Here is a 72,089-nt window from a genome sequence, read left to right as displayed (position 1 = left end):
CCAGGATTCCTGTGGCACGTGGAAAGGGACCCTTGGTCTCCCGCCTCAGCTGGAGAGGCGTCCCAATTGCCCTGCCAAGCCTCGAGGAGAATCCCGAGTTGTCCCTCGCAACTAGGCAGGAGTCCTGACGTCGCTGAACAAACACGTGTGTGGAAGGGTCATCCCCGTCGTAACTCGAGAATATACCCCAGGTTACCGCCGCAACTCGAGAAAAACCATGAGAATTCCCCCTCGCCGCGAGATGAGGCCCGATTCCCCTGCACTGCGTGCAGAGCAATGCCGTGTTGCACATCACACAGGAAAGGAGCCTTGATTTCCTTGATGGCACTCCAGAGAAAGCCCAAGAACACTGTTTCAAGGCTAGAGGGATCCTGAGGTCACTTTTGCAACATAAAAGAGCTCCGGGGACCACAAATCAACTCGAGATGAGAGGTTATTCCCTGGCTTTGAATCCAGAGGAATACCATTTTACCATAAGCACCTCAAGAGGAGGCTTCTCTCAGCTCTAGGTATGTGAGAGGGACCCTGAGTTTGCGGCCTCAAGTGGAATGGACACCGCGATTCCCTGACTCGAAATAAGGCCGGATATGCCTGCAGTGACTTGAATGCAGGCTCGTCTTGCATCTCGCAATCCGAAAGGATGTCTGAATCCCCTGTGGAGACCACAGAGAAAGACCTAGTTCCCCACCTCATCGCGACCGGAGGCCTCACATCCTTGGAAAACTCCAGAGGGACGCGGAGATCAGTGCCTCCAAAGGAGACGAGGCCTGACTCCTCGTGAAACTTGATAGGAGTCCCAGGATTCCTGTGGCACGTGGAAAGGGACCCTTGGTCTCCCGCCTCAGCTGGAGAGGCGTCCCAATTGCCCTGCCAAGCCTCGAGGAGAATCCCGAGTTGTCCCTCGCAACTAGGCAGGAGTCCTGACATCGCTGAACAAACACGTGTGTGGAAGGGCCATCCCCGTCGTAACTCGAGAATATATCCCAGGTTCCCGCCGCAACTCGATGAAAACCATTAGACTTCCCCTCGCCGTGAGATGAGGCCCGATTCCCCTGCACTGCGTGCAGAGCAATGCCGTGTTGCACATCACACAGGATAGGAGCCTTGATTTCCTTGATGGCACACCAGAGAAACCCCAAGAACACTGTTTCAAGGCTAGAGGGATCCTGAGGTCACTGTAGCAACACGAAAGAGCTCCGTGGACCAAAAATCAACTCGAGATGAGAGGTTAGTCCCTGGCTTCGACTCCAGAGGAATACCACCTTACCACAAGCACCTGAAGAGGAGGCTTCTCTCAGCTCTAGGTATGTGAGAGGGACCCTCAGTTTGCGGCCACAAGTGGAATGGACACCGCGATGCCCTGACTCGAAATAAGGCCAGATATGCCTGCAGTGACTTGAATGCAGGCTCGTCTTGCATCTCCCAAGACGAAAGGATGTCTGAATCCCCTGTGGAGACCACAGAGAAAGACCTAGTTCCCCACCTCATCGCGACCGGAGGCCTCACATCCTTGGAAAACTCCAGAGGGACGCGGAGATCAGTGCCTCCAAAGGAGACGATGCCTGACTCCTCGTGAAACTTGATAGGAGTCCCAGGATTCCTGTGGCACGTGGAAAGGGACCCTTGGTCTCCCGCCTCAGCTGGAGAGGCGTCCCAATTGCCCTGCCAAGCCTCGAGGAGAATCCCGAGTTGTCCCTCGCAACTAGGCAGGAGTCCTGACGTCGCTGAACAAACACGTGTGTGGAAGGGCCATCCCCGTCGTAACTCGAGAATATACCCCAGGTTCCCGCCGCAACTCGAGAAAAACCATGAGACTTCCCCCTCGCGGCGAGATGAGGCCCGATTCCCCTGCACTGCGTGCAGAGCAATGCCGTGTTGCACATCACACAGGAAAGGAGCCTTGATTTCCTTGATGGCACTCCAGAGAAACCAAAAGAACACTGTTTCAAGGCTAGAGGGATCCTGAGGTCACTGTAGCAACACGAAAGAGCTCCGTGGACCACAAATCAACTCGAGATGAGAGGTTAGTCCCTGGCTTCGACTCCAGAGGAATACGACCTTACCACAAGCACCTGAAGAGGAGGCTTGTCTCAGCTCTCGGTATGTGAGAGGGACCCTGAGTTTGCGGCCTCAAGTGGAATGGACACCGCGATGCCCTGACTCGAAATAAGGCCGGATATGCCTGCAGTGACTTGAATGCAGGCTCGTCTTGCATCTCCCAAGACGAAAGGATGTCTGAATCCCCTGTGGAGACCACAGAGAAAGACCTAGTTCCCCACCTCATCGCGACCGGAGGCCTCACATCCTTTGAAAACTCCAGAGGGACGCGGAGATCAGTGCCTCCAAAGGAGACGATGCCTGACTCCTCGTGAAACTTGATAGGAGTCCCAGGATTCCTGTGGCACATGGAAAGGGACCCTTGGTCTCCCGCCTCAGCTGGAGAGGCGTCCCAATTGCCCTGCCAAGCCTCGAGGAGAATCCCGAGTTGTCCCTCGCAACTAGGCAGGAGTCCTGACGTCGCTGAACAAACACGTGTGTGGAAGGGCCATCCCCATCATACTCGAGAATATACCCTAGGTTCCCGCCGCAACTCGAGAAAAACCATGAGATTTTCCCCTCGCCGCAGGATGAGGCCCGATTTCCCTGCACTGCGTGCAGAGCAATGCCGTGTTGCACATCACACAGGAAAGGAGCCTTGATTTCCTTGATGGCACTCCAGAGAAACCAAAAGAACACTGTTTCAAGGCTAGAGGGATCCTGAGGTCACTGTAGCAACAAGAAAGAGCTCCGTGGACCACAAATCAACTCGAGATGAGAGGTTAGTCCCTGGCTTCGACTCCAGAGGAATACCACCTTACCACAAGCACCTGAAGAGGAGGCTTCTCTCAGCTCTAGGTATGTGAGAGGGACCCTGAGTTTGCGGCCTCAAGTGGAATGGACACCGCGATGCCCTGACTCGAAATAAAGCCGGATATGCCTGCAGTGACTTGAATGCAGGCTCGTCTTGCATCTCCCAAGACGAAAGGATGTCTGAATCCCCTGTGGAGACCACAGAGAAAGACCTAGTTCCCCACCTCATCGCGACCGGAGGCCTCACATCCTTGGAAAACTCCAGAGCGACGCGGAGATCAGTGCCTCCAAAGGAGACGATGCCTGACTCCTCGTGAAACTTGATAGGAGTCCCAGGATTCCTGTGGCACGTGGAAGGGACCCTTGGTCTCCCGCCTCAGCTGGAGAGGCGTCCCAATTGCCCTGCCAAGCCTCGAGGAGAATCTCGAGTTGTCCCTCGCAACTAGGCAGGAGTCCTGACGTCGCTGAACAAACACGTGTGTGGAAGGGCCATCCCCGTCGTAACTCGAGAATATACCCCAGGTTCCCGCCGCAACTCGAGAAAAACCATGAGACTTCCCCCTCGCGGCGAGATGAGGCCCGATTCCCCTGCACTGCGTGCAGAGCAATGCCGTGTTGCACATCACACAGGAAAGGAGCCTTGATTTCCTTGATAGCACTCCAGAGAAACCAAAAGAACACTGTTTCAAGGCTAGAGTGATCCTGAGGTCACTGTAGCAACACGAAAGGGCTCCGTGGACCACAAATCAACTCGAGATGAGAGGGTAGTCCCTGGCTTCAACTTCAGAGGAATACCACCTTACCACAAGCACCTGAAGAGGAGGCTTCTCTCAGCTGTAGGTATGTGAGAGGGACCCTGAGTTTGCGGCCTCAAGTGGAATGGACACCGCGATGCCCTGACTCGAAATAAGGCCGGATGTGCCTGCAGTGACTTGAATGCAGGCTCGTCTTGCATCTCTCAAGACGAAAGGATGTCTGAATCCCCTGTGGAGACGACAGAGAAAGACCTAGTTCCCCACCTCATCGCGACCGGAGGCCTCACATCCTTTGAAAACTCCAGAGGGACGCGGAGATCAGTGCCTCCAAAGGAGACGATGCCTGACTCCTCGTGAAACTTGATAGGAGTCCCAGGATTCCTGTGGCACGTGGAAAGGGACCCTTGGTCTCCCGCCTCAGCTGGAGAGGCGTCCCAATTGCCCTGCCAAGCCTCGAGGAGAATCCCGAGTTGTCCTTCGCAACTAGGCAGGAGTCCTGACGTCGCTGAACAAACACGTGTGTGGAAGGGTCATCCCCGTCGTAACTCGAGAATATACCCCAGGTTACCGCCGCAACTCGAGAAAAACCATGAGAATTCCCCCTCGCCGCGAGATGAGGCCCGATTCCCCTGCACTGCGTGCAGAGCAATGCCGTGTTGCACATCACACAGGAAAGGAGCCTTGATTTCCTTGATGGCACTCCAGAGAAAGCCCAAGAACACTGTTTCAAGGCTAGAGGGATCCTGAGGTCACTTTTGCAACATAAAAGAGCTCCGGGGACCACAAATCAACTCGAGATGAGAGGTTATTCCCTGGCTTTGAATCCAGAGGAATACCATTTTACCATAAGCACCTCAAGAGGAGGCTTCTCTCAGCTCTAGGTATGTGAGAGGGACCCTGAGTTTGCGGCCTCAAGTGGAATGGACACCGCGATTCCCTGACTCGAAATAAGGCCGGATATGCCTGCAGTGACTTGAATGCAGGCTCGTCTTGCATCTCGCAATCCGAAAGGATGTCTGAATCCCCTGTGGAGACCACAGAGAAAGACCTAGTTCCCCACCTCATCGCGACCGGAGGCCTCACATCCTTGGAAAACTCCAGAGGGACGCGGAGATCAGTGCCTCCAAAGGAGACGAGGCCTGACTCCTCGTGAAACTTGATAGGAGTCCCAGGATTCCTGTGGCACGTGGAAAGGGACCCTTGGTCTCCCGCCTCAGCTGGAGAGGCGTCCCAATTGCCCTGCCAAGCCTCGAGGAGAATCCCGAGTTGTCCCTCGCAACTAGGCAGGAGTCCTGACATCGCTGAACAAACACGTGTGTGGGAGGGCCATCCCCGTCGTAACTCGAGAATATATCCCAGGTTCCCGCCGCAACTCGATGAAAACCATTAGACTTCCCCTCGCCGTGAGATGAGGCCCGATTCCCCTGCACTGCGTGCAGAGCAATGCCGTGTTGCACATCACACAGGATAGGAGCCTTGATTTCCTTGATGGCACACCAGAGAAACCCCAAGAACACTGTTTCAAGGCTAGAGGGATCCTGAGGTCACTGTAGCAACACGAAAGAGCTCCGTGGACCAAAAATCAACTCGAGATGAGAGGTTAGTCCCTGGCTTCGACTCCAGAGGAATACCACCTTACCACAAGCACCTGAAGAGGAGGCTTCTCTCAGCTCTAGGTATGTGAGAGGGACCCTCAGTTTGCGGCCACAAGTGGAATGGACACCGCGATGCCCTGACTCGAAATAAGGCCAGATATGCCTGCAGTGACTTGAATGCAGGCTCGTCTTGCATCTCCCAAGACGAAAGGATGTCTGAATCCCCTGTGGAGACCACAGAGAAAGACCTAGTTCCCCACCTCATCGCGACCGGAGGCCTCACATCCTTGGAAAACTCCAGAGCGACGCGGAGATCAGTGCCTCCAAAGGAGACGATGCCTGACTCCTCGTGAAACTTGATAGGAGTCCCAGGATTCCTGTGGCACGTGGAAAGGGACCCTTGGTCTCCCGCCTCAGCTGGAGAGGCGTCCCAATTGCCCTGCCAAGCCTCGAGGAGAATCCCGAGTTGTCCCTCGCAACTAGGCAGGAGTCCTGACGTCGCTGAACAAACACGTGTGTGGAAGGGCCATCCCCGTCGTAACTCGAGAATATACCCCAGGTTCCCGCCGCAACTCGAGAAAAACCATGAGACTTCCCCCTCGCGGCGAGATGAGGCCCGATTCCCCTGCACTGCGTGCAGAGCAATGCCGTGTTGCACATCACACAGGAAAGGAGCCTTGATTTCCTTGATGGCACTCCAGAGAAACCAAAAGAACACTGTTTCAAGGCTAGAGGGATCCTGAGGTCACTGTAGCAACACGAAAGAGCTCCGTGGACCACAAATCAACTCGAGATGAGAGGTTAGTCCCTGGCTTCGACTCCAGAGGAATACGACCTTACCACAAGCACCTGAAGAGGAGGCTTGTCTCAGCTCTCGGTATGTGAGAGGGACCCTGAGTTTGCGGCCTCAAGTGGAATGGACACCGCGATGCCCTGACTCGAAATAAGGCCGGATATGCCTGCAGTGACTTGAATGCAGGCTCGTCTTGCATCTCCCAAGACGAAAGGATGTCTGAATCCCCTGTGGAGACCACAGAGAAAGACCTAGTTCCCCACCTCATCGCGACCGGAGGCCTCACATCCTTGGAAAACTCCAGAGGGACGCGGAGATCAGTGCCTCCAAAGGAGACGATGCCTGACTCCTCGTGAAACTTGATAGGAGTCCCAGGATTCCTGTGGCACATGGAAAGGGACCCTTGGTCTCCCGCCTCAGCTGGAGAGGCGTCCCAATTGCCCTGCCAAGCCTCGAGGAGAATCCCGAGTTGTCCCTCGCAACTAGGCAGGAGTCCTGAAGTCGCTGAACAAACACGTGTGTGGAAGGGCCATCCCCGTCGTAACTCGAGAATATACCCCAGGTTACCGCCGCAACTCGAGAAAAACCATGAGAATTCCCCCTCGCCGCGAGATGAGGTCCGATTCCCCTGCACTGCGTGCAGAGCAATGCCGTGTTGCACATCACACAGGAAAGGAGCCTTGATTTCCTTGATGGCACTCCAGAGAAAGCCCAAGAACACTGTTTCAAGGCTAGAGGGATCCTGAGGTCACTGTAGCAACACGAAAGAGCTCCGTGGACCAAAAATCAACTCGAGATGAGAGGTTATTCCCTGGCTTCGAATCCAGAGGAATACCACATTACCACAAGCACCTGAAGAGGAGGCTTCTCTCAGCTCTAGGTATGTGAGAGGGACCCTGAGTTTGCGGCCTCAAGTGGAATGGACACCGCGATTCCCTGACTCGAAATAAGGCCGGATATGCCTGCAGTGACTAGAATGCAGGCTCGTCTTGCATCTCGCAATCCGAAAGGATGTCTGAATCCCCTGTGGAGACCACAGAGAAAGACCTAGTTCCCCACCTCATCGCGACCGGAGGCCTCAAATACTTGGAAAACTCCAGAGGGACGCGGAGATCAGTGCCTCCAAAGGAGACGATGCCTGACTCCTCGTGAAACATGATAGGAGTCCCAGGATTCCTGTGGCACGTGGAAAGGGACCCTTGGTCTCCCGCCTCAGCTGGAGAGGCGTCCCAATTGCCCTGCCAAGCCTCGAGGAGAATCCCGAGTTGTCCCTCTCAACTAGGCAGGAGTCCTGACGTCGCTGAACAAACACGTGTGTGGAAGGGCCATCCCCGTCGTAACTCGAGAATATACCCCAGGTTACCGCCGCAACTCGAGAAAAACCATGAGAATTCCCCCTCGCCGCGAGATGAGGCCCGATTCCCCTGCACTGCGTGCAGAGCAATGCCGTGTTGCACATCACACAGGAAAGGAGCCTTGATTTCCTTGATGGCACTCCAGAGAAACCCCAAGAACACTGTTTCAAGGCTAGAGGAATCCTGAGGTCACTGTAGCAACACGAAAGAGCTCCGTGGACCAAAAATCAACTCGAGATGAGAGGTTAGTCCCTGGCTTCGACTCCAGAGGAATACCACCTTACCACAAGCACCTCAAGAGGAGGCTTCTCTCAGCTCTCGGTATGTGAGAGGGACCCTGAGTTTGCGGCCTCAAGTGGAATGGACACCGCGATGCCCTGACTCGAAATAAGGCCGGATATGCCTGCAGTGACTTGAATGCAGGCTCGTCTTGCATCTCCCAAGACGAAAGGATGTCTGAATCCCCTGTGGAGACCACAGAGAAAGACCTAGTTACCCACCTCATCGCGACCGGAGGCCTCACATCCTTGGAAAACTCCAGAGGGACGCGGAGATCAGTGCCTCCAAAGGAGACGATGCCTGACTCCTCGTGAAACTTGATAGGAGTCCCAGGATTCCTGTGGCACGGGGAAAGTGACCCTTGGTCTCCTGCCTCAGATGGAGAGGCGTCCCAATTGCCCTGCCAAGCCTCGAGGAGAATCCCGAGTTGTCCCTCGCAACTAGGCAGGAGTCCTGACGTCGCTGAAGAAACACGTGTGTGCAAGGGCCATCCCCGTCGTAACTCGAGAATATACCACAGGTTCCAGCCGCAACTCGAGAAAAACCATGAGAATTCCCCCTCGCCGCGAGATGAGGCCCGATTCCCCTGCACTGCGTGCAGAGCAATGCCGTGTTGCACATCACACAGGAAAGGAGCCTTGATTTCCTTGATGGCACTCCAGAGAAACCAAAGGAACACTGTTTCAAGGCTAGAGGGATCCTGAGGTCACTGTAGCAACACGAAAGAGCTCCGTGGACCAAAAATCAACTCGAGATGAGAGGTTAGTCCCTGGCTTCGACTCCAGAGGAATACCACCTTACCACAAGCACCTCAAGAGAAGGCTTCTCTCAGCTCTAGGTATGTGAGAGGGACCCTGAGTTTGCGGCCTCAAGTGGAATGGACACCACGATGCCCTGACTCGAAATAAGGACGGATATGCCTGCAGTGACTTGAATGCAGGCTCGTCTTGCATCTCCCAAGACGAAAGGATGTCTGAATCCCCTGTGGAGACCACAGAGAAAGACCTAGTTCCCCACCTCATCGCGACCGGAGGCCTCACATCCTTGGAAAACTCCAGAGGGACGCGGTGATCAGTGCCTCCAAAGGAGACGATGCCTGACTCCTCGTGAAACTTGATAGGAGTCCCAGGATTCCTGTGGCACGTGGAAAGGGACCCTTGGTCTCCCGCCTCAGCTGGAGAGGCGTCCCAATTGCCCTGCCAAGCCTCGAGGAGAATCCCGAGTTGTCCCTCGCAACTAGGCAGGAGTCCTGACGTCGCTGAAGAAACACGTGTGTGGAAGGGCCATCCCCGTCTTAACTCGAGAATATACCCCAGGTTCCCGCCGCAACTCGAGAAAAACCATGAGACTTCCCCCTCGCCGCGAGATGAGGCCCGATTCCCCTGCACTGCGTGCAGAGCAATGCCGTGTTGCACATCTCACAGGAAAGGAGCCTTGATTTCCTTAATGGCACTCCAGAGAAAGCCCAAGAACACTGTTTCAAGGCTAGAGGGATCCTGAGGTCACTTTTGCAACATGAAAGAACTCCGGGGACCACAAATCAACTCGAGATGAGAGGTTAGTCCCTGGCTTCGAATCCAGAGGAAGACCATTTTACCACAAGCACCTCAAGAGGAGGCTTCTCTCAGCTCTAGGTATGTGAGAGGGACCCTGAGTTTGCGGCCTCAAGTGAAATGGACACCGCGATTCCCTGACTCGAAATAAGGCCGGATATGCCTGCAGTGACTTGAATGCAGGCTCGTCTTGCATCTCGCAAGACGAAAGGATGTCTGAATCCCCTGTGAAAACCACAGAGAAAGACCTAGTTCCCCACCTCATCGCGACCGGAGGCCTCACATCCTTGGAAAACTCCAGAGGGACGCGGAGATCAGTGCCTCCAAAGGAGACGATGCCTGACTCCTCGTGAAACTTGATAGGAGTCCCAGGATTCCTGTGGCACGTGGAAAGGGACCCTTGGTCTCCCGCCTCAGCTGGAGAGGCGTCCCAATTGCCCTGCCAAGCCTCGAGGAGAATCCCGAGTTGTCCCTCGCAACGAGGCAGGAGTCCTGACGTCGCTGAACAAACACGTGTGTGGAAGGGCCATCCCCGTCGTAACTCGAGAATATACCCCAGGTTACCGCCGCAACTCGAGAAAAACCATGAGAATTCCCCCTCGCCGCGAGATGAGGCCCGATTCCCCTGCACTGCGTGCAGAGCAATGCCGTGTTGCACATCACACAGGAAAGGAGCCTTGATTTCCTTGATGGCACTCCAGAGAAACCAAAAGAACATTGTTTCAAGGCTAGAGGGATCCTGAGGTCAGTGTAGCAACACGAAAGAGCTCCGTGGACCACAAATCAACTCGAGATGAGAGGTTAGTCCCTGGCTTCGACTCCAGAGGAATACCACCTTACCACAAGCACCTGAAGAGGAGGCTTCTCTCAGCTCTAGGTATGTGAGAGGGACCCTGAGTTTGCGGCCTCAAGTGGAATGGACACCGCGATGCCCTGACTCGAAATAAGGCCGGATGTACCTGCAGTGACTTGAATGCAGGCTCGTCTTGCATCTCGCAAGACGAAAGGATGTCTGAATCCCCTGTGGAGACCACAGAGAAAGACCTAGTTCCCCACCTCATCGCGACCGGAGGCCTCACATCCTTGGAAAACTCCAGAGGGACGCGGAGATCAGTGCCTCCAAAGGAGACGATGCCTGACTCCTCGTGAAACTTGATAGGAGTCCCAGGATTCCTGTGGCACGTGGAAAGGGACCCTTGGTCTCCCGCCTCAGCTGGAGAGGCGTCCCAATTGCCCTGCCAAGCCTCGAGGAGAATCCCGAGTTGTCCCTCGCAACGAGGCAGGAGTCCTGACGTCGCTGAACAAACACGTGTGTGGAAGGGCCATCCCCGTCGTAACTCGAGAATATACCCCAGGTTCCCGCCGCAACTCGAGAAAAACCATGAGACTTCCCCCTCGCCGCGAGATGAGGCCCGATTCCCCTGAACTGCGTGCAGAGCAATGCCGTGTTGCACATCACACAGGAAAGGAGCCTTGATTTCCTTGATGGCACTCCAGAGAAAGCCCAAGAACACTGTTTCAAGGCTAGAGGGATCCTGAGGTCACTTTTGCAACATGAAAGAGCTCCGGGGACCACAAATCAACTCGAGATGAGAGGTTATTCCCTGGCTTCGAATCCAGAGGAATACCATTTTACCACAAGCACCTCAAGAGGAGGCTTCTCTCAGCTCTAGGTATGTGAGAGGCACCCTGAGTTTGCGGCCTCAAGTGGAATGGACACCGCGATTCCCTGACTCGAAATAAGGCCGGATATGCCTGCAGTGACTTGAATGCAGGCTCGTCTTGCATCTCCCAAGACGAAAGGATGTCTGAATCCCCTGTGGAGACCACAGAGAAAGACCTAGTTCCCCACCTCATGGCGACTGGAGGCCTCACATCCTTGGAAAACTCCAGAGGGACGCGGAGATCAGTGCCTCCAAAGGAGACGATGCCTGACTCCTCGTGAAACTTGATAAGAGTCCCAGGATTCCTGTGGCACGTGGAAAGGGACCCTTGGTCTCCCGCCTCAGCTGGAGAGGCTTCCCAATTGCCCTGCCAAGCCTCGAGGAGAATCCCGAGTTGTCCCTTGCAACTAGGCAGGAGTCCTGACGTCACTGAACAAACACCTGTGTGGAAGGGCCATCCTCGTCGTAACTCGAGAATATACCCCAGGTTCCCGCCGCAACTCGATAAAAACCATTAGACTTCCCCTCGCCGTGAGATGAGGCCCGATTCCCTTGCACTGCGTGCAGAGCAATGCCGTGTTGCACATCACACAGGATAGGAGCCTTGATTTCCTTGATGGCACACCAGAGAAACCCCAAGAACACTGTTTCAAGGCTAGAGGGATCCTGAGGTCACTGTAGCAACACGAAAGAGCTCCGTGGACCAAAAATCAACTCGAGATGAGAGGTTAGTCCCTGGCTTCGACTCCAGAGGAATACCACCTTACCACAAGCACCTGAAGAGGAGGCTTCTCTCAGCTCTAGGTATGTGAGAGGGACCCTCAGTTTGCGGCCACAAGTGGAATGGACACCGCGATGCATTAACTCGAAATAAGGCCGGATATGCCTGCAGTGACTTGAATGCAGGCTCGTCTTGCATCTCCCAAGACGAAAGGATGTCTGAATCCCCTGTGGAGACCACAGAGAAAGACCTAGTTCCCCACCTCATCGCGACCGGAGGCCTCACATCCTTGGAAAACTCCAGAGCGACGCGGAGATCAGTGCCTCCAAAGGAGACGATGCCTGACTCCTCGTGAAACTTGATAGGAGTCCCAGGATTCCTGTGGCACGTGGAAAGGGACCCTTGGTCTCCCGCCTCAGCTGGAGAGGCGTCCCAATTGCCCTGCCAAGCCTCGAGGAGAATCCCGAGTTGTCCCTCGCAACTAGGCAGGAGTCCTGACGTCGCTGAACAAACACGTGTGTGGAAGGGCCATCCCCGTCGTAACTCGAGAATATACCCCAGGTTCCCGCCGCAACTCGAGAAAAACCATGAGACTTCCCCCTCGCGGCGAGATGAGGCCCGATTCCCCTGCACTGCGTGCAGAGCAATGCCGTGTTGCACATCACACAGGAAAGGAGCCTTGATTTCCTTGATGGCACTCCAGAGAAACCAAAAGAACACTGTTTCAAGGCTAGAGGGATCCTGAGGTCAGTGTAGCAACACGAAAGAGCTCCGTGGACCACAAATCAACTCGAGATGAGAGGTTAGTCCCTGGCTTCGACTCCAGAGGAATACCACCTTACCACAAGCACCTGAAGAGGAGGCTTCTCTCAGCTCTAGGTATGTGAGAGGGACCCTGAGTTTGCGGCCTCAAGTGGAATGGACACCGCGATGCCCTGACTGGAAATAAGGCCGGATATGCCTGCAGTGACTTGAATGCAGGCTCGTCTTGCATCTCGCAAGACGAAAGGATGTCTGAATCCCCTGTGGAGACCACAGAGAAAGACCTAGTTCCCTACCTCATCGCGACCGGAGGCCTCACATCCTTTGAAAACTCCAGAGGGACGCGGAGATCAGTGCCTCCAAAGGAGACGATGCCTGACTCCTCGTGAAACTTGATAGGAGTCCCAGGATTCCTGTGGCACGTGGAAAGGGACCCTTGGTCTCCCGCCTCAGCTGGAGAGGTGTCCCAATTGCCCTGCCAAGCCTCGAGGAGAATCCCGAGTTGTCCCTCTCAACTAGGCAGGAGTCCTGACGTCGCTGAAGAAACACGTGTGTGAAAGGGCCATCCCCGTCGTAACTCGAGAATATACCCCAGGTTACCGCCGCAACTCGAGAAAAACCATGAGAATTCCCCCTCGCCGCGAGATGAGGCCCGATTCCCCTGCACTGCGTGCAGAGCAATGCCGTGTTGCACATCACACAGGAAAGGAGCCTTGATTTCCTTGATGGCACTCCAGAGAAAGACCAAGAACACTGTTTCAAGGCTAGAGGAATCCTGAGGTCACTGTAGCAACACGAAAGAGCTCCGTGGACCAAAAATCAACTCGAGATGACAGGTTAGTCCATGGCTTCGACTCCAGAGGAATACAACCTTATCACAAGCACCTGAAGAGGAGGCTTCTCTCAGCTCTCGGTATGTGAGAGGGACCCTGAGTTTGCGGCCTCAAGTGGAATGGACACCGCGATGCCCTGACTCGAAATAAGGCCGGATATGCCTGCAGTGACTTGAATGCAGGCTCGTCTTGCATCTCCCAAGACGAAAGGATGTCTGAATCCCCTGTGGAGACCACAGAGAAAGACCTAGTTCCCCACCTCATCGCGACCGGAGGCCTCACATCCTTTGAAAATTCCAGAGGGACGCGGAGATCAGTGCCTCCAAAGGAGACGATGCCTGACTCCTCGTGAAACTTGATAGGAGTCCCAGGATTCCTGTGGCACTTGGAAAGGGACCCTTGGTCTCCCGCCTCAGCTGGAGAGGCGTCCCAATTGCCCTGCCAAGCCTCGAGGAGAATCCTGAGTTGTCCCTCGCAACTAGGCAGGAGTCCTGACGTCGCTGAACAAAGACGTGTGTGGAAGGGCCATCCCCATCGTAACTCGAGAATATACCCTAGGTTCCCGCAGCAACTCGAGAAAAACCATGAGACTTTCCCCTCGCCGCAAGATGAGGCCCGATTTCCCTGCACTGCGTGCAGAGCAATGCCGTGTTGCACATCACACAGGAAAGGAGCCATGATTTCCTTGATGGCACTCCAGAGAAAGCCCAAGGACACTGTTTCAAGGCTTGAGGGATCCTGAGGTCACTTTTGCAACACGAAAGAGCTCCGTGGACCAAAAATCAACTTGAGATGAGAGGTTAGTCCCTGGCTTTGACTCCAGAGGAATACCACCTTACCACAAGCACCTCAAGAGGAGGCTTCTCTCAGCTCTAGGTATGTGAGAGGGACCCTGAGTTTGCGGCCTCAAGTGGAATGGACACCGCGATGCCCTGACTCGAAATAAGGCCGGATATGCCTGCAGTGACTTGAATGCAGGCTCGTCTTGCATCTCCCAAGACGAAAGGATGTCTGAATCCCCTGTGGAGACGACAGAGAAAGACCTAGTTCCCCACCTCATCGCGACCGGAGGCCTCACATCCTTTGAAAACTCCAGAGGGACGCGGAGATCAGTGCCTCCAAAGGAGACGATGCCTGACTCCTCCTGAAACTTGATAGGAGTCCCAGGATTCCTGTGGCACGGGGAAAGTGACCCTTGGTCTCCTGCCTCAGCTGGAGAGGCGTCCCAATTGCCCTGCCAAGCCTCGAGGAGAATCCCGAGTTGTCCCTCGCAACTAGGCAGGAGTCCTGACGTCGCTGAAGAAACACGTGTGTGGAAGGGCCATCCCCGTCGTAACTCGAGAATATACCCCAGGTTCCAGCCGCAACTCGAGAAAAACCATGAGAATTCCCCCTCGCCGCGAGATGAGGCCCTATTCCCCTGCACTGCGTGCAGAGCAATGCGGTGTTGCACATCACACAGGAAAGGAGCCTTGATTTCCTTGATGGCACTCCAGAGAAACCAAAAGAACACTCTTTCAAGGCTAGAGGGATCCTGAGGTCACTGTAGCAACACGAAAGAGCTCCGTGGACCACAAATCAACTCGAGATGAGAGGTTAGTCCCTGGCTTCGACTCCAGAGGAATACCACCTTACCACAAGCACCTCAAGAGAAGGCTTCTCTCAGCTCTAGGTATGTGAGAAGGACCCTGAGTTTGCGGCCTCAAGTGGAATAGACACCACGATGCCCTGACTCGAAATAAGGACGGATATCCCTGCAGTGACTTGAATGCAGGCTCGTCTTGCATCTCCCAAGACGAAAGGATGTCTGAATCCCCTGTGGAGACCACAGAGAAAGACCTAGTTCCCCACCTCATCGCCACCGGAGGCCTCACATCCTTGGAAAACTCCAGAGGGACTCGGAGATCAGTGCCTCCAAAGGAGACGATGCCTGACTCCTCGTGAAACTTGATAGGAGTCCCAGGATTCCTGTGGCACGTGGAAAGGGACCCTTGGTCTCCCGCCTCAGCTGGAGAGGTGTCCCAATTGCCCTGCCAAGCCTCGAGGAGAATCCCGAGTTGTCCCTCTCAACTAGGCAGGAGTCCTGACGTCGCTGAAGAAACACGTGTGTGCAAGGGCCATCCCCGTCGTAACTCGAGAATATACCACAGGTTACCGCCGCAACTCGAGAAAAACCATGAGAATTCCCCCTCGCCGCGAGATGAGGCCCGATTCCCCTGCACTGCGTGCAGAGCAATGCCGTGTTGCACATCACACAGGAAAGGAGCCTTGATTTCCTTGATGGCACTCCAGAGAAAGACCAAGAACACTGTTTCAAGGCTAGAGGAATCCTGAGGTCACTGTAGCAACACGAAAGAGCTCCGTGGACCAAAAATCAACTCGAGATGACAGGTTAGTCCATGGCTTCGACTCCAGAGGAATACAACCTTATCACAAGCACCTGAAGAGGAGGCTTCTCTCAGCTCTAGGTATGTGAGAGGGACCCTGAGTTTGCGGCCTCAAGTGGAATAGACACCACGATGCCCTGACTCGAAATAAGGCCGGATGTGCCTGCAGTGACTTGAATGCAGGCTCGTCTTGCATCTCGCAAGACGAAAGGATGTCTGAATCCCCTGTGGAGACCACAGAGAAAGACCAAGTTCCCCACCTCATGGATGCCGGAGGCCTCACATCCTTGGAAAACTCCAGAGGGACGCGGAGATCAGTGCCTCCAAAGGAGACGATGCCTGACTCCTCGTGAAACTTGATAGGAGTCCCAGGATTCCTGTGGCACGTGGAAAGGGACGCTTGGTCTCCCGCCTCAGCTGGAGAGGCGTCCCAATTGCCCTGCCAAGCCTCGAGGAGAATCCCGAATTGTCCCTCGCAACTAGGCAGGAGTCCTGAAGTCGCTGAACAAACACGTGTGTGGAAGGGCCATCCCCGTCGTAACTCGAGAATATACCCCAGGTTCCCGCCGCAACTCGAGAAAAACCATGAGACTTCCCCCTCGCCGCGACATGAGGCCCGATTCCCCTGCACTGCATGCAGAGCAATGCCGTGTTGCACATCACACAGGAAAGGAGCCTTGATTTCCTTGATGGCACTCCAGAGAAACCCCAAGAACACTGTTTCAAGGCTAGAGGGATCCTGAGTTCACTGTAGCAACACGAAAGAGCTCCGTGGACCAAAAATCAACTCGAGATGACAGGTTAGTCCATGGCTTCGACTCCAGAGGAATACCACCTTACCACAAGCACCTGAAGAGGAGGCTTCTCTCAGCTCTAGGTATGTGAGAGGGACCCTGAGTTTGCGGCCTCAAGTGGAATGGACACCGCGATGCCCTGACTCGAAATAAGGCCGGATATGCCTGCAGTGACTTGAATGCAGGCTCGTCTTGCATCTCCCAAGACGAAAGGATGTCTGAATCACCTGTGGAGACCACAGAGAAAGACCAAGTTCCCCACCTCATCGCGACCGGAGGCCTCACATCCTTTGAAAACTCCAGAGGGACGCGGAGATCAGTGCCTCCAAAGGAGACGATGCCTGACTCCTCGTGAAACTTGATAGGAGTCCCAGGATTCCTGTGGCACGTGGAAAGGGACCCTTGGTCTCCCGCCTCAGCTGGAGAGGCGTCCCAATTGCCCTGCCAAGCCTCGAGGAGAATCCCGAGTTGTCCCTCGCAACTAGGCAGGAGTCCTGACGTCGCTGAACAAACAAGTGTGTGGAAGGGCCATCCCCGTCGTAACTCGAGAATATACCCCAGGTTACCGCCGCAACTCGAGAAAAACCATGAGAATTCCCCCTCGCCGCGAGATGAGGCCCGATTCCACTGCACTGCGTGCAGAGCAATGCCGTGTTGCACATCACACAGGAAAGGAGCCTTGATTTCCTTGATGGCACTCCAGAGAAAGCCCAAGAACACTGTTTCAAGGCTAGAGGGATGCTGAGGTCACTTTTGCAACAAGAAAGAGCTCCGGGGACCACAAATCAACTCGAGATGAGAGGTTATTCCCTGGCTTCGAATCCAGAGGAATACCATTTTACCACAAGCACCTCAAGAGGAGGCTTCTCTCAGCTCTAGGTATGTGAGAGGGACCCTGAGTTTGCGGCCTCAAGTGGAATGGACACCGCGATGCCCTGACTCGAAATAAGGCCGGATATGCCTGCAGTGACTTGAATGCAGGCTCGTCTTGTATCTCGCAAGACGAAAGGATGTCTGAATCCCCTGTGGAGACCACAGAGAAAGACCTAGTTCCCCACCTCATGGCGACCGGAGGCCTCACATCCTTGGAAAACTCCAGAGGGACGCGGAGATCAGTGCCTCCAAAGGAGACGATGCCTGACTCCTCGTGAAACTTGATAGGAGTCCCAGGATTCCTGTGGCACGTGGAAAGGGACCCTTGGTCTCCCACCTCAGCTGGAGAGGCTTCCCAATTGCCCTGCCAAGCCTCGAGGAGAATCCCGAGTTGTCCCTCGCAACTAGGCAGGAGTCCTGACGTCACTGAACAAACACCTGTGTGGAAGGGCCATCCTCGTCGTAACTCGAGAATATACCCCAGGTTCCCGCCGCAACTCGAGAAAAACCATGAGACTTCCCCCTCGCCGCGAGATGAGGCCCGATTCCCCTGCATTTCGTGCAGAGCAATGCCGTGTTGCACATCACACAGGAAAGGAGCCTTGATTTCCTTGATGGCACTCCAGAGAAACCAAAAGAACACTGTTTCAAGGCTAGAGGGATCCTGAGGTCACTGTAGCAACACGAAAGAGCTCCGTGGACCAAAAATCAACTCGAGATGACAGGTTAGTCCATGGCTTCGACTCCAGAGGAATACCACCTTATCACAACACCTGAAGAGGAGGCTTCTCTCAGCTCTAGTTATGTGAGAGGGACCCTGAGTTTGCGGCCTCAAGTGGAATGGACACCGCGATGCCCTGACTCGAAATAAGGCCGGATATGCCTGCAGTGACTTGAATGCATGCTCGTCTTGCATCTCCCAAGACGAAAGGATGTCTGAATCCCCTGTGGAGACCGCAGAGAAAGACCTAGTTCCCCACCTCATCGCTACCGGAGGCCTCACATCCTTGGAAAACTCGAGAGGGATGCGGAGATCAGTGCCTCCAAAGGAGACGATGCCTGACTCCTCGTGAAACTTGATAGGAGTCCCAGGATTCCTGTGGCACGTGGAAAGGGACCCTTGGTCTCCCGCCTCAGCTGGAGAGGTGTCCCAATTGCCCTGCCAAGCCTCGAGGAGAATCCCGAGTTGTCCCTCTCAACTAGGCAGGAGTCCTGACGTCGCTGAACAAAGACGTGTGTGGAAGGGCCATCCCCGTCGTAACTCGAGAATATACCCCAGGTTCCCGCCGCAACTCGAGAAAAATCATGAGAATTCCGCCTCGCCGCGAGATGAGGCCCGATTCCCCTGCACTGCGTGCAGAGCAATGCCGTGTTGCACATCACACAGGAAAGGAGCCTTGATTTCCTTGATGGCACTCCAGAGAAACCAAAAGAACACTGTTTCAAGGCTAGAGGGATCCTGAGGTCACTGTAGCAACACGAAAGAGCTCCGTGGACCAAAATCAACTCGAGATGAGAGGTTAGTCCCTGGCTTCGACTCCAGAGGAATACCACCTTACCACAAGCACCTCAAGAGGAGGCTTTTCTCAGCTCTAGGTATGTGAGAGGGACCCTGAGTTTGCGGCCTCAAGTGGAATGGACACCGCGATGCCCTGACTCGAAATAAGGCCGGATATGCCTGCAGTGACTTGAATGCAGGCTCGTCTTGCATCTCCCAAGACGAAAGGATGTCTGAATCCTCTGTGGAGACCACAGAGAAAGACCTAGTTCCCCACCTCATCGCGACCGGAGGCCTCACATCCTTTGAAAACTCCAGAGGGACGCGGAGATCAGTGCCTCCAAAGGAGACGATGCCTGACTCCTCGTGAAACTTGATAGGAGTCCCAGGATTCCTGTGGCACGTGGAAAGGGACCCTTGGTCTCCCGCCTCAGCTGGAGAGGCGTCCCAATTGCCCTGCCAAGCCTCGAGGAGAATCCCGAGTTGTCCCTCGCAACTAGGCAGGGGTCCTGACGTCTCTGAACAAACACGTGTGTGGAAGGGCCATCCCCGTCGTAACTCGAGAATATACCCCAGGTTCCCGCCGCAACTCGAGAAAAACCATGAGACTTCCCCCTCGCCGCAAGATGAGGCCCGTTTCCCCTGCACTGCGTGCAGAGCAATGCCGTGTTGCACATCACACAGGAAAGGAGCCTTGATTTCCTTGATGGCACTCCAGAGAAAGACCAAGAACACTGTTCAAGGCTAGAGGGATCCTGAGGTCACTGTAGCAACACGAAAGAGCTCCGTGGACCACAAATCAATTCGAGATGAGAGGTTAGTCCCTGGCTTCGACTCCAGAGGAATACCACCTTACCAGAAGCACCTCAAGAGGAGGCTTCTCTCAGCTCTAGGTATGTGAGAGGGACCCTGAGTTTGTGGCCTCAAGTGGAATGGACACCGCGATGCCCTGACTCGAAATAAGGCCGGATATGCCTGCAGTGACTTGAATGTATGCTCGTCTTGCATCTCCCAAGACGAAAGGATGTCTGAATCCCCTGTGGAGACCACAGAGAAAGACCTAGTTCCCTACCTCATCGCGACCAGAGGCCTCACATCCTTTTAAATCTCCAGAGGGATGCGGAGATCAGTGCCTCCAAAGGAGACGATGCCTGACTCCTCGTGAAACTTGATAGGAGTCCCAGGATTCCTGTGGCACGTGGAAAGGGACCCTTGGTCTCCCGCCTCAGCTGGAGAGGCGTCCCAATTGCCCTGCCAAGCCTCGAGGAGAATCCCGAGTTGTCCCTCGCAACTAGGCAGGAGTCCTGACGTCGCTGAACAAACACGTGTGTGGAAGGGCCATCCCCGTCGTAACTCGAGAATATACCCCAGGTTCCCGCCGCAACTCGAGGAAAACCATGAGACTTCCCACTCGCCGCGAGATAAGGCCCAAATCCCCTGCACTGCGTGCAGAGCAATGCCGTGTTGCACATCGCAGCGGAAAGAAGCCTTGATTTCCTTGATGGCACTCCAGAGAAACCAAAAGAACACTGTTTCAAGGCTAGAGGGATCCTGAGGTCACTGTAGCAACACGAAAGAGCCCCGTGGACCAAATATCAACTCGAGTTGAGAGGTTAGTCCCTGGCTTCGACTCCAGAGGAATACCACCTTACCACAAGCACCTCAAGAGGAGGCTTCTCTCAGCTCTAGGTATGTGAGAGGTACCCTGAGTTTGCGGCCTCAAGTGGAATGGACACCGCGATGCCCTGACTCAAAATAAGGCCGGATATGCCTGCAGTGACTTGAATGCAGGCTCGACTTGCATCTCCCAAGACGAAAGGATGTCTGAATCCCCTGTGGAGACCACAGAGAAAGACCTAATTCCCTACCTCATCGCGACCGGAGGCCTCACATCCTTTGAAAACTCCAGAAGGACACGTAGATCAGTGGCTCCAAAGGAGACGATGCCTGACTCCTCGTGAAACTTGATAGGAGTCCCAGGATTCCTGTGGCACGTGGAAAGGGACCCTTGGTCTCCCGCCTCAGCTGGAGAGGCGTCCCAATTGCCCTGCCAAGCCTCGAGGAGAATCCCGAGTTGTCCCTCGCAACTAGGCAGGAGTCCTGACGTCGCTGAACAAACACGTGTGTGGAAGGGCCATCCCCGTCGTAACTCGAGAATATACCCCAGGTTACCGCCGCAACTCGAGAAAAACCAGGAGAATTCCCCCTCGCCGCGAGATGAAGCCCGATTCCCCTTCACTGCGTGCAGAGCAATGCCGTGTTGCACATCACACAGGAAAGGAGCCTTGATTTCCTTGATGGCACTCCAGAGAAAGCCCAAGAACACTGTTTCAAGGATAGAGGGATCCTGAGGTCACTTTTGCAACAAGAAAGAGCTCCGGGGACCACAAATCAACTCGAGATGAGAGGTTATTCCCTGGCTTCGAATCCAGAGGAATACCATTTTACCACAAGTACCTCAAGAGGAGGCTTCTCTCAGCTCTAGGTATGTGAGAGGGACCCTGAGTTTGCGGCCTCAAGTGGAATGGACACCGCGATTCCCTGACTCGAAATAAGGCCGGATATGCCTGCAGTGACTTGAATGCAGGCTCGTCTTGTATCTCGCAAGACGAAAGGATGTCTGAATCCCCTGTGGAGACTACAGAGAAAGACCTAGTTCCCCACCTCATCGCGACCGGAGGCCTCACATCTTTGAAAACTCCAGAGGGACGCGTAGATCAGTGCCTCCAAAGGAGACGATGCCTGACTCCTCGTGAAACTTGATAGGAGTCCCAGGATTCCTGTGGCACGTGGAAAGGGACCCTTGGTCTCCCGCCTCAGCTGGAGAGGCGTCCCAATTGCCCTGCCAAGCTTCGCGGAGAATCCCGAATTGTCCCTCGCAACTAGGCAAAAGTCCTGAAGTCGCTGAATAAACACGTGTGTGGAAGGGCCATCCCCGTGCTAACTCGAGAATATACCCCAGGTTCCCGCCGCAACTCGAGAAAAACCATGAGACTTCCCCCTCGTCGCGAGATGAGGCCCGATTCCCCTGCACTGCATGCAGAGCAATGCCGTGTTGCACATCACACAGGAAAGGAGCCTTGATTTCCTTGATGGCACTCCAGAGAAACCCCAAGAACACTGTTTCAAGGCTAGAGGGATCCTGAGGTCACTGTAGCAACACGAAAGAGCTCCGTGGACCACAAATCAATTCGAGATGAGAGGTTAGTCCCTGGCTTCGACTCCAGAGGAATACCACCTTACCACAAGCACCTCAAGAGGAGGCTTCTCTCAGCTCTAGGTATGTGAGAGGGACCCTGAGTTTGCGGCCTCAAGTGGAATGGACACCGCGATGCCCTGACTCGAAATAAGGCCGGATATGCCTGCAGTGACTTGAATGCAGGCTCGTCTTGCATCTCCCAAGAAGAAAGGATGTCTGAATCCCCTGTGGAGACCACAGAGAAAGACCTAGTTCCCCACCTCATCGCGACCGGAGGCCTCACATCCTTTGAAAACTCCAGAGGGACGCGGAGATGAGTGCCTCCAAAGGAGACGATGCCTGACTCCTCGTGAAACTTGATAGGAGTCCCAGGATTACTGTGGCACGTGGAAAGGGACACTTGGTCTCCCGCCTCAGCTGGAAAGGCGTCCCAATTGCCTTGCCAATCCTCGAGGAGAATCCCGAGTTGTCCCTCGCAACTAGGCAGGAGTCCTGACGTCGCTGAACAAACACGTGTGTGGAAGGGCCATCCCCGTCGTAACTCGAGAATATACCCCAGGTTCCCGCCGCAACTCGAGAAAAACCATGAGAATTCCCCCTCGCCGCGAGATGAGGCCCGATTCCCCTGCACTGCGTGCAGAGCAATGCCGTGTTGCACATCACACAGGAAAGGAGCCTTGATTTCCTTGATGGCACTCCAGAGAAAGCCCAAGAACACTGTTTCAAGGCTAGAGGGATCCAGAGGTCACTTTTGCAAAACGAAAGAGCTCCGTGGACCACAAATCAACTTGAGATGAGAGGTTAGTTCCTGGCTTCGACTCCAGAGGAATACCACCTTACCACAAGCACCTCAAGAGGAGGCTTCTCTCAGCTCTAGGTATGTGAGACGGACCCTGAGTTTGCGGCCTCAAGTGGAATGGACACCGCGATGCCCTGACTCGAAATAAGGCCGGATATGCCTGCAGTGACTTGAATGCAGGCTCGTCTTGCATCTCCCAAGACGAAAGGATGTCTGAATCCCCTGTGGAGACCACAGAGAAAGACCTAGTTCCCTACCTCATCGCGACCGGAGGCCTCACATCCTTTGAAAACTCCACAGGGAAGCGTAGATCAGTGCCTCCAAAGGAGACGATGCCTGACTCCTCGTGAAACTTGATAGGAGTCCCAGGATTCCTGTGGCACGTGGAAAGGGACACTTGGTCTCCCGCCTTAACTGGAGAGGCGTCCCAATTGCCCTGCCAAGCCTCGAGGAGAATCCCGAGTTGTCCCTCGCAACTAGGCAGGAGTCCTGACGTCGCTGAACAAACACGTGTGTGGAAGGGCCATCCCCGTCGTAACTCGAGAATATACCCCAGGTTCCCGCCGCAACTCGAGAAAAACCATGAGACTTCCCCCTCGCCGCGAGATGAGGCCCGTTTCCCCTGCACTGCGTGCAGTGCAATGCCGTGTTGCACATCACACAGGAAAGGAGCCTTGATTTCCTTGATGGCACTCCAGAGAAACCCCAAGAACACTGTTTCAAGGCTAGAGGGATCCTGAGGTCACTGTAGCAACACGAAAGAGCTCCGTGGACCACAAATCAACTCGAGATGAGAGGTTAGTTCCTGGCTTCGACTCCAGAGGAATACCACCTTTCCACAAGCACCTCAAGAGGAGGCTTCTCTCAGCTCTAGGTATGTGAGAGGGACGCTGAGTTTGCGGCCTCAAGTGGAATGGACACCGCGATGCCCTGACTCGAAATAAGGCCGGATATGCCTGCAGTGACTTGAATGCAGGCTCGTCTTGCATCTCCCAAGACGAAAGGATGTCTGAATCCCCTGTGGAGACCACAGAGAAAGACCTAGTTTCCCAACCCATCGCGACTGGAGGCCTCACATCCTTTGAAAACTCCAGAGGGACTCGGAGATCAGTGCCTCCAAAGGAGACGATGCCTGACTCCTCGTGAAACTTGATAAGAGTCCCAGGATTCCTGTGGCACGTGGAAAGTGACCCTTGGTCTCCCGCCTCAGCTGGAGAGGCGTCCCAATTGCCCTGCCAAGCCTCGAGGAGAATCACGAGTTGTCCCTCGCAACTGGGCAGGAGTCCTGACGTCGCTGAACAAACACGTGTGTGGAAGGGCCATCCCCGTCGTAACTCGAGAATATACCCCAGGTTCCCGCCGCAACTCGAGAAAAACCATGAGACTTCCCCCTCGCCGCGAGATGAGGCCCGATTCCCCTGCACTGCGTGCAGAGCAATGCCGTGTTGCACATCACACAGGAAAGGAGCCTTGATTTCCTTGATGGCACTCCAGAGAAAGCCCAAGAACACTGTTTCAAGGCTAGAGGGATCCTGAGGTCACTGTAGCAACACGAAAGAGCTCCGTGGACCACAAATCAGTTCGAGATGAGAGGTTAGTCCCTGGCTTCGACTCCAGAGGAATACCACCTTACCACAAGCACCTCAAGAGGAGGCTTCTCTCAGCTCTAGGTATGTGAGAGGGACCCTGAGTTTGCGGCCTCAAGTGGAATGGACACCGCGATGCCCTGACTCGAAATAAGGCCGGATATGCCTGCAGTGACTTGAATGCAGGCTCGTCTTGCATCTCCCAAGACGAAAGGATGTCTGAATCCCCTGTGGAGACCACAGAGAAAGAACTAGTTCCCCACCTCATCGCGACCGGAGGCCTCACATCCTTGGAAAACTCCAGAGGGACGCGGAGATCAGTGCCTCCAAAGGAGACGATGCCTGACTCCTCGTGAAACTTGATAGGAGTCCCAGGATTCCTGTGGCACGGGGAAAGTGACCCTTGGTCTCCCGCCTCAGCTGGAGAGGCGTCCCAATTGCCCTGCCAAGCCTCGAGGAGAATCCCGAGTTGTCCCTCGCAACTAGGCAGGAGTCCTGACGTCGCTGAACAAACACGTGTGTGGAAGGGCCATCCCCGTCGTAACTCGAGAATATACCCCAGGTTCCCGCCGCAACTCGAGAAAAACCATGAGAATTCCCCCTCGCCGCGAGATGAGGCCCTATTCCCCTGCACTGCGTGCAGAGCAATGCCGTGTTGCACATCACACAGGAAAGGAGCCTTGATTTCCTTGATGGCACTCCAGAGAAACCAAAAGAACACTGTTTCAAGGCTAGAGGGATCCTGAGGTCACTGTAGCAACACGAAAGAGCTCCGTGGACCACAAATCAACTCGAGATGAGAGGTTAGTCCCTGGCTTCGACTCCAGAGGAATACCACCTTACCACAAGCACCTGAAGAGGAGCCTTCTCTCAGCTCTAGGTATGTGAGAGGGACCCTGAGTTTGCGGCCTCAAGTGGAATGGACACCGCGATGCCCTGACTCGAAATAAGGTCGGATACGCCTGCAGTGACTTGAATGCAGGCTCGTCTTGCATCTCCCAAGACGAAAGGAAGTCTGAATCCCCTGTGGAGACCACAGAGAAAGACCAAGTTTCCCACCTCATCGCGACCGGAGGCCTCTCATCCTTGGAAAACTCCAGAGGGACGCGGAGATCAGTGCCTCCAAAGGAGACGATGCCTGACTCCTCGTGAAACTTGATAGGAGTCCCAGGATTCCTGTGGCACGTGGAAAGGGACCCTTGGTCTCCCGCCTCAGCTGGAGAGGCGTCCCAATTGCCCTGCCAAGCCTCGAGGAGAATCCCTAGTTGTCCCTCGCAACTAGGCAGGAGTCCTGACGTCGCTGAACAAACACGTGTGTGGAAGGGCCATCCCCGGCGTAACTCGGGAATATACCCCAGGTTCCCGCCGCAACTCGAGAAAAACCATGAGACTTCCCACTCGCCGCGAGATGAGGCCAGATTCCCCTGCACTGCGTGCAGAACAATGCCGTGTTGCACATCACACAGGAAAGGAGCCTTGATTTCCTTAATGGCACTCCAGAGAAACCCCAAGAACACTGTTTCAAGGCTAGAGGGATCCTGAGGTCACTGTAGGAACACGAAAGAGCTCCGTGGACCAAAAATCAACTCGAGATGAGAGGTTAGTCCCTGGCTTCGACTCCAGAGGAATACCACCTTACCACAAGCACCTCAAGAGGAGGCTTCTCTCAGCTCTAGGTATGTGAGAGGGACCCTGAGTTTGCGGCCTCAAATGGAATGGACACCGCGATGCCCTGACTCGAAATAAGGCCGGATATGCCTGCAGTGACTTGAATGCAGGCTCGTCTTGCATCTCCCAAGACGAAAGGATGTCTGAATCCCCTGTGGAGACCACAGAGAAAGACCTAGTTCCCCACCTCATCGCGACCGGAGGCCTCACATCCTTTGAAAACTCCAGAGGGACGCGGAGATCAGTGCCTCCAAAGGAGACGATGCCTGACTCCTCGTGAAACTTGATAAGAGTCCCAGGATTCCTGTGGCACGTGGAAAGGGACAGTTGGTCTCCCGCCTCAGCTGGAGAGGCGTCCCAATTGCCCTGCCAAGCCTCGAGGAGAATCCCGAGTTGTCCCTCGCAACTAGGCAGGAGTCCTGACGTCGATGAACAAACACGTGTGTGGAAGGACCATCCCCGTCGTAACTCGAGAATATACCCCAGGTTCCCGCCGCAACTCGAGGAAAACCATGAGACTTCCCCCTCGCCGCGAGATGAGGCCCGATTCCCCTGCACTGCATGCAGAGCAATGCCGTGTTGCACATCACACAGGAAAGGAGCCTTGATTTCCTTGATGGCACTCCAGAGAAACCCCAAGAACACTGTTTCAAGGCTAGAGGCATCCTGAGGTCACTTTTGCAACACGAAAGAGCTCCGGGGACCAAAAATCAACTCGAGATGAGAGGTTAGTCCCTGGCTTCGACACCAGAGGAATACCACCTTACCACAAGCACCTCAAGAGGAGGCTTCTCTCAGCTCTAGGTATGTGAGAGGGACCCTGAGTTTGCGGCCTCAAGTGGAATGGACACCGCGATGCCCTGACTCGAAATAAGGCCGGATATGCCTGCAGTGACTTGAATGCATGCTCGCCTTGCATCTCCCAAGACGAAAGGTTGTCTGAATCCCCCGTGGAGACGACAGATAAAGACCTAGTTCGCCACCTCATCGCGCCCGGAGGCCTCACATCCTTTGAAAACTCCAGAGGGACGCGGAGATCAGTGCCTCCAAAGGATACGATGCCTGACTCCTCGTGAAACTTGATAGGAGTCCCAGGATTCCTGTGGCACGTGGAAAGGGACCCTTGGTCTCCCGCCTCAGCTGGAGAGGCGTCCCAATTGCCCTGCCAAGCCTCGAGGAGAATCCAGAGTTGTCCCTCGCAACTAGGCAGGAGTCCTGACTTTGCTGAACAAACACGTGTGTGGAAGGGCCATCCCCGTCGTAACTCGAGAATATACCCCAGGTTCCCGCCGCAACTCGAGAAAAACCATGAGACTTCCCCCTCGCCGCGACATGAGGCCCGATTCCCCTGCACTGCGTGCAGAGCAATGCCGTGTTGCACATCACACAGGAAAGGAGCCTTGATTTCCTTGATGGCACTCCAGAGAAACCCCAAGAACACTGTTTCAAGGCTAGAGGGATCCTGAGGTCACTTTTGCAACACGAAAGAGCTCCGTGGACCACAAATCACCTCGAGATGAGAGGTTAGTCCCTGGCTTCGACTCCAGAGGAATACCACCTTACCAGAAGCACCTCAAGAGGAGGCTTCTCTCAGCTCTAGGTAAGTGAGAGGGACACTGAGTTTGCGGCCTCAAATGGGATGGATACAGCGATGCCCTGGCTCAAAATAAGGCCGGATATGCCTGCAGTGACTTGAATGCAGGCTCGTCTTGCATCTCCCAAGACGAGAGGAAGTCTGAATCCACTGTGGAGACCACAGAGAAAGACCAAGTTTCCCACCTCATCGCGACCGGAGGCCTCTCATCCTTGGAAAACTCCAGAGGGACGCGGAGATCAGTGCCTCCAAAGGAGACGATGCCTGACTCCTCGTGAAACTTGATAGGAGTCCCAGGATTCCTGTGGCACGTGGAAAGGGACCCTTGGTCTCCCGCCTCAGCTGGAGAGGCGTCCCAATTGCCCTGCCAAGCCTCGAGGAGAATCCCTAGTTGTCCCTCGCAACTAGGCAGGAGTCCTGACGTCGCTGAACAAACACGTGTGTGGAAGGGCCATCCCCGGCGTAACTCGGGAATATACCCCAGGTTCCCGCCGCAACTCGAGAAAAACCATGAGACTTCCCACTCGCCGCGAGATGAGGCCAGATTCCCCTGCACTGCGTGCAGAGCAATGCCGTGTTGCACATCACACAGGAAAGGAGCCTTGATTTCCTTAATGGCACTCCAGAGAAACCCCAAGAACACTGTTTCAAGGCTAGAGGGATCCTGAGGTCACTGTAGCAACACGAAAGAGCTCCGTGGACCAAAAATCAACTCGAGATGAGAGGTTAGTCCCTGGCTTCGACTCCAGAGGAATACCACCTTACGAGAAGCACCTCAAGAGGAGGCTTCTCTCAGCTCTAGGTATGTGAGAGGGACCCTGAGTTTGCGGCCTCAAGTGGAATGGACACCGCGATGCCCTGACTCGAAATAAGGCCGGATATGCCTGCAGTGACTTGAATGCAGGCTCGTCTTGCATCTCCCAAGACGAAAGGATGTCTGAATCCCCTGTGGAGACCACAGAGAAAGACCTAGTTCCCCACCTCATCGCGACCGGAGGCCTCACATCCTTGGAAAACTCCAGAGGGACGCGGAGATCAGTGCCTCCAAAGGAGACGATGCCTGACTCCTCGTGAAACTTGATAGGAGTCCCAGGATTCCTGTGGCACGGGGAAAGGGACCCTTGGTCTCCCGCCTCAGCTGGAGAGGCGTCCCAATTGCCCTGCCAAGCCTCGAGGAGAATCCCGAGCTGTCCCTCGCAACTAGGCAGGAGTCCTAACGTCGCTGAACAAACACGTGTGTGGAAGGGTCATCCCCGTCGTAACTCGAGAATATACCCCAGGTTCCCGCCGCAACTCGCGAAAAACCATGAGAATTCCCCCTCGCCGCAAGATGAGGCCCGATTCCCCTGCACTGCGTGGAGAGCAATGCCGTGTTGCACATCACACAGGAAAGGAGCCTTGATTTCCTTGATGGCACTCCAGAGAAACCAAAAGAACTCTGTTTCAAGGCTAGAGGGATCCTGAGGTCACTGTAGCAACACGAAAGAGCTCTGTGGACCAAAAATCAACTCGAGATGAGAGGTTAGTCCCTGGCTTCGACTCCAGAGGAATACCACCTTACCACAAGCACCTCAAGAGGAGGCTTCTCTCAGCTCTAGGTATGTGAGAGGGACCCTGAGTTTGCGGCCTCAAGTGGAATGGACACCGCGATGCCCTGACTCGAAATAAGGCCGGATATGCCTGCCGTGACTTGAATGCACGCTCGTCTTGCATCTCCCAAGACGAAAGGATGTCTGAATCCCCTGTGGAGACCACAGATAAAGACCTAGTTCCCCACCTCATGGCGACCGTAGGCCTCACATCCTTGGAAAACTCCAGAAGGACGCGGAGATCAGTGCCTCCAAAGGAGACGATGCCTGACTCCTCGTGAAACTTGATAGGAGTCCCAGGATTCCTCTGGCACATGGAAAGGGAACCTTGGTCTCCCGCCTCAGCTGGGGAGGCTTCCCAATTGCCCTGCCAAGCCTGGAGGAGAATCCCGAGTTGTCCCTCGCAACTAGGCAGGAGTCCTGACGTCGCTGAACAAACACGTGTGTGGAAGGGCCATCCTCGTCGTAACTCGAGAATATACCCCAGGTTCCCGCCGCAACTCGAGAAAAACCATGAGACTTCCCCCTCGCCGCGAGATGAGGCCCGATTCCCCTGCACTGCGTGCAGAGCAATGCCGTGTTGCACATCACACAGGAAAGGAGCCTTGATTTCCTTGATGGCACTCCAGAGAAACCCCAAGAACACTGTTTCAAGGCTAGAGGGATCCTGAGGTCACTGTAGCAACACGAAAGAGCTCCGTGGACCACAAATCAACTCGAGATGAGAGGTTAGTCCCTGGCTTCGACTCCAGAGGAATACCACCTTTCCACAAGCACCTGAAGAGGAGGCTTCTCTCAGCTCTAGGTATGTGAGAGGGACCCTGAGTTTGCGGCCTCAAGTGGAATGGACACCGCGATGCCCTGACTCGAAATAAGGCCGGATATGCCTGCAGTGACTTGAATGCAGGCTCGTCTTGCATCTCCCAAGACGAAAGGAAGTCTGAATCCCCTGTGGAGACCACAGAGAAAGACCAAGTTTCCCACCTCATCGCGACCGGAGGCCTCTCATCCTTGGAAAACTCCAGAGGGACGCGGAGATCAGTGCCTCCAAAGGAGACGATGCCTGACTCCTCGTGAAACTTGATAGGAGTCCCAGGATTCCTGTGGCACGTGGAAAGGGACCCTTGGTCTCCCGCCTCAGCTGGAGAGGCGTCCCAATTGCCATGCCAAGCCTCGAGGAGAATCCCTAGTTGTCCCTCGCAACTAGGCAGGAGTCCTGACGTCGCTGAACAAACACGTGTGTGGAAGGGCCATCCCCGGCGTAACTCGGGAATATACCCCAGGTTCCCGCCGCAACTCGAGAAAAACCATGAGACTTCCCACTCGCCGCGAGATGAGGCCAGATTCCCCTGCACTGCGTGCAGAGCAATGCCGTGTTGCACATCACACAGGAAAGGAGCCTTGATTTCCTTAATGGCACTCCAGAGAAACCCCAAGAACACTGTTTCAAGGCTAGAGGGATCCTGAGGTCACTGTAGCAACACGAAAGAGCTCCGTGGACCAAAAATCAACTCGAGATGAGAGGTTAGTCCCTGGCTTCGATTCCAGAGGAATACCACCTTACCACAAGCACCTCAAGAGGAGGCTTCTCTCAGCTCTAGGTATGTGAGAGGGACCCTGAGTTTGCGGCCTCAAGTGGAATGGACACCGCGATGCCCTGACTCGAAATAAGGCCGGATATGCCTGCAGTGACTTGAATGCAGGCTCGTCTTGCATCTCCCAAGACGAAAGGATGTCTGAATCCCCTGTGGAGACCACAGAGAAAGACCTCGTTCCCCACCTCATCGCGACCGGAGGCCTCACATCCTTGGAAAATTCCAGAGGGACGCGGAGATCAGTGCCTCCAAAGGAGACGATGCCTGACTCCTCGTGAAACTTGATAGGAGTCCCAGGATTCCTGTGGCACGGGGAAAGGGACCCTTGGTCTCCCGCCTCAGCTGGAGAGGCGTCCCAATTGCCCTGCCAAGCCTCGAGGAGAATCCAGAGCTGTCCCTCGCAACTAGGCAGGAGTCCTGACGTCGCTGAACAAACACGTGTGTGGAAGGGTCATCCCCGTCGTAACTCGAGAATATACCCCAGGTTCCCGCCGCAACTCGCGAAAAACCATGAGAATTCCCCCTCGCCGCAAGATGAGGCCCGATTCCCCTGCACTGCGTGCAGAGCAATGCCGTGTTGCACATCACACAGGAAAGGAGCCTTGATTTCCTTGATGGCACTCCAGAGAAACCAAAAGAACTCTGTTTCAAGGCTAGAGGGATCCTGAGGTCACTGTAGCAACACGAAAGAGCTCCGTGGACCAAAAATCAACTCGAGATGAGAGGTTCGTCCCTGGCTTCGACTCCAGAGGAATACCACCTTACCACAAGCACCTCAAGAGGAGGCTTCTCTCAGCTCTAGGTATGTGAGAGGGACCCTGAGTTTGCGGCCTCAAGTGGAATGGACACCGCGATGCCCTGACTCGAAATAAGGCCGGATATGCCTGCAGTGACTTGAATGCACGCTCGTCTTGCATCTCCCAAGAAGAAAGGATGTCTGAATCCCCTGTGGAGACCACAGATAAAGACCTAGTTCCCCACCTCATGGCGACCGTAGGCCTCACATACTTGGAAAACTCCAGAGGGACGCGGAGATCAGTGCCTCCAAAGGAGACGATGCCTGACTCCTCGTGAAACTTGATAGGAGTCCCAGGATTCCTCTGGCACATGGAAAGGGAACCTTGGTCTCCCGTCTCAGCTGGGGAGGCTTCCCAATTGCCCTGCCAAGCCTGGAGGAGAATCCCGAGTTGTCCCTCGCAACTAGGCAGGAGTCCTGACGTCGCTGAACAAACACGTGTGTGGAGGGGCCATCCCCGTCGTAACTCGAGAATATACCCCAGGTTCCCGCCGCAACTCGAGAAAAACCATGAGACTTCCCCCTCGCCGCGAGATGAGGCCCGATTCCCCTGCACTGCGTGCAGTGCAATGCTGTGTTGCACATCACACAGGAAAGGAGCCTTGATTTCCTTGATGGCACTCCAGAGAAACCCAAAGAACACTGTTTCAAGGCTAGAGGGATCCTGAGGTCACTGTAGCAACACGAAAGAGCTCCGTGGACCAAAAATCAACTCGAGATGAGAGGTTAGTCCCTGGCTTCGACTCCAGAGGAATACCACCTTACCACAAGCACCTCAAGAGGAGGCTTCTCTCAGCTCTAGGTATGTGAGAGGGACCCTGAGTTTGCGGCCTCAAGTGGAATGGACACCGCGATGCCCTGACTCGAAATAAGGCCGGATATGCCTGCAGTGACTTGAATGCAGGCTCGTCTTGCATCTCCCAAGACGAAAGGATATCTGAATCCCCTGTGGAGACCACAGATAAAGACCTAGTTCACCACCTCATCGCAACCGGAGGCCTCACATCCTTTGAAAACTCCAGAGGGACGCGGAGATCAGTGCCTCCAAAGGAGACGATGCCTGGCTCCTCGTGAAACTTGATAGGAGTCCCAGGATTCCTCTGGCACATGGAAAGGGACCCTTGGTCTCCCGCCTCAGCTGGAGAGGCTTCCCAATTGCCCTGCCAAGCCTCGAGGAGAATCCCGAGTTGTCCCTCGCAACTAGGCAGGAGTCCTGACTTTGCTGAACAAACACGTGTGTGGAAGGGCCATCCCCGTCGTAACTCGAGAATATACCCCAGGTTCCCGCCGCAACTCGAGAAAAACCATGAGACTTCCCCCTCGCCGCGAGATGAGGCCCGATTCCCCTGCACTGCGTGTAGTGCAATGCCGTGTTGCACATCACACAGGAAAGGAGCCTTGATTTCCTTGATGGCACTCCAGAGAAACCCCAAGAACACTGTTTCAAGGCTAGAGGGATTCTGAGGTCACTGTAGCAACACGAAAGAGCTCCGTGGACCCCAAATCAACTCGAGATGAGAGGTTAGTCCCTGGCTTCGACTCCAGAGGAATACCACCTTACCACAAGCACCTGAAGAGGAGGCTTCTCTCAGCTCTAGGTATGTGAGAGGGACCCTGAGTTTGCGGCCTCAAGTGGAATGGACACCGCGATACCCTGACTCGAAATAAGGCCGGATATGCCTGCAGTGACTTGAATGCACGCTCGTCTTGCATCTCCCAAGACGAAAGATTGTCTGAATCCTCTGTGGAGACCACAGAGAAAGACCTAGTTCCCCACCTCATCGCGACCGGAGGCCTCACATCCTTGGAAAACTCCAGAGGGACGCGGAGATCAGTGCCTCCAAAGGAGACGATGCCTGACTCCTCGTGAAACTTGATAGGAGTCCCAGGATTCCTCTGGCACATGGAAAGGGACGCTTGGTCTCCCGCCTCAGCTGGAGAGGCGTCCCAATTGCCCTGCAAAGCCTCGAGGAGAATCCCGAGTTGTCCCTCGCAACTAGGCAGGAGTCCTGACGTCGCTGAACAAACACGTGGGTGGAAGGGCCATCCCCGTCGTAACTCGAGAATATACCCCAGGTTCCCGCCGCAACTCGAGAAAAACCATGAGACTTCCCCCTCGCCGCCAGATGAGGCCCGATTCCCCTGCACTGCGTGCAGAGCAATGCCGTGTTGCACATCACACAGGAAAGAAGCCTTGATTTCCTTGATGGCACTCCAGAGAAACCCCAAGAACACTGTTTCAAGGCTAGAGGGATCCTGAGGTCACTGAAGCAACACGAAAGAGCTCCGTGGACCAAAAATCAACTCGAGATGAGAGGTTAGTCCCTGGCTTCGACTCCAGAGGAATACCACCTTACCACAAGCACCTCAAGAGGAGGCTTCTCTCAGCTCTAGGTATGTGAGAGGGACCCTGAGTTTGCGGCCTCAAGTGGAATGGACACCGCGATGCCCTGACTCGAAATAAGGCCGGATATGCCTGCAGTGACTTGAATGCAGGCTCGTCTTGCATCTCCCAAGACGAAAGGATGTCTGAATCCCCTGTGGAGACCACAGAGAAAGACCTAGTTCCCCACCTCATCGCGATCGGAGGCCTCACATCCTTGGAAAAATCCAGAGGGACGCGGAGATCAGTGCCTCCAAAGGAGACGATGCCTGACTCCTCGTGAAACTTGATAGGAGTCCCAGGATTCCTGTGGCACGTGGAAAGGGACCCTTGGTCTCCCGCCTCAGCTGGAGAGGCGTCCCAATTGCCCTGCCAAGCCTCGAGGAGAATCCCTAGTTGTCCCTCACAACTAGGCAGGAGTCCTGACGTCGCTGAACAAACACGTGTGTGGAAGGGCCATCCCCGTCGTAACTCGAGAATATACCCCAGGTTACCGCCGCAACTGCAGAAAAACCATGAGACTTACCCCTCGCCGCGAGATGAGGCCCGATTCCCCTGCACTGCGTGCAGAGCAATGCCGTGTTGCACATCACACAGGAAAGGAGCCTTGATTTCCTTGATGGCACTCCAGAGAAATCCCAAGAACACTGTTTCAAGGCTAGAGGGATCCTGAGGTCACTGTAGCAACACGAAAGAGCTCCGTGGACCAAAAATCAACTCGAGATGAGAGGTTAGTCCCTGGCTTTGACTCCAGAGGTATACCACCTTACCACAAGCACCTCAAGAGGAGGCTTCTCTCAGCTCTAGGTATGTGAGAGGGACCCTGAGTTTGCTGCCTCAAGTGGAATGGACACCGCGATGCCCTGACTCGAAATAAGGCCGGATATGCCTGCAGTGACTTGAATTCAGGCTCGTCTTGCATCCCCCAAGACGAAAGGATGTCTGAAACCCCTGTGGAGACCACAGATAAAGGCCTAGTTCCCCACCTCATGGGGACCGGAGGCCTCATATCCTTTGAAAACTCCAGAGGTACACGGAGATCAGTGCCTCCAAAGGAGACGATGCCTGACTCCTCGTGAAATTTGATAGGAGTCCCAGGATTCCTGTGGCACGGGGAAAGGGACCCTTGGTCTCCCGCCTCAGCTGGAGAGGCGTCCCAATTGCCCTGCCAAGCCTCGAGGAGAATCCCGAGTTGTCCCTCACAACTAGGCAGGAGTCCTGACGTCGCTGAACAAACACGTGTGTGGAAGGGCCATCCCCGTGGTAACTCGAGAATATACCCCAGGTTCCCGCCGCAACTCGAGAAAAACCATGAGAATTCCCCCTCGCCGCGAGATGAGGCCCGATTCCCCTGAACTGCGTGCAGAGCAATGCCGTGTTGCACATCACACAGGAAAGGAGCCTTGATTTCCTTGATGGCACTCCAGAGAAACCAAAAGAACACTGTTTCAAGGCTAGAGGGATCCTGAGGTCACTGTAGCAACACGAAAGAGCTCCGTGGACCACAAATCAACTCGAGATGTGAAGTTAGTCCCTGGCTTCGACTCCAGAGGAATACCACCTTACCACAAGCACCTGAAGAGGAGGATTCTCTCAGCTCTAGGTATGTGAGAGGGACCCTGAGTTTGCGGCCTCAAGTGGAATGGACACCGCGATGCCCTGACTCGAAATAAGGCCGGATATACCTGCAGTGACTTGAATGCAGGCTCGTCTTGCATCTCCCAAGACGAAAGGATGTCTGAATCCCCTGTGGAGACCACAGAGAAAGGCCTAGTTCCCCACCTCATCGCGACCGGAGGCCTCACATCCTTGGAAAACTCCAGAGGGACGCGGAGATCAGTGCCTCCAAAGGAGACGATGCCTGACTCCTCGTGAAACTTGATAGGCGTCCCAGGATTCCTCTGGCACATGGAAAGGGACCCTTGGTCTCCCGCCTCAGCTGGAGAGGCTTCCCAATTGCCCTGCCAAGCCTCGAGGAGAATCCCGAGTTGTCCCTCGCAACTAGGCAGGAGTCCTGACGTCGCTGAACAAACACGTGTGTGGAAGGGCCATCCCCGTGGTTACTCGAGAATATACCCCAGGTTTCCGCCGCAACTCGAGAAAAACCATGAGACTTCCCCCTCGCCGCGAGATGAGGCCCGATTCCCCTGCACTGCGTGTAGTGCAATGCCGTGTTGCACATCACACAGGAAAGGAGCCTTGATTTCCTTGATGGCATTCCAGAGAAACCCCAAGAACACTGTTTCAAGGCTAGAGGGATGCTGAGGTCACTGTAGCAACACGAAAGAGCTCCGTGGACCACAAATCAACTCGAGATGAGAGGTTAGTCCCTGGCTTCGACTCCAGAGGAATACCACCTTACCAAAAGCACCTGAAGAGGAGACTTCTCTCAGCTCTAGGTATGTGAGAGGGACCCTGAGTTTGCGGCCTCAAGTGGAATGGACACCGCGATGCCCTGACTCGAAATAAGGCCGGATATGCCTGCAGTGACTTGAATGCAGGCTCGTCTTGCATCTCCCAAGACGAAAGGATGTCTGAATCCCCTGTGGAGACCACAGAGAAAGACCTAGTTCCCCACCTCATCGCGACCGGAGGCCTCACATCCTTGGAAAACTCCAGAGGGATGCGGAGATCAGTGCCTCCAAAGGAGACGATGCCTGACTCCTCGTGAAACTTGATAGGAGTCCCAGGATTCCTGTGGCACGGGGAAAGGGACCCTTGGTCTCCCGCCTCAGCTGGAGAGGCGTCCCAATTGCCCTGCCAAGCCTCGAGGAGAATCCCGAGCTGTCCCTCGCAACTAGGCAGGAGTCCTGACGTCGCTGAACAAACACGTGTGTGGAAGGGTCATCCCCGTCGTAACTCGAGAATATACCCCAGGTTCCCGCCGCAACTCGCGAAAAACCATGAGAATTCCCCCTCGCCGCAAGATGAGGCCCGATTCCCCTGCATTTCGTGCAGAGCAATGCCGTGTTGCACATCACACAGGAAAGGAGCCTTGATTTCCTTGATGGCACTCCAGAGAAACCAAAAGAACTCTGTTTCAAGGCTAGAGGGATCCTGAGGTCACTGTAGCAACACGAAAGAGCTCTGTGGACCAAAAATCAACTCGAGATGAGATGTTAGTCCCTGGCTTCGACTCCAGAGGAATACCACCTTACCACAAGCACCTCAAGAGGAGGCTTCTCTCAGCTCTAGGTATGTGAGAGGGACCCTGAGTTTGCGGCCTCAAGTGGAATGGACACCGCGATGCCCTGACTCGAAATAAGGCCGGATATGCCTGCAGTGACTTGAATGCACGCTCGTCTTGCATCTCCCAAGACGAAAGGATGTCTGAATCCCCTGTGGAGACCACAGATAAAGACCTAATTCCCTACCTCATGGCGACCGTAGGCCTCACATCCTTGGAAAACTCCAGAGGGACGCGGAGATCAGTGCCTCCAAAGGAGACGATGCCTGACTCCTCGTGAAACTTGATAGGAGTCCCAGGATTCCTCTGGCACATGGAAAGGGAACCTTGGTCTCCGCCTCAGCTGGGGAGGCTTCCCAATTGCCCTGCCAAGCCTGGAGGAGAATCCCGAGTTGTCCCTCGCAACTAGGCAGGAGTCCTGACGTCGCTGAACAAACACGTGTGTGGAAGGGCCATCCTCGTCGTAACTCGAGAATATACCCCAGGTTTCCGCCGCAACTCGAGAAAAACCATGAGACTTCCCCCTCGCCGCGAGATGAGGCCCGATTCCCCTGCACTGCGTGCAGAGCAATGCCATGTTGCACATCACACAGGAAAGGAGCCTTGATTTCCTTGATGGCACTCCAGAGAAATCCCAAGAACACTGTTTCAAGGCTAGAGGGATCCTGAGGTCACTGTAGCAACACGAAAGAGCTCCGTGGACCACAAATCAACTCGAGATGAGAGGTTAGTCCCTGGCTACGACTCCAGAGGAATACCACCTTTCCACAAGCACCTGAAGAGGAGGCTTCTCTCAGCTCTAGGTATGTGAGAGGGACCCTGAGTTTGCGGCCTCAAGTGGAATGGACACCGCGATGCCCTGACTCGAAATAAGGCCGGATATGCCTGCAGTGACTTGAATGCAGGCTCGTCTTGCATCTCCCAAGACGAAAGGAAGTCTGAATCCCCTGTGGAGACCACAGAGAAAGACCAAGTTTCCCACCTCATCGCGACCGGAGGCCTCTCATCCTTGGAAAACTCCAGAGGGACGCGGAGATCAGTGCCTCCAAAGGAGACGATGCCTGACTCCTCGTGAAACTTGATAGGAGTCCCAGGATTCCTGTGGCACGTGGAAAGGGACCCTTGGTCTCACGCCTCAGCTGGAGAGGCGTCCCAATTGCCATGCCAAGCCTCGAGGAGAATCCCTAGTTGTCCCTCGCAACTAGGCAGGAGTCCTGACTTCGCTGAACAAACACCGGTGTGGAAGGGCCATCCCCGTCGTAACTCGGGAATATACCCCAGGTTCCCGCCACAACTCGAGAAAAACCATGAGACTTCCCACTCGCCGCGAGATGAGGCCAGATTCCCCTGCACTGCGTGCAGAGCAATGCCGTGTTGCACATCACACAGGAAAGGAGCCTTGATTTCCTTAATGGCACTCCAGAGAAACCCCAAGAACACTGTTTCAAGGCTAGAGGGATCCTGAGGTCACTGTAGCAACACGAAAGAGCTCCATGGACCAAAAATCAACTCGAGATGTGAGGTTAGTCCCTGGCTTCGACTCCAGAGGAATACCACCTTACCACAAGCACCTCAAGAGGAGGCTTCTCTCAGCTCTAGGTATGTGAGAGGGACCCTGAGTTTGCGGCCTCAAGTGGAATGGACACCGCGATGCCCTGACTCGAAATAAGGCCGGATATGCCTGCAGTGACTTGAATGCAGGCTCGTCTTGCATCTCCCAAGACGAAAGGATGTCTGAATCCCCTGTGGAGACCACAGAGAAAGACCTAGTTCCCCACCTCATCGCGACCGGAGGCCTCACATCCTTGGAAAACTCCAGAGGGACGCGGAGATCAGTGCCTCCAAAGGAGACGATGCCTGACTCCTCGTGAAACTTGATAGGAGTCCCAGGATTCCTGTGGCACGGGGAAAGGGACCCTTGGTCTCCCGCCTCAGCTGGAGAGGCGTCCCAATTGCCCTGCCAAGCCTCGAGGAGAATCCCGAGCTGTCCCTCGCAACTAGGCAGGAGTCCTGACGTCGCTGAACAAACACGTGTGTGGAAGGGTCATCCCCGTCGTAACTCGAGAATATACCCCAGGTTCCCGCCGCAACTCGCGAAAAACCATGAGAATTCCCCCTCGCCGCAAGATGAGGCCCGATTCCCCTGCACTGCGTGCAGAGCAATGCCGTGTTGCACATCACACAGGAAAGGAGCCTTGATTTCCTTGATGGCACTCCAGAGAAACCAAAAGAACTCTGTTTCAAGGCTAGAGGGATCCTGAGGTCACTGTAGCAACACGAAAGAGCTCTGTGGACCAAAAATCAACTCGAGATGAGAGGTTAGTCCCTGGCTTCGACTCCAGAGGAATACCACCTTACCACAAGCATCTCAAGAGGAGGCTTCTCTCAGCTCTAGGTATGTGAGAGGGACCCTGAGTTTGCGGCCTCAAGTGGAATGGACACCGCGATGCCCTGACTCGAAATAAGGCCGGATATGCCTGCAGTGACTTGAATGCACGCTCGTCTTGCATCTCCCAAGACGAAAGGATGTCTGAATCCCCTGTGGAGACCACAGATAAAGACCTAGTTCCCCACCTCATGGCGACCGTAGGCCTCACATCCTTGGAAAACTCCAGAGGGACGCGGAGATCAGTGCCTCCAAAGGAGACGATGCCTGACTCCTCGTGAAACTTGATAGGAGTCCCAGGATTCCTCTGGCACATGGAAAGGGAACCTTGGTCTCCCGTCTCAGCTGGGGAGGCTTCCCAATTGCCCTGCCAAGCCTGGAGGAGAATCCCGAGTTGTCCCTCGCAACTAGGCAGGAGTCCTGACGTCGCTGAACAAACACGTGTGTGGAAGGGCCATCCCCGTCGGAACTCGAGAATATACCCCAGGTTCCCGCCGCAACTCGAGAAAAACCATGAGACTTCCCCCTCGCCGCCAGATGAGGCCCGATTCCCCTGCACTGCGTGCAGTGCAATGCCGTGTTGCACATCACACAGGAAAGGAGCCTTGATTTCCTTGATGGCACTCCAGAGAAACCCGAAGAACACTGTTTCAAGGCTAGAGGGATCCTGAGGTCACTGTAGCAACACGAAAGAGCTCCGTGGACCACAAATCAACTCGAGATGAGAGGTTAGTCCCTGGCTTCGACTCCAGAGGAATACCACCTTACCACAAGCACCTCAAGAGGAGGCTTCTCTCAGCTCTAGGTATGTGAGAGGGACCCTGAGTTTGCGGCCTCAAGTGGAATGGACACCGCGATGCCCTGACTCGAAATAAGGCCGGATATGCCTGCAGTGACTTGAATGCAGGCTCGTCTTACATCTCCCAAGACGAAAGGATGTCTGAATCCCCTGTGGAGACCACAGATAAAGACCTAGTTCACCACCTCATCGCAACCGGAGGCCTCACATCCTTTGAAAACTCCAGAGGGACGCGGAGATCAGTGCCTCCAAAGGAGACGATGCCTGACTCCTCGTGAAACTTGATAGGAGTCCCAGGATTCCTCTGACACATGGAAAGAGACCCTTGGTCTCCCGCCTCAGCTGGAGAGGCTTCCCAATTGCCCTGCCAAGCCTCGAGGAGAATCCCGAGTTGTCCCTCGCAACTAGGCAGGAGTCCTGACGTCGCTGAACAAACACGTGTGTGGAAGGGCCATCCCCGTCGTAACTCGAGAATATACCCCAGGTTCCCGCCGCAACTCGAGAAAAACCATGAGACTTCCCCCTCACCGCGAGATGAGGCCCGATTCCCCTGCACTGCGTGTAGTGCAATGCCGTGTTGCACATCACACAGGAAAGGAGCCTTGATTTCCTTGATGGCACTCCAGAGAAACCCCAAGAACACTGTTTCAAGGCTAGAGGGATTCTGAGGTCACTGTAGCAACACGAAAGAGCTCCGTGGACCCCAAATCAACTCGAGATGAGAGGTTAGTCCCTGGCTTCGACTCCAGAGGAATACCACCTTACCACAAGCACCTGAAGAGGAGGCTTCTCTCAGCTCTAGGTATGTGAGAGGGACCCTGAGTTTGCGGCCTCAAATGGAATGGACACCGCGATGCCCTGACTCGAAATAAGGCCGGATATGCCTGCAGTGACTTGAATGCAGGCTCGTCTTGCATCTCCCAAGACGAAAGGATGTCTGAATCCTCTGTGGAGACCACAGAGAAAGACCTAGTTCCCCACCTCATCGCGACCGGAGGCCTCACATCCTTGGAAAACTCCAGAGGGACGCGGAGATCAGTGCCTCCAAAGGAGACGATGCCTGACTCCTCGTGAAACTTGATAGGAGTCCCAGGATTCCTGTGGCACGGGGAAAGTGACCCTTGGTCTCCCGCCTCAGCTGGAGAGGCGTCCCAATTGCCCTGCCAAGCCTCGAGGAGAATCCCGAGTTGTCCCTCACAACTAGGCAGGAGTCCTGACGTCGCTGAACAAACACGTGTGTGGAAGGGCCATCCCCGTCGTAACTCGGGAATATACCCAAGGTTCCCGCCGCAACTCGAGAAAAACCATGAGACTTCCCCCTCGCCGCGAGATAAGGCCAGATTCCCCTGCACTGCGTGCAGAGCAAAGCCGTGTTGCACATCACACAGGAAAGGAGCCTTGATTTCCTTGATGGCACTCCAGAGAAACCCAAAGAACACTGTTTCAAGGCTAGAGGGATCCTGAGGTCACTGAAGCAACACGAAAGAGCTCCGTGGACCAAAAATCAACTCGAGATGAGAGGTTAGTCCCTGGCTTCGACTCCAGAGGAATACCACCTTACCACAAGCACCTCAAGAGGAGGCTTCTCTCAGCTCTAGGTATGTGAGAGGGACCCTGAGTTTGCGGCCTCAAGTGGAATGGACACCGCGATGCCCTGACTCGAAATAAGGCCGGATATGCCTGCAGTGACTTGAATGCAGGCTCGTCTTGCATCTCCCAAGACGAAAGGATGTCTGAATCCCCTGTGGAGACCACAGAGAAAGACCTAGTTCCCCACCTCATCGCGACCGGAGGCCTCACATCCTTGGAAAACTCCAGAGGGACGCGGAGATCAGTGCCTCCAAAGGAGACGATGCCTGACTCCTCGTGAAACTTGATAGGAGTCCCAGGATTCCTGTGGCACGTGGAAAGGGACCCTTGGTCTCCCGCCTCAGCTGGAGAGGCGTCCCAATTGCCCTGCCAAGCCTCGAGGAGAATCCCGAGTTCTCCCTCGCAACTAGGCAGGAGTCCTGACGTCGCTGAATAAACACGTGTGTGGAAGGGCCATCCCCGTCGTAACTCGAGAATATACCCCAGGTTCCCGCCGCAACTCGAGAAAAACCATGAGACTTCCCCCTCGCCGCGAGATGAGGCCCGATTCCCCTGCACTGCGTGCAGAGCAATGCCGTGTTGCACATCACACAGGAAAGGAGCCTTGATTTCCTTGATGGCACTCCAGAGAAATCCCAAGAACACTGTTTCAAGGCTAGAGGGATCCTGAGGTCACTGTGGCAACAAGAAAGAGCTCCGTGGACCAAAAATCAACTCGAGATGAGAGGTTAGTCCCTGACTTTGACTCCAGAGGTATACCACCTTACCACAAGCACCTCAAGAGGAGGCTTCTCTCAGCTCTAGGTATGTGAGAGGGACCCTGAGTTTGCTGCCTCAAGTGGAATGGACACCGCGATGCCCTGACTCGAAATAAGGCCGGATATACCTGCAGTGACTTGAATGCAGGCTCGTCTTGCATCTCCCAAGACGAAAGGATGTCTGAATCCCCTGTGGAGACCACAGATAAAGGCCTAGTTCCCCACCTCATCGCGACCGGAGGCCTCATATCCTTGGAAAACTCCAGAGGTACGCGGAGATCAGTGCCTCCAAAGGAGACGATGCCTGACTCCTCGTGAAACTTGATAGGAGTCCCAGGATTCCTCTGGCACATGGAAAGGGACGCTTGGTCTCCCGCCTCAGCTGGAGAGGCTTCCCAATTGCCCTGCCAAGCCTCGAGGAGAATCCCGAGTTGTCCCTCGCAACTAGGCAGGAGTCCTGACTTTGCTGAAGAAACACGTGTGTGGAAGGGCCATCCCCGTCGTAACTCGAGAATATACCCCAGGTTCCCGCCGCAACTCGAGAAAAACCATGAGACTTCCCCCTCGCCGCGAGATGAGGCCCGATTCCCCTGCACTGCGTGCAGAGCAATGCCGTGTTGCACATCACACAGGAAAGGAGCCTTGATTTCCTTGATGGCACTCCAGAGAAACCGCAAGAACACTGTTTCAAGGCTAGAGGGATCCTGAGGTCACTGTAGCAACACGAAAGAGCTCCGGGGACCACAAATCAACTCGAGATGAGAGGTTAGTCCCTGGCTTCGACTCCAGAGGAATACCACCTTACCACAAGCACCTCAAGAGGAGGCTTCTCCCAGCTCTAGGTATGTGAGAGGGACCCTGAGTTTGCGGCCTCAAGTGGAATGGACACCGCGATGCCCTGACTCGAAATAAGGCCGGATATGCCTGCAGTGACTTGAATGCAGGCTCCTCTTGCATCTCCCAAGACGAAAGGATGTCTGAATCCCCTGTGGAGACCACAGAGAAAGACCTAGTTCCCCACCTCATCGCGACCGGAGGCCTCACATCCTTGGAAAACTCCAGAGGGACGCGGAGATCAGTGCCTCCAAAGGAGACAATGCCTGACTCCTCGTGAAACTTGATAGGAGTCCCAGGATTCCTGTGGCACGAGGAAAGGGACCCTTGGTCTCCCGCCTCAGCTGGAGAGGCGTCCCAATTGCCCTGCCAAGCCTCGAGGAGAATCCCGAGTTGTCCCTCGCAACTAGGCAGGAGTCCTGACGTCGCTGAACAAACACGGGTGTGGAAGGGCCATCCCCGTGGTAACTCGAGAATATACCCCAGGTTCCCGCCGCAACTCGAGAAAAACCATGAGAATTCCACCTCGCCGCGAGATGAGGCCCGATTCCCCTGAACTGCGTGCAGAGCAATGCCGTGTTGCACATCACACAGGAAAGGAGCCTTGATTTCCTTGATGGCACTCCAGAGAAACCAAAAGAACACTGTTTCAAGGCTAGAGGGATCCTGAGGTCACTGTAGCAACACGAAAGAGCTCCGTGGACCAAAAATCAACTCGAGATGAGAGGTTAGTCCCTGGCTTCGACTCCAGAGGAATACCACCTTACCACAAGCACCTCTAGAGGAGGCTTCTCTCAGCTCTAGGTATGTGAGAGGGAGCCTGAGTTTGCGGCCTCAAGTTGAATGGACACCGCGATGCCCTGACTCGAAATAAGGCCGGATATGCCTGCAGTGACTTGAATGCAGGCTCGTCTTGCATCTCCCAAGACGAAAGGATGTCTGAATCCCCTGTGGAGACCACAGAGAAAGACCTAGTCCCCACCTCATCGCGACCGGAGGCCTCACATCCTTGGAAAACTCAAGAGGGACACAGAGATCAGTGCCTTCAAAGGAGACGATGCCTGACTCCTTGTGAAACTTGATAGGAGTCCCAGGATTCCTGTGGCACGGGGAAAGTGACCCTTGGTCTCCCGCCTCAGCTGGAGAGGCGTCCCAATTGCCCTGCCAAGCCTCGAGGAGAATTCCGAGTTGTCCCTCACAACTAGGCAGGAGTCCTGACGTCGCCGAACAAACACGTATGTGGAAGGGCCATCCCCGTCATAACTCGAGAATATACCCCAGGTTACGCCGCAACTCGAGAAAAACCATGAGACTTCCCCCTCGCCGCGAGATGAGGCCCGATTCCCCTGCACTGCGTGCAGAGCAATGCCGTGTTGCACATCACACAGGAAAGGAGCCTTGATTTCCTTGATGGCACTCCAGAGAAACCCCAAGAACACTGTTTCAAGGCTAGAGGGATCCTGAGGTCACTGTAGCAACACGAAAGAGCTCCGTGGACCACAAATCAACTCGAGATGAGAGGTTAGTCCCTGGCTTCGACTCCAGAGGAATACCACCTTACCAAAAGCACCTGAAGAGGAGGCTTCTCTCAGCTCTAGGTATGTGAGAGGGACCCTGAGTTTGCGGCCTCAAGTGGAATGGACACCGCGATGCCCTGACTCGAAATAAGGCCGGATATGCCTGCAGTGACTTGAATGCAGGCTCGTCTTGCATCTCCCAAGACGAAAGGATGTCTGAATCCCCTGTGGAGACCACAGAGAAAGACCTAGTTCCCCACCTCATCGCGACCGGAGGCCTCACATCCTTGGAAAACTCCAGACGGACGCGGAGATCAGTGCCTCCAAAGGAGACGATGCCTGACTCCTCGTGAAACTTGATAGGAGTCCCAGGATTCCTGTGGCACGGGGAAAGTGACCCTTGGTCTCCCGCCTCAGCTGGAGAGGCGTCCCAATTGCCCTGCCAAGCCTCGAGGAGAATCCCGAGTTGTCCCTCACAACTAGGCAGGAGTCCTGACGTCGCTGAACAAACACATGTGTGGAAGGGCCATCCCCGTCGTAACTCGAGAATATACCCCAGGTTACAGCCGCAACTCGAGAAAAACCATGAGAATTCCCCCTCGCCGCCAGATGAGGCCCGATTCCCCTGCACTGCGTGCAGAGCAATGCCGTGTTGCACATCACACAGGAAAGGAGCCTTGATTTCCTTGATGGCACTCCAGAGAAACCCCAAGAACACTGTTTCAAGGCTAGAGGAATACTGAGGTCACTGTAGCCACACGAAAGAGCTCCGTGGACCAAAAATCAACTCGAGATGAGAGGTTAGTCCCTGGCTTCGACTCCAGAGGAATACCACCTTACCACAAGCACCTCAAGAGGAGGCTTCTCTCAGCTCTAGGTATGTGAGAGGGACCCTGAGTTTGCGGCCTCAAGTGGAATGGACACCGCGATGCCCTGACTCGAAATAAGGCCGGATATGCCTGCAGTGACTTGAATGCATGCTCGTCTTGCATCTCCCAAGACGAAAGGATGTCTGAATCCCCTGTGGAGACCACAGAGAAAGACCAAGTTCCCCACCTCATCGCGACCGGAGGCCTCACATCCTTTGAAAACTCCAGAGGGATGCGGAGATCAGTGCCTCTAAAGGAGACGATGCCTGACTCCTCGTGAAACTTGATAGGAAACCCAGGATTCCTGTGGCACGGGGAAAGTGACCCTTGGTCTCCCGCCTCAGCTGGAGAGGCGTCCCAATTGCCCTGCCAAGCCTCGAGGAGAATCCCGAGCTGTCCCTCGCAACTAGGCAGGAGTCCTGACGTCGCTGAACAAACACGTGTGTGGAAGGGTCATCCCCGTCGTAACTCGAGAATATACCCCAGGTTCCCGCCGCAACTCGCGAAAAACCATGAGAATTTCCCCTCGCCGCGAGATGAGGCCCGATTCCCCTGCACTGCGTGCAGAGCAATGCCGTGTTGCACATCACACAGGAAAGGAGCCTTGATTTCCTTGATGGCACTCCAGAGACACCAAAAGAACTCTGTTTCAAGGCTAGAGCGATCCTGAGGTCACTGTAGCAACACGAAAAAGCTCTGTGGACCAAAAATCAACTCGAGATGAGAGGTTAGTCCCTGGCTTCGACTCCAGAGGAATACCACCTTACCACAAGCACCTGAAGAGGAGGCTTCTCTAAGCTCTAGGTATGTGAGAGGGACCCTGAGTTTGCGGCCTCATGTGGAATGGACACCGCGATGCCCTGACTCGAAATAAGGCCGGATATGCCTGCAGTGACTTGAATGCACGCTCGTCTTGCATCTCCCAAGACGAAAGGATGTCTGAATCCCCTGTGGAGACCACAGAGAAAGACCTAGTTCCCCACCTCATCGCGACCGGAGGCCTCACATCCTTTGAAAACTCCAGAGGGACGCGGAGATCAGTGCCTCCAAAGGAGACGATGCCTGACTCCTCGTGAAACTTGATAGGAGTCCCAGGATTCCTGTGGCACGTGGAAAGGGACCCTTGGTCTCCCGCCTCAGCTGGAGAGGCGTCCCAATTGCCCTGCCAAGCCTCGAGGAGAATCCCGAGTTGTCCCTCGCAACTAGGCAGGAGTCCTGACGTCGCTGAACAAACACGTGTGTGGAAGGGCCATCCCCGTCGTAACTCGAGAATATACCCCAGGTTCCCGCCGCAACTCGAGAAAAACCATGAGACTTCCCCCTCACCGCGAGATGAGGCCCGATTCCCCTGCACTGCGTGAAGAGCAATGCCGTGTTGCACATCACACAGGAAAGGAGCCTTGATTTCCTTGATGGCACTCCAGAGAAAGCCCAAGAACACTGTTTCAAGGCTAGAGGGATCCTGAGGTCACTTTTGCAACACGAAAGAGCTCCGTGGACCACAAATCAACTCGAGATGAGAGGTTAGTCCCTGGCTTCGACTCCAGAGGAATACCACCTTACCACAAGCACCTCAAGAGGAGGATTCTCTCAGCTCTAGGTATGTGAGAGGGACCCTGAGTTTGCGGCCTCAAGTGGAATGGACACCGCGATGCCCTGACTCGAAATAAGGCCGGATATACCTGCAGTGACTTGAATGCAGGCTCGTCTTGCATCTCCCAAGACGAAAGGATGTCTGAATCCCCTGTGGAGACCACAGAGAAAGACCTAATTCCCCACCTCATCGCGACCGGAGGCCTCACATCCTTGGAAAACTCCAGAGGGACGAGGAGATCAGTGCCTCCAAAGGAGACGATGCCTGACTCCTCGTGAAACTTGATAGGAGTCCCAGGATTCCTGTGGCACGGGGAAAGTGACCCTTGGTCTCCCGCCTCAGCTGGAGAGGCGTCCCAATTGCCCTGCCAAGCCTCGAGGAGAATCCCGAGTTGTCCCTCACAACTAGGCAGGAGTCCTGACGTCGCTGAACAAACACGTGTGTGGAAGGGCCATTCCCGTGGTAACTCGAGAATATATCCCAGGTTATCGCCGCAACTCGAGAAAAACCATGAGAATTCCCCCTCGCCGCGAGTTGAGGCCCGATTACCCTGCACTGCGTGCAGAGCAATGCCGTGTTGCACATCACACAGGAAAGGAGCCTTGATTTCCTTGATGGCACTCCAGAGAAACCCCAAGAACACTGTTTCAAGGCTAGAGGGATCCTGAGGTCACTGTAGCAACACGAAAGAGCTCCGTGGACCACAAATCAACTTGAGATGAGAGGTTAGTCCCTGGCTTCGACTCCAGAGGAATACCACCTTACCACAAGCACCTCAAGAGGAGGCTTCTCTCAGCTCTAGGTATGTGAGAGGGACCCTGAGTTTGCGGCCTCAAGTGGAACGGACACCGCGATGCCGTGATTCGAAATAAGGCCAAATATGCCTGCAGTGACTTGAATGCAGGCTCATCTTGCATCTCCCAAGACGAAAGGATGTCTGAATCCCCTGTGGAGACCACAGATAAAGACCTAGTTCCCCACCTCATGGCGACCGGAGGCCTCATATCCTTGGAAAACTCCAGAGGGACGCGGAGATCAGTGCCTCCAAAGGAGACGATGCCTGACTCCTCGTGAAACTTGATAGGAGTCCCAGGATTCCTGTGGCACGGGGAAAGTGACCCTTGGTCTCCCGCCTCAGCTGGAGAGGCGTCCCAATTGCCCTGCCAAGCCTCGAGGAGAATCCCGAGTTGTCCCTCACAACTAGGCAGGAGTCCTGACGTCGCTGAACAAACACGTGTGTGGAAGGGCCATCCCCGTCGTAACTCGGGAATATACCCAAGGTTCCCGCCGCAACTCGAGAAAAACCATGAGACTTCCCCCTCGCCGCGAGATAAGGCCAGATTCCCCTGCACTGCGTGCAGAGCAAAGCCGTGTTGCACATCACACAGGAAAGGAGCCTTGATTTCCTTGATGGCACTCCGGAGAAACCCAAAGAACACTGTTTCAAGGCTAGAGGGATCCTGAGGTCACTGAAGCAACACGAAAGAGCTCCGTGGACCAAAAATCAACTCGAGATGAGAGGTTAGTCCCTGGCTTCGACTCCAGAGGAATACCACCTTACCACAAGCACCTCAAGAGGAGGCTTCTCTCAGCTCTAGGTATGTGAGAGGGACCCTGAGTTTGCGGCCTCAAGTGGAATGGACACCGCGATGCCCTGACTCGAAATAAGGCCGGATATGCCTGCAGTGACTTGAATGCAGGCTCGTCTTGCATCTCCCAAGACGAAAGGATGTCTGAATCCCCTGTGGAGACCACAGAGAAAGACCTAGTTCCCCACCTCATCGCGACCGGAGGCCTCACATCCTTGGAAAACTCCAGAGGGACGCGGAGATCAGTGCCTCCAAAGGAGACGATGCCTGACTCCTCGTGAAACTTGATAGGAGTCCCAGGATTCCTGTGGCACGTGGAAAGGGACCCTTGGTCTCCCGCCTCAGCTGGAGAGGCGTCCCAATTGCCCTGCCAAGCCTCGAGGAGAATCCCGAGTTGTCCCTCGCAACTAGGCAGGAGTCCTGACGTCGCTGAATAAACACGTGTGTGGAAGGGCCATCCCCGTCGTAACTCGAGAATATACCCCAGGTTCCCGCCGCAACTCGAGAAAAACCATGAGACTTCCCCCTCGCCGCGAGATGAGGCCCGATTCCCCTGCACTGCGTGCAGAGCAATGCCGTGTTGCACATCACACAGGAAAGGAGCCTTGATTTCCTTGATGGCACTCCAGAGAAATCCCAAGAACACTGTTTCAAGGCTAGAGGGATCCTGAGGTCACTGTGGCAACAAGAAAGAGCTCCGTGGACCAAAAATCAACTCGAGATGAGAGGTTAGTCCCTGACTTTGACTCCAGAGGTATACCACCTTACCACAAGCACCTCAAGAGGAGGCTTCTCTCAGCTCTAGGTATGTGAGAGGGACCCTGAGTTTGCTGCCTCAAGTGGAATGGACACCGCGATGCCCTGACTCGAAATAAGGCCGGATATACCTGCAGTGACTTGAATGCAGGCTCGTCTTGCATCTCCCAAGACGAAAGGATGTCTGAATCCCCTGTGGAGACCACAGATAAAGGCCTAGTTCCCCACCTCATCGCGACCGGAGGCCTCATATCCTTGGAAAACTCCAGAGGTACGCGGAGATCAGTGCCTCCAAAGGAGACGATGCCTGACTCCTCGTGAAACTTGATAGGAGTCCCAGGATTCCTCTGGCACATGGAAAGGGACGCTTGGTCTCCCGCCTCAGCTGGAGAGGCTTCCCAATTGCCCTGCCAAGCCTCGAGGAGAATCCCGAGTTGTCCCTCGCAACTAGGCAGGAGTCCTGACTTTGCTGAAGAAACACGTGTGTGGAAGGGCCATCCCCGTCGTAACTCGAGAATATACCCCAGGTTCCCGCCGCAACTCGAGAAAAACCATGAGACTTCCCCCTCGCCGCGAGATGAGGCCCGATTCCCCTGCACTGCGTGCAGAGCAATGCCGTGTTGCACATCACACAGGAAAGGAGCCTTGATTTCCTTGATGGCACTCCAGAGAAACCCCAAGAACACTGTTTCAAGGCTAGAGGGATCCTGAGGTCACTGTAGCAACACGAAAGAGCTCCGGGGACCACAAATCAACTCGAGATGAGAGGTTAGTCCCTGGCTTCGACTCCAGAGGAATACCACCTTACCACAAGCACCTCAAGAGGAGGCTTCTCCCAGCTCTAGGTATGTGAGAGGGACCCTGAGTTTGCGGCCTCAAGTGGAATGGACACCGCGATGCCCTGACTCGAAATAAGGCCGGATATGCCTGCAGTGACTTGAATGCAGGCTCCTCTTGCATCTCCCAAGACGAAAGGATGTCTGAATCCCCTGTGGAGACCACAGAGAAAGACCTAGTTCCCCACCTCATCGCGACCGGAGGCCTCACATCCTTGGAAAACTCCAGAGGGACGCGGAGATCAGTGCCTCCAAAGGAGACGATGCCTGACTCCTCGTGAAACTTGATAGGAGTCCCAGGATTCCTGTGGCATGAGGAAAGGGACCCTTGGTCTCCCGCCTCAGCTGGAGAGGCGTCCCAATTGCCCTGCCAAGCCTCGAGGAGAATCCCGAGTTGTCCCTCGCAACTAGGCAGGAGTCCTGACGTCGCTGAACAAACACGGGTGTGGAAGGGCCATCCCCGTGGTAACTCGAGAATATACCCCAGGTTCCCGCCGCAACTCGAGAAAAACCATGAGAATTCCACCTCGCCGCGAGATGAGGCCCGATTCCCCTGAACTGCGTGCAGAGCAATGCCGTGTTGCACATCACACAGGAAAGGAGCCTTGATTTCCTTGATGGCACTCCAGAGAAACCAAAAGAACACTGTTTCAAGGCTAGAGGGATCCTGACGTCACTGTAGCAACACGAAAGAGCTCCGTGGACCAAAAATCAACTCGAGATGAGAGGTTAGTCCCTGGCTTCGACTCCAGAGGAATACCACCTTACCACAAGCACCTCTAGAGGAGGCTTCTCTCAGCTCTAGGTATGTGAGAGGGAGCCTGAGTTTGCGGCCTCAAGTTGAATGGACACCGCGATGCCCTGACTCGAAATAAGGCCGGATATGCCTGCAGTGACTTGAATGCAGGCTCGTCTTGCATCTCCCAAGACGAAAGGATGTCTGAATCCCCTGTGGAGACCACAGAGAAAGACCTAGTCCCCACCTCATCGCGACCGGAGGCCTCACATCCTTGGAAAACTCAAGAGGGACACAGAGATCAGTGCCTTCAAAGGAGACGATGCCTGACTCCTTGTGAAACTTGATAGGAGTCCCAGGATTCCTGTGGCACGGGGAAAGTGACCCTTGGTCTCCCGCCTCAGCTGGAGAGGCGTCCCAATTGCCCTGCCAAGCCTCGAGGAGAATTCCGAGTTGTCCCTCACAACTAGGCAGGAGTCCTGACGTCGCCGAACAAACACGTATGTGGAAGGGCCATCCCCGTCATAACTCGAGAATATACCCCAGGTTACGCCGCAACTCGAGAAAAACCATGAGACTTCCCCCTCGCCGCGAGATGAGGCCCGATTCCCCTGCACTGCGTGCAGAGCAATGCCGTGTTGTACATCACACAGGAAAGGAGCCTTGATTTCCTTGATGGCACTCCAGAGAAACCCCAAGAACACTGTTTCAAGGCTAGAGGGATCCTGAGGTCACTGTAGCAACACGAAAGAGCTCCGTGGACCACAAATCAACTCGAGATGAGAGGTTAGTCCCTGGCTTCGACTCCAGAGGAATACCACCTTACCAAAAGCACCTGAAGAGGAGGCTTCTCTCAGCTCTAGGTATGTGAGAGGGACCCTGAGTTTGCGGCCTCAAGTGGAATGGACACCGCGATGCCCTGACTCGAAATAAGGCCGGATATGCCTGCAGTGACTTGAATGCAGGCTCGTCTTGCATCTCCCAAGACGAAAGGATGTCTGAATCCCCTGTGGAGACCACAGAGAAAGACCTAGTTCCCCACCTCATCGCGACCGGAGGCCTCACATCCTTGGAAAACTCCAGACGGACGCGGAGATCAGTGCCTCCAAAGGAGACGATGCCTGACTCCTCGTGAAACTTGATAGGAGTCCCAGGATTCCTGTGGCACGGGGAAAGTGACCCTTGGTCTCCCGCCTCAGCTGGAGAGGCGTCCCAATTGCCCTGCCAAGCCTCGAGGAGAATCCCGAGTTGTCCCTCACAACTAGGCAGGAGTCCTGACGTCGCTGAACAAACACATGTGTGGAAGGGCCATCCCCGTCGTAACTCGAGAATATACCCCAGGTTACAGCCGCAACTCGAGAAAAACCATGAGAATTCCCCCTCGCCGCCAGATGAGGCCCGATTCCCCTGCACTGCGTGCAGAGCAATGCCGTGTTGCACATCACACAGGAAAGGAGCCTTGATTTCCTTGATGGCACTCCAGAGAAACCCCAAGAACACTGTTTCAAGGCTAGAGGAATACTGAGGTCACTGTAGCCACACGAAAGAGCTCCGTGGACCAAAAATCAACTCGAGATGAGAGGTTAGTCCCTGGCTTCGACTCCAGAGGAATACCACCTTACCACAAGCACCTCAAGAGGAGGCTTCTCTCAGCTCTAGGTATGTGAGAGGGACCCTGAGTTTGCGGCCTCAAGTGGAATGGACACCGCGATGCCCTGACTCGAAATAAGGCCGGATATGCCTGCAGTGACTTGAATGCATGCTCGTCTTGCATCTCCCAAGACGAAAGGATGTCTGAATCCCCTGTGGAGACCACAGAGAAAGACCAAGTTCCCCACCTCATCGCGACCGGAGGCCTCACATCCTTTGAAAACTCCAGAGGGATGCGGAGATCAGTGCCTCTAAAGGAGACGATGCCTGACTCCTCGTGAAACTTGATAGGAAACCCAGGATTCCTGTGGCACGGGGAAAGTGACCCTTGGTCTCCCGCCTCAGCTGGAGAGGCGTCCCAATTGCCCTGCCAAGCCTCGAGGAGAATCCCGAGCTGTCCCTCGCAACTAGGCAGGAGTCCTGACGTCGCTGAACAAACACGTGTGTGGAAGGGTCATCCCCGTCGTAACTCGAGAATATACCCAAGGTTCCCGCCGCAACTCGCGAAAAACCATGAGAATTTCCCCTCGCCGCGAGATGAGGCCCGATTCCCCTGCACTGCGTGCAGAGCAATGCCGTGTTGCACATCACACAGGAAAGGAGCCTTGATTTCCTTGATGGCACTCCAGAGACACCAAAAGAACTCTGTTTCAAGGCTAGAGCGATCCTGAGGTCACTGTAGCAACACGAAAAAGCTCTGTGGACCAAAAATCAACTCGAGATGAGAGGTTAGTCCCTGGCTTCGACTCCAGAGGAATACCACCTTACCACAAGCACCTGAAGAGGAGGCTTCTCTAAGCTCTAGGTATGTGAGAGGGACCCTGAGTTTGCGGCCTCATGTGGAATGGACACCGCGATGCCCTGACTCGAAATAAGGCCGGATATGCCTGCAGTGACTTGAATGCACGCTCGTCTTGCATCTCCCAAGACGAAAGGATGTCTGAATCCCCTGTGGAGACCACAGAGAAAGACCTAGTTCCCCACCTCATCGCGACCGGAGGCCTCACATCCTTTGAAAACTCCAGAGGGACGCGGAGATCAGTGCCTCCAAAGGAGACGATGCCTGACTCCTCGTGAAACTTGATAGGAGTCCCAGGATTCCTGTGGCACGTGGAAAGGGACCCTTGGTCTCCCGCCTCAGCTGGAGAGGCGTCCCAATTGCCCTGCCAAGCCTCGAGGAGAATCCCGAGTTGTCCCTCGCAACTAGGCAGGAGTCCTGACGTCGCTGAACAAACACGTGTGTGGAAGGGCCATCCCCGTCGTAACTCGAGAATATACCCCAGGTTCCCGCCGCAACTCGAGAAAAACCATGAGACTTCCCCCTCACCGCGAGATGAGGCCCGATTCCCCTGCACTGCGTGAAGAGCAATGCCGTGTTGCACATCACACAGGAAAGGAGCCTTGATTTCCTTGATGGCACTCCAGAGAAAGCCCAAGAACACTGTTTCAAGGCTAGAGGGATCCTGAGGTCACTTTTGCAACACGAAAGAGCTCCGTGGACCACAAATCAACTCGAGATGAGAGGTTAGTCCCTGGCTTCGACTCCAGAGGAATACCACCTTACCACAAGCACCTCAAGAGGAGGATTCTCTCAGCTCTAGGTATGTGAGAGGGACCCTGAGTTTGCGGCCTCAAGTGGAATGGACACCGCGATGCCCTGACTCGAAATAAGGCCGGATATACCTGCAGTGACTTGAATGCAGGCTCGTCTTGCATCTCCCAAGACGAAAGGATGTCTGAATCCCCTGTGGAGACCACAGAGAAAGACCTAATTCCCCACCTCATCGCGACCGGAGGCCTCACATCCTTGGAAAACTCCAGAGGGACGAGGAGATCAGTGCCTCCAAAGGAGACGATGCCTGACTCCTCGTGAAACTTGATAGGAGTCCCAGGATTCCTGTGGCACGGGGAAAGTGACCCTTGGTCTCCCGCCTCAGCTGGAGAGGCGTCCCAATTGCCCTGCCAAGCCTCGAGGAGAATCCCGAGTTGTCCCTCACAACTAGGCAGGAGTCCTGACGTCGCTGAACAAACACGTGTGTGGAAGGGCCATTCCCGTGGTAACTCGAGAATATATCCCAGGTTATCGCCGCAACTCGAGAAAAACCATGAGAATTCCCCCTCGCCGCGAGTTGAGGCCCGATTACCCTGCACTGCGTGCAGAGCAATGCCGTGTTGCACATCACACAGGAAAGGAGCCTTGATTTCCTTGATGGCACTCCAGAGAAACCCCAAGAACACTGTTTCAAGGCTAGAGGGATCCTGAGGTCACTGTAGCAACACGAAAGAGCTCCGTGGACCACAAATCAACTTGAGATGAGAGGTTAGTCCCTGGCTTCGACTCCAGAGGAATACCACCTTACCACAAGCACCTCAAGAGGAGGCTTCTCTCAGCTCTAGGTATGTGAGAGGGACCCTGAGTTTGCGGCCTCAAGTGGAATGGACACCGCGATGCCGTGACTCGAAATAAGGCCAAATATGCCTGCAGTGACTTGAATGCATGCTCGTCTTGCATCTCCCAAGACGAAAGGATGTCTGAATCCCCTGTGGAGACCACAGAGAAAGACCAAGTTCCCCACCTCATCGCGACCGGAGGCCTCACATCCTTTGAAAAATCCAGAGGGATGCGGAGATCAGTGCCTCCAAAGGAGACGATGCCTGACTCCTCGTGAAACTTGATAGGAGTCCCAGGATTCCTGTGGCACGGGGAAAGTGACCCTTGGTCTCCCGCCTCAGCTGGAGAGGCGTCCCAATTGCCCTGCCAAGCCTCGAGGAGAATCCCGAGCTGTCCCTCGCAACTAGGCAGGAGTCCTGATGTCGCTGAACAAACACGTGTGTGGAAGGGTCATCCCCGTTGTAACTCGAGAATATACCCCTGGTTCCCGCCGCAACTCGCGAAAAACCATGAGAATTTCCCCTCGCCGCAAGATGAGGCCCGATTCCCCTGCACTGCGTGCAGAGCAATGCCGTGTTGCACATCACACAGGAAAGGAGCCTTGATTTCCTTGATGGCACTCCAGAGACACCAAAAGAACTCTGTTTCAAGGCTAGAGCGATCCTGAGGTCACTGTAGCAACACGAAAGAGCTCTGTGGACCAAAAATCAACTCGAGATGAGAGGTTAGTCCCTGGCTTCGACTCCAGAGGAATACCACCTTACCACAAGCACCTCAAGAGGAGGCTTCTCTCAGCTCTAGGTATGTGAGAGGGACCCTGAGTTTGAGGCCTCAAGTGGAATGGACACCGCGATGCCCTGACTCGAAATAAGGCCGGATATGCCTGCAGTGACTTGAATGCACGCTCGTCTTGCATCTCCCAAGACGAAAGGATGTCTGAATCCCCTGTGGAGACCACAGAGAAAGACCTAGTTCCCCACCTCATCGCGACCGGAGGCATCACATCCTTTGAAAACTCCAGAGGGACGCGGAGATCAGTGCCTCCAAAGGAGACGATGCCTGACTCCTCGTGAAACTTGATAGGAGTCCCAGGATTCCTCTGGCACATGGAAAGGGACCCTTGGTCTCCCGCCTCAGCTGGAGAGGCTTCCCAATTGCCCTGCCAAGCCTCGAGGAGAATCCCGAGTTGTCCCTCGCAACTAGGCAGGAGTCCTGATGTCGCTGAACAAACACGTGTGTGGAAGGGCCATCCCCGTCGTAACTCGAGAATATACCCCAGGTTCCTGCCGCAACTCGAGAAAAACCATGAGACTTCCCCCTCGCTGCGAGATGAGGCCCGATTCCCCTGCACTGCGTGCAGTGCAATGCCGTGTTGCACATCACACAGGAAAGGAGCCTTGATTTCCTTGATGGCACTCCAGAGAAACCCGAAGAACACTGTTTCAAGGCTAGAGGGATCCTGAGGTCACTGTAGCAACACGAAAGAGCTCCGTGGACCACAAATCAACTCGAGATGAGAGGTTAGTCCCTGCCTTCGACTCCAGAGGAATACCACCTTACCACAAGCACCTCAAGAGGAGGCTTCTCTCAGCTCTAGATATGTGAGAGGGACCCTGAGTTTGCGGCCTCAAGTGGAATGGACACCGCGATGCCCTGACTCGAAATAAGGCCGGATATGCCTGCAGTGACTTGAATGCAGGCTCGTCTTGCATCTCCCAAGACGAAAGGATGTCTGAATCCCCTGTGGAGACCACAGATAAAGACCTAGTTCCCCACCTCATCGCGACCGGAGGCCTCACATCCTTTGAAAACTCCAGAGGGACGCGGAGATCAGTGCCTCCAAAGGAGACGATGCCTGACTCCTCGTGAAACTTGATAGGAGTCCCAGGATTCCTGTGGCACGGGGAAAGTGACCCTTGGTCTCCCGCCTCAGCTGGAGAGGCGTCCCAATTGCCCTGCCAAGCCTCGAGGAGAATCCCGAGTTGTCCCTCACAACTAGGCAGGAGTCCTGACGTCGCCTAACAAACACGTATGTGGAAGGGCCATCCCCGTCGTAACTCGAGAATATACCCCAGGTTACGCCGCAACTCGAGAAAAGCCATGAGACTTCCCCCTCGCCGCGAGATGAGGCCCGATTCCCCTGCACTGCGTGCAGAGCAATGCCGTGTTGCACATCACACAGGAAAGGAGCCTTGATTTCCTTGATGGCACTCCAGAGAAACCCCAAGAACACTGTTTCAAGGCTAGAGGGATCCTGAGGTCACTGTAGCAACACGAAAGAGCTCCGTGGACCAAAAATCAACTCGAGATGAGAGGTTAGTCCCTGGCTTCGACTCCAGAGGAATACCACCTTACCACAAGCACCTGAAGAGGAGGCTTCTCTCAGCTCTAGGTATGTGAGAGGGACCCTGAGTTTGCGGCCTCAAGTGGAATAGACACCGCGATGCCCTGACTCGAAATAAGGCCGGATATGCCTGCAGTGACTTGAATGCAGGCTCGTCTTGCATCTCCCAAGACGAAAGGATGTCTGAATCCCCTGTGGAGACCACAGAGAAAGACCTAGTTCCCCACCTCATCGCGACCGGAGGCCTCACATCCTTTGAAAACTCCAGAGGGACGCGGAGATCAGTGCCTCCAAAGGAGACGATGCCTGACTCCTCGTGAAACTTGATAGGAGTCCCAGGATTCCTGTGGCACGTGGAAAGGGACCCTTGGTCTCCCGCCTCAGCTGGAGAGGCGTCCCAATTGCCCTGCCAAGCCTCGAGGAGAATCCCGAGTTGTCCCTCGCAACTAGGCAGGAGTCCTGACGTCGCTGAACAAACACGTGTGTGGAAGGGCCATCCCCGTCGTAACTCGAGAATATACCCCAGGTTCCCGCCGCAACTCGAGAAAAACCATGAGACTTCCCCCTCGCCGCGAGATGAGGCCCGATTCCCCTGCACTGCATGTAGAGCAATGCCGTGTAGCACATCACACAGGAAAGGAGCCTTGATTTCCTTGATGGCACTCCAGAGAAAGCCCAAGAACACTGTTTCAAGGCTAGAGGGAGCCTGAGGTCACTTTTGCAACACGAAAGAGCTCCGTGGACCACAAATCAACTTGAGATGAGAGGTTAGTCCCTGGCTTGAACTCCAGAGGAATACCACCTTACCACAAGCACCTGAAGAGGAGGCTTCTCTCAGCTCTAGGTATGTGAGAGGGACCCTGAGTTTGCGGCCTCAAGTGGAATGGACACCGCGATGCCCTGACTCGAAATAAGGCCGGATATGCCTGCAGTGACTTGAATGCAGGCTCGTCTTGCATCTCCCAAGACGAAAGGATGTCTGAATCCCCTGTGGAGACCACAGAGAAAGACCTAGTTCCCCACCTCATCGCGACCGGAGGCCTCACATCCTTGGAAATCTCCAGAGGGACGCGGAGATCAGTGCCTCCAAAGGAGACGATGCCTGACTCCTCGTGAAACTTGATAGGAGTCCCACGATTCCTGTGGCACGGGGAAGTGACCCTTGGTCTCCCGCCTCAGCTGGAGAGGCGTCCCAGTTGCCCTGCCAAGCCTCGAGGAGAATCTCGAGTTGTCCCTCACAACTAGGCAGGAGTCCTGACGTCGCTGAACTAACACGTGTGTGGAAGGGCCATCCCCGTCGTAACTCGAGAATATACCCCAGGTTACCGCCGCAACTCGAGAAAAACCATGAGAATTCCCCCTCGCCGCGAGATGAGGCCCGATTCCCCTGCACTGCGTGCAGAGCAATGCCGTGTTGCACATCACACAGGAAAGGAGCCTTGATTTCCTTGATGTCACTCCAGAGAAATCCCAAGAACACTGTTTCAAGGCTAGAGGGATCCTGAGGTCACTGTAGCAACACGAAAGAGCTCCGTGGACCACAAATCAACTCGAGATGAGAGGTTAGTCCCTGGCTTCGACTCCAGAGGAAAACCACCTTACCACAAGCACCTGAAGAGGAGGCTTCTCTCAGCTCTAGGTATGTGAGAGGGACCCTGAGTTTGCGGCCTCAAGTGGAATGGACACCGCGATGCCCTGACTCGAAATAAGGCCGGATATGCCTGCAGTGACTTGAATGCAGGCTCGTCTTGCATCTCCGAAGACGAAAGGATGTCTGAATCCCCTGTGGAGACGACAGAGAAAGACCTAGTTCCCCACCTCATCGCGACCGGAGGCCTCACATCCTTGGAAAACTCCAGAGGGACGCGGAGATCAGTGCCTCCAAAGGAGACGATGCCTGACTCTTCGTGAAACTTGATAGGAGTCCCAGGGTTCCTGTGGCACATGGAAAGGAACCCTTGGTCTCCCGCCTCAGCTGGAGAGGCTTCCCAATTGCCCTGCCAAGCCTCGAGGAGAATCCCGAGTTGTCCCTCGGAACTAGGCAGGAGTCCTGACGTCACTGAACAAACACGTGTGTGGAAGGGCCATCCCCGTCGTAACTCGAGAATATACCCCAGGTTCCCGCCGCAACTCGAGAAAAACCATGAGACTTCCACCTCCCCGCGAGATGAGGCCCGATTCCCCTGCACTGCGTGCAGAGCAATGCCGTGTTGCACATCACACAGGAAAGGAGCCTTGATTTCCTTGATGGCACTCCAGAGAAAGCCCAAGAACACTGTTTCAAGGCTAGAGGGATCCTGAGGTCACTGTAGCAACACGAAAGAGCTCCGTGGACCAAAAATCAACTCGAGATGAGAGGTTAGTCCCTGGCTTCGACTCCAGAGGAATACCACCTTACCACAAGCACCTGAAGAGGAGGCTTCTCTCAGCTCTAGGTATGTGAGAGGGACCCTGAGTTTGCGGCCTCAAGTGGAATGGACACCGCGATGCCCTGACTCGAAATAAGGCCGGATATGCCTGCAGTGACTTGAATGCAGGCTCGTCTTGCATCTCCCAAGACGAAAGGATGTCTGAATCCCCTGTGGAGACCACAGAGAAAGACCTAGTTCCCCACCTCATCGCGACCGGAGGCCTCACATCCTTTGAAAACTCCAGAGGGACGCGGAGATCAGTGCCTCCAAAGGAGACGATGCCTGACTCCTCGTGAAACTTGATAGGAGTCCCAGGATTCCTGTGGCACGTGGAAAGGGACCCTTGGTCTCCCGCCTCAGCTGGAGAGGCGTCCCAATTGCCCTGCCAAGCCTCGAGGAGAATCCCGAGTTGTCCCTCGCAACAAGGCAGGAGTCCTGACGTCGCTGAACAAACACGTGTGTGGAAGGGCCATCCCCGTGGTAACTCGAGAATATACCCCAGGTTCCCGCCGCAACTCGAGAAAAACCATGAGACTTCCCCCTCGCCGCGAGATGAGGCCCGATTCCCCTGCACTGCATACAGAGCAATGCCGTGTTGCACATCACACAGGAAAGGAGCCTTGATTTCCTTGATGGCACTCCAGAGAAAGCCCAAGAACACTGTTTCAAGGCTAGAGGGATCCTGAGGTCACTGTAGCAACACGAAAGAGCTCCGTGGACCACAAATCAACTCGAGATGAGAGGTTAGTCCCTGGCTTCGACTCCAGAGGAATACCACCTTACCACAAGCACCTGAAGAGGAGGCTTCTCTCAGCTCTAGGTATGTGAGAGGGACCCTGAGTTTGCGGCCTCAAGTGGAATGGACACCGCGATGCCCTGACTCGAAATAAGGCCGGATATGCCTGCAGTGACTTGAATGCAGGCTCGTCTTGCATCTCCCAAGACGAAAGGATGTCTGAATCCCCTGTGGAGACCACAGAGAAAGACCTAGTTCCCCACCTCATCGCGACCGGAGGCCTCACATCCTTTGAAAACTCCAGAGGGACGCGGAGATCAGTGCCTCCAAAGGAGACGATGCCTGACTCCTCGTGAAACTTGATAGGAGTCCCAGGATTCCTGTGGCACGTGGAAAGGGACCCTTGGTCTCCCGCCTCAGCTGGAGAGGCGTCCCAATTGCCCTGCCAAGCCTCGAGGAGAATCCCGAGTTGTCCCTCGCAACTAGGCAGGAGTCCTGACGTCGCTGAACAAACACGTGTGTGGAAGGGCCATCTCCGTGGTAACTCGAGAATATACCCCAGGTTCCCGCCGCAACTCGAGAAAAACCATGAGACTTCCCCCTCGCCGCGAGATGAGGCCCGATTCCCCTGCACTGCATACAGAGCAATGCCGTGTTGCACATCACACAGGAAAGGAGCCTTGATTTCCTTGATGGCACTCCAGAGAAAGCCCAAGAACACTGTTTCAAGGCTAGAGGGATCCTGAGGTCACTGTAGCAACACGAAAGAGCTCCGTGGACCAAAAATCAACTCGAGATGAGAGGTTAGTTCCTGGCTTCGACTCCCGAGGAATACCACCTTACCACAAGCACCTGAAGAGGAGGCTTTTCTTAGCTCTAGGTAAGTGAGAGGGACACTGAGTTTGTGGCCTCAAGTGGAATGGACACCGCGATGCCCTGACTCGAAATAAGGCCGGATATGCCTGCAGTGACTTGAATGCAGGCTCGTCTTGCATTTCCCAAGACGAAAGGATGTCTGAATCCCCTGTGGAGACCACAGAGAAAGACATAGTTCCCCACCTCATCACGGCCGGAGGCCTCACATCCTGGAAAACTCCAGAGGGACGCGGAGATCAGTGCCTCCAAAGGAGACGATGCCTGACTCCTCGTGAAACTTGATAAGAGTCCCAGGATTCCTGTGGCACGTGGAAAGGGACCCTTGGTCTCCCGCTTCAGCTAGAGAGGCGTCCCAATTGCCCTGCCAAGCCTCGAGGAGAATCCCGAGTTGTCCCTCGCAACTAGGCAGGGGTCCTGACGTCGCTGAACAAACACGTGTGTGGAAGGGCCATCCCCGTCGTAACTCGAGAATATACGCCAGGTTCCCGCCGCAACTCGAGAAAAACCATGAGACTTCCCCCTCGCCGCGAGATGAGGCCCGATTCCCCTGCACTGCGTGCAGAGCAATGCCGTGTTGCACATCACACAGGAAAGGAGCCTTGATTTTCTTGATGACACTGCAGAGAAAGCCCAAAAACACTGTTTCAAGGCTAGAGGAATCCTGAGGTCACTGTAGCAACACGAAAGAGCTCCGTGGACCAAAAATCAACTCGAGATGAGAGGTTAGTCCCTGGCTTCGACTCCAGAGGAATACCACCTTACCACAAGCACCTCAAGAGGAGGCTTCTCTCAGCTCTAGGTATGTGAGAGGGACCCTGAGTTTGCGGCCTCATGTGGAACAGACACCACGATGCCCTGACTCGAAATAAGGCCGGATATGCCTGCAGTGACTAGAATGCAGGCTCGTCTTGCATCTCCCAAGACGAAAGGATGTCTGAATCCCCTGTGGAGACCACAGAGAAAGACCTAGTTCCCCACCTCATCACGACCGGAGGCTTCACATCCTTTGAAAACTCCAGAGGGACGCGGAGATCAGTGCCTCCAAAGGAGACGATGCCTGACTCCTCGTGAAACTTGATAGGAGTCCCAGGATTCCTGTGGCACGTGGAAAGGGACCCTTGGTCTCCCGCCTCAGGTGGAGAGGCGTCCCAATTGCCCTGCCAAGCCTCGAGGAGAATCCCGAGTTGTCCCTCCCAACTAGGCAGGAGTCCTGACGTCGCTGAACAAACACGTGTGTGGAAGGGCCATCCCCGTCGTAACTCGAGAATATACCCCAGGTTCCCGCCGCAACTCGAGAAAAACCATGAGACTTCCCCCTCGCCGCGAGATGAGGCCCGATTCCCCTGCACTGCATGCAGAGCAATGCCGTGTTGCACATCACACAGGAAAGGAGCCTTGATTTCCTTGATGGCACTCCAGAGAAGCCCAAGAACACTGTTTCAAGGCTAGAGGGATCCTGAGGTCACTGTAGCAACACGAAAGAGCTCCGTGGACCAAAAATCAACTCGAGATGAGAGGTTAGTCCCTGGCTTCGACTCCAGAGGAATACCAACTTACCACAAGCACCTGAAGAGGAGGCTTCTCTCAGCTCTTGGTATGTGAGAGGGACCCTGAGTTTGCGGCCTCAAGTGGAACGGCACCGCGATGCCCTGACTCGAAATAATGCCGGATATGCCTGTAGTGACTTGAATGCAGGCTCGTCTTGCATCTCCCAAGACGAAAGGATGTCTGAATCCCCTGTGGAGACCACAGAGAAAGACCTAGTTCCCCACCTCATCGCGACCGGAGGCTTCACATCCTTGGAAAATTCCAGAGGGACGCGGAGATCAGTGCCTCCAAAGGAGACGATGCCTGACTCCTCGTGAAACTTGATAGGAGTCCCAGGATTCCTGTGGCACGTGGAAAGTGACCCTTGGTCTCCCGCCTCAGCTGGAGAGGCGTCCCAATTGCCCTGCCAAGCCTCGAGGAGAATCCCGAGTTGTCCCTCACAACTAGGCAGGAGTCCTGACGTCGCTGAACAAACACGTGTGTGGAAATGCCATCCCCGACGTAACTCGAGAATATACCCCAGGTTCCCGCCGCAACTCGAGAAAAACCATGAGACTTCCCCCTCGCCGCGAGATGAGGCCCGATTCCCCTGAACTGCGTGCAGAGCAATGCCGTGTTGCACATCACACAGGAAAGGAGCCTTGATTTCCTTGATGGCACTCCAGAGAAAGCCCAAGAACACTGTTTCAAGGCTAGAGGTATCCTCAGGTCAATGTAGCAACACGAAAGAGCTCCGTGGACCACAAATCAACTCGAGATGAGAGGTTAGTCCCTGGCTTCGACTCCAGAGGAATACCACCTTACCACAACCACCTCAAGAGGCGGCTTCTCTCGACTCTAGGTATGTGAGAGGGACCCTGAGTTTGCGGCCTCAAGTGGAACGGACACCCCGATGCCCTGACTCGAAATAAGGCCGGATATGCCTGCAGTGACTTGAATGCAGGCTCCTCTTGCATCTCCCAAGACGAAAGGATGTCTGAATCCCCTGTGGAGACCACAGAGAAAGACCTAGTTCCCCACCTCATGGCGACCGGAGGCCTCACATCCTTTGAAAATTCCAGAGGGACGCGGAGATCAGTGCCTCCAAAGGAGACGATGCCTGACTCCTCGTGAAACTTGATAGGAGTCCCAGGATTCCTGTGGCACGTGGAAAGGGACCCTTGGTCTCCCGCCTCAGCTGGAGAGGCTTCCCAATTGCCCTGCCAAGCCTCGAGGAGAATCCCGAGTTGTCCCTCGCAACTAGGCAGGAGTCCTGACGTCACTGAACAAACACGTGTGTGGAAATGCCATCCCCGACGTAACTCGAGAATATACCCCAGGTTCCCGCCGCAACTCGAGAAAAACCATGAGACTTCCCCCTCGCCGCGAGATGAGGCCCGATTCCCCTGCACTGCGTGCAGAGCAATGCCGTGTTGCACATCACACAGGAAAGGAGCCTTGATTTCCTTGATGGCACTCCAGAGAAAGCCCAAGAACACTGTTTCAAGGCTAGAGGGATCCTGAGTTCACTGTAGCAACACGAAAGAGCTCCGTGGACCAAAAATCAATTCGAGATGAGAGGTTAGTCCCTGGCTTCGACTCCAGAGGAATACCACCTTACCACAAGCACCTCAAGAGGAGGCTTCTCTCAGCTCTAGGTATGTGAGAGGGACCCTGAGTTTGCGGCCTCAAGTGGAATGGACACCGCGATGCCCTGACTCGATATAAGGCCGGATATGCCTGCAGTGACTTGAATGCAGGCTCGTCTTACATCTCCCAAGACGAAAGGATGTCTGAATCCCCTGTGGAGACCACAGATAAAGACCTAGTTCCCCACCTCATGGCGACCGGAGGCCTCACATCCTTGGAAAACTCCAGAGGGACGCGGAGATCAGTGCCTCCAAAGGAGACGATGCCTGACTCCTCGTGAAACTTGATAGGAGTCCCAGGATTCCTGTGGCACGTGGAAAGGGACCCTTGGTCTCCCGCCTCAGCTGGAGAGGCGTCCCAATTGCCCTGCCAAGCCTCGAGGAGAATCCCGAGTTGTCCCTCGCAACTAGGCAGGAGTCCTGACGTCACTGAACAAACACGTGTGTGGAAGGGCCATCCCCGTCGTAACTCGAGAATATACCCCAGGTTCCCGCCGCAACTCGAGAAAAACCATGAGACTTCCCTCTCGCCGCGAGATGAGGCCCGATTCCCCTGCACTGCGTGCAGAGCAATGCCGTGTTGCACATCACACAGGAAAGGAGCCTTGATTTCCTTGATGGCACTCCAGAGAAATCCCAAGAACACTGTTTCAAGGCTAGAGGGATCCTCAGGTCACTGTAGCAACACGAAAGAGCTCCGTGGACCAAAAATCAACTCGAGATGAGAGGTTAGTCCCTGGCTTCGACTCCAGAGGAATACCACCTTACCACAACCACCTCAAGAGGCGGCTTCTCTCGACTCTAGGTATGTGAGAGGGACCCTGAGTTTGCGGCCTCAAGTGGAACGGACACCCCGATGCCCTGACTCGAAATAAGGCCGGATATGCCTGCAGTGACTTGAATGCAGGCTCCTCTTGCATCTCCCAAGACGAAAGGATGTCTGAATCCCCTGTGGAGACCACAGAGAAAGACCTAGTTCCCCACCTCATGGCGACCGGAGGCCTCACATCCTTTGAAAATTCCAGAGGGACGCGGAGATCAGTGCCTCCAAAGGAGACGATGCCTGACTCCTCGTGAAATTTGATAGGAGTCCCAGGATTCCTGTGGCACGTGGAAAGGGACCCTTGGTCTCCCGCCTCAGCTGGAGAGGCTTCCCAATTGCCCTGCCAAGCCTCGAGGAGAATCCCGAGTTGTCCCTCGCAACTAGGCAGGAGTCCTGACGTCACTGAACAAACACGTGTGTGGAAGGGCCATCCCCGTCGTAACTCGAGAATATACCCCAGGTTCCCGCCGCAACTCGAGAAAAACCATGAGACTTCAGCCTCGCCGCGAGATGAGGCGCGATTCCCCTGCACTGCATGCAGAGCAATGCCGTGTTGCACATCACACAGGAAAGGAGCCTTGATTTCCTTGATGGCACTCCAGGGAAAGCCCAAGAACACTGTTTCAAGGCTAGAGGGATCCTGAGTTCACTGTAGCAACACGAAAGAGCTCCGTGGACCAAAAATCAACTCGAGATGAGAGGTTAGTCCCTGGCTTCGACTCCAGAGGAATACCACCTTACCACAAGCACCTCAAGAGGAGGCTTCTCTCAGCTCTAGGTATGTGAGAGGGACCCTGAGTTTGCGGCCTCAAGTGGAATGGACACCGCGATGCCCTGACTCGAAATAAGGCCGGATATGCCTGCAGTGACTTGAATGCAGGCTTGTCTTGCATCTCCCAAGACGAAAGGATGTCTGAATCCCCGGTGTAGACCACAGAGAAAGACCTAGTTCCCCACCTCATCGCGACCGGAGGCCTCACATCCTTGGAAAACTCCAGAGGGACGCGGAGATCAGTGCCTCCAAAGGAGACGATGCCTGACTCCTCGTGAAACTTGATAGGAGTCCCAGGATTCCTGTGGCACGTGGAAAGGGACCCTTGGTCTCCCGCCTCAGCTGGAGAGGCGTCCCAATTGCCCTGCCAAGACTCGAGGAGAATCCCGAGTTGTCCCTCGCAACTAGGCAGGAGTCCTGACGTCGCTGAACAAACACGTGGGTGGAAGGGCCATCCCCGTCGGAACTCGAGAATATACCCCAGGTTCCCGCCGCAACTCGAGAAAAACCATGAGACTTCCCCCTCGCCGCGAGATGAGGCCCAATTCCCCTGCACTGCGTGCAGAGCAATGCCGTGTTGCACATCACACAGGAAAGGAGCCTTGATTTCCTTGATGGCACTCCAGAGAAACCACAAGAACACTGTTTCAAGGCTAGAGGGATCCTGAGGTCACTGTAGTAACAAGAAAGAGCTCCGTGGACCACAAATCAACTCGAGATGAGAGGTTAATCCCTGGCGTCGACTCCAGAGGAATACCACCTTACCACAAGCACCTCAAGAGGAGGCTTCTCTCAGCTCTAGGTAAGTGAGAGGGACACTGAGTTTGCGGCCTCAAGTGGAATGGACACCGCGATGCCCTGACTCGAAATAAGGCGGGATATGCCTGCAGTGACTTGAATGCAGGCTCGTCTTGCATTTCCCAAGACGAAAGGATGTCTGAATCCCCTGTGGAGACCACAGAGAAAGACATAGTTCCCCACCTCATCACGACCGGAGGCCTCACATCCTTTGAAAACTCCAGAGCGACGCGGAGATCAGTGCCTCCAAAGGAGACGATGCCTGACTCCTCGTGAAACTTGATAGGAGTCCCAGGATTCCTGTGGCACGTGGAAAGGGACCCTTGGTCTCCCGCCTCAACTGGAGAGGCGTCCCAATTGCCCTGCCAAGCCTCGAGGAGAATCCCGAGTTGTCCCTCGCAACTAGGCAGGAGTCCTGAAGTCGCTGAACAAACACGTGTGTGGAAGGGCCATCCCCGTCGTAACTCGAGAATATACCCCAGGTTCCCGCCGCAACTCGAGAAAAACCATGAGACTTCCCCCTCGCCGCGAGATGAGGCCCGATTCACCTGCACTGCGTGCAGAGCAATGCCGTGTTGCACATCACACAGGAAAGGAGCCTTGATTTCCTTGATGGCACTCCAGAGAAAGCCCAAGAACACTGTTTCAAGGCTAGAGGGATCCTGAGGTCACTTTTGCAACACGAAAGAGCTCCGTGGACCAAAAATCAACTCGAGATGAGAGGTTAGTCCCTGGCTTCGACTCCAGAGGAATACCACCTTACCACAAGCACCTGAAGAGGAGGCTTCTCTCAGCTCTAGGTATGTGAGAGGGACCCTGAGTTTGCAGCCTCAAGTGGAATGGACACCGCGATGCCCTGACTCGAAATAAGGCCGGATATGCCTGCAGTGACTTGAATGCAGGCTCGTCTTGCATCTCCCAAGACGAAAGGATGTCTGAATCCCCGGTGTAGACCACAGAGAAAGACCTAGTTCCCCACCTCATCGTGACCGGAGGCCTCACATCCTTTGAAAACTCCAGAGGGACGCGGAGATCAGTGCCTCCAAAGGAGACGATGCCTGGCTCCTCGTGAAACTTGATAGGAGTCCCAGGATTCCTGTGGCACGTGGAAAGGGACCCTTGGTCTCCCGCCTCAGCTGGAGAGGCGTCCCAATTGCCCTGCCATGCCTCGAGGAGAATCCCGAGTTGTCCCTCACAACTAGGCAGGAGTCCTGACGTCGCTGAACAAACACGTGTGTGGAAGGGCCATCCCCGTCGTAACTCGAGAATATACCCCAGGTTCCCACCGCAACTCGAGAAAAACCATGAGACTTCCCCCTCGCCGCGAGATGAGGCCCGATTCCCCTGCACTACATGCAGAGCAATGCCGTGTTGCACATCACACAGGAAAGGAGCCTTGATTTCCTTGATGGCACTCCAGAGAAACCCCAAGAACACTGTTTCAAGGCTAGAGGGATCCTGAGGTCACTGTAGCAACACGAAAGAGCTCCGTGGACCAAAAATCAACTCGAGATGAGAGGTTAGTCCCTGGCTTCGACTCCAGAGGAATACCACCTTACCACAAGCACCTGAAGAGGAGGCTTCTCTCAGCTCTAGGTATGTGAGAGGGACCCTGAGTTTGCGGCCTCAAGTGGAATGGACACCGCGATGCCCTGACTGGAAATAAGGCCGGATATGCCTGCAGTGACTTGAATGCAGGCTCGTCTTGCATCTCCCAAGACGAAAGGATGTCTGAATCCCCTGTGGAGACCACAGAGAAAGACCTCGTTCCCCACCTCATCGCGACCGGAGGCCTCACATCCTTGGAAAACTCCAGAGGGACGCGGAGATCAGTGCCTCCAAAGGAGACGATGCCTGACTCCTCGTGAAACTTGATAAGAGTCCCAGGATTCCTGTGGCACGTGGAAAGGGACCCTTGGTCTCCCGCCTCAGCTGGAGAGGCTTCCCAATTGCCCTGCCAAGCCTCGAGGAGAATCCCGAGTTGTCCCTCGCAACTAGGCAGGAGTCCTGACGTCGCTGAACAAACACGTGTGTGGAAGGGCCATCCCCGTCGTAACTCGAGAATATACCCCAGGTTCCCGCGCGCAACTCGAGAAAAACCATGAGACTTCCCCCTCGCCGCGAGATGAGGCCCGATTCCCCTGCACTGCGTGCAGAGCAATGCCGTGTTGCACATCACACAGGAAAGGAGCCTTGATTTCCTTGATGGCACTCCAGAGAAACCAAAAGAACACTGTTTCAAGGCTAGAGGGATCCTGAGTTCACTGTAGCAACACGAAAGAGCTCCGTGGACCAAAAATCAACTCGAGATGAGAGGTTAGTCCCTGGCTTCGACTCCAGAGGAATACCAACTTACCACAAGCACCTGAAGAGGAGGCTTCTCTCAGCTCTTGGTATGTAAGAGGGACCCTGAGTTTGCGGCCTCAAGTGGAACGGACACCGCGATGCCCTGACTCGAAATAAGGCCGGATATGCCTGCAGTGACTTGAATGCAGGCTCGTCTTGCATCTCCCAAGACGAAAGGATGTCTGAATCCCCTGTGGAGACCACAGAGAAAGACCTAGTTCCCCACCTCATCGCGACCGGAGGCTTCACATCCTTGGAAAACTCCAGAGGGACGCGGAGATCAGTGCCTCCAAAGGAGACGATGCCTGACTCCTCGTGAAACTTGATAGGAGTCCCAGGATTCCTGTGGCACGTGGAAAGTGACCCTTGGTCTCCCGCCTCAGCTGGAGAGGCGTCCCAATTGCCCTGCCAAGCCTCGAGGAGAATCCCGAGTTGTCCCTCACAACTAGGCAGGAGTCCTGACGTCGCTGAACAAACACGTGTGTGGAAATGCCATCCCCGACGTAACTCGAGAATATACCCCAGGTTCCCGCCGCAACTCGAGAAAAACCATGAGACTTCCCCCTCGCCGCGAGATGAGGCCCGATTCCCCTGAACTGCGTGCAGAGCAATGCCGTGTTGCACATCACACAGGAAAGGAGCCTTGATTTCCTTGATGGCACTCCAGAGAAAGCCCAAGAACACTGTTTCAAGGCTAGAGGGATCCTGAGTTCACTGTAGCAACACGAAAGAGCTCCGTGGACCAAAAATCAACTCGAGATGAGAGGTTAGTCCCTGGCTTCGACTCCAGAGGAATACCACCTTACCACAAGCACCTCAAGAGGAGGCTTCTCTCAGCTCTAGGTATGTGAGAGGGACCCTGAGTTTGCGGCCTCAAGTGGAATGGACACCGCGATGCCCTGACTCGATATAAGGCCGGATATGCCTGCAGTGACTTGAATGCAGGCTCGTCTTACATCTCCCAAGACGAAAGGATGTCTGAATCCCCTGTGGAGACCACAGATAAAGACCTAGTTCCCCACCTCATGGCGACCGTAGGCCTCACATCCTTGGAAAACTCCAGAGGGACGCGGAGATCAGTGCCTCCAAAGGAGACGATGCCTGACTCCTCGTGAAACTTGATAGGAGTCCCAGGATTCCTGTGGCACGTGGAAAGGGACCCTTGGTCTCCCGCCTCAGCTGGAGAGGCGTCCCAATTGCCCTGCCAAGCCTCCAGGAGAATCCCGAGTTGTCCCTCGCAACTAGGCAGGAGTCCTGACGTCACTGAACAAACACGTGTGTGGAAGGGCCATCCCCGTCGTAACTCGAGAATATACCCCAGGTTCCCGCCGCAACTCGAGAAAAACCATGAGACTTCCCTCTCGCCGCGAGATGAGGCCCGATTCCCCTGCACTGCGTGCAGAGCAATGCCGTGTTGCACATCACACAGGAAAGGAGCCTTGATTTCCTTGATGGCACTCCAGAGAAATCCCAAGAACACTGTTTCAAGGCTAGAGGGATCCTCAGGTCACTGTAGCAACACGAAAGAGCTCCGTGGACCAAAAATCAACTCGAGATGAGAGGTTAGTCCCTGGCTTCGACTCCAGAGGAATACCACCTTACCACAACCACCTCAAGAGGCGGCTTCTCTCGACTCTAGGTATGTGAGAGGGACCCTGAGTTTGCGGCCTCAAGTGGAACGGACACCCCGATGCCCTGACTCGAAATAAGGCCGGATATGCCTGCAGTGACTTGAATGCAGGCTCCTCTTGCATCTCCCAAGACGAAAGGATGTCTGAATCCCCTGTGGAGACCACAGAGAAAGACCTAGTTCCCCACCTCATGGCGACCGGAGGCCTCACATCCTTTGAAAATTCCAGAGGGACGCGGAGATCAGTGCCTCCAAAGGAGACGATGCCTGACTCCTCGTGAAACTTGATAGGAGTCCCAGGATTCCTGTGGCACGTGGAAAGGGACCCTTGGTCTCCCGCCTCAGCTGGAGAGGCTTCCCAATTGCCCTCCCAAGCCTCGAGGAGAATCCCGAGTTGTCCCTCGCAACTAGGCAGGAGTCCTGACGTCACTGAACAAACACGTGTGTGGAAGGGCCATCCCCGTCGTAACTCGAGAATATACCCCAGGTTCCCGCCGCAACTCGAGAAAAACCATGAGACTTCCCCCTCGCCGCGAGATGAGGCCCGATTCCCCTGCACTGCGTGCAGAGCAATGCCGTGTTGCACATCACACAGGAAAGGAGCCTTGATTTCCTTGATGGCACTCCAGAAAAAGCCCAAGAACACTGTTTCAAGGCTAGAGGGATCCTGAGTTCACTGTAGCAACACGAAAGAGCTCCGTGGACCAAAAATCAACTCGAGATGAGAGGTTAGTCCCTGGCTTCGACTCCAGAGGAATACCAC

Source organism: Cervus elaphus, chromosome 29 (assembly GCF_910594005.1).
Source record: "Cervus elaphus chromosome 29, mCerEla1.1, whole genome shotgun sequence".
Classification (NCBI taxonomy): Eukaryota; Metazoa; Chordata; class Mammalia; order Artiodactyla; family Cervidae; genus Cervus; species Cervus elaphus.
This window is presented reverse-complemented; position numbering follows the sequence as displayed.